The sequence below is a fragment of the Tauraco erythrolophus genome, chromosome 11, assembly GCF_009769465.1.
Source record: "Tauraco erythrolophus isolate bTauEry1 chromosome 11, bTauEry1.pri, whole genome shotgun sequence".
Taxonomy (NCBI): domain Eukaryota; kingdom Metazoa; phylum Chordata; class Aves; order Musophagiformes; family Musophagidae; genus Tauraco; species Tauraco erythrolophus.
Window position 1 is genome coordinate 404146 of NC_141475.1, and position 70539 is coordinate 474684.

Below are 70539 nucleotides of genomic sequence, written 5' to 3' on the forward strand. Positions count from 1 at the left end.
CGGCAGCCGCAAGCGGGTCAGAACCACCCGAGGCTGTCTCTGCAGCACCTCCTGCACCGCTTGGGCCATGCAGGGCGGCTGATGCTGGGGGGCAGATGAGGGACTCAGCAGAGGACTCTCCAGAGCAGCCTTCAGGGGAGTCTCTGGAGAACCCTCTGGGTGACCCTCCAAGGGGCTCTCCACCAAAGTCTCCATGGAACTCACCATCAGCTGGGTAGGGAGGACCGCTGCCCCCTCTGCCACGTACTCTGCGAGGTCAGGGAGCCTGTTGAAGAGGGCAGTCAGGCGGGGGCTGTCAGGGATGCTGTCCTTGCTGTCCATGGTGTCGCTGATGTCCACCATGAACGGCTCCTCATCCTCGAACTGCAAGTGGTCCCCTGCCAGCTCTGGAAAGGCCTCGGCAAAGGCGTCTGGCCCCAGCTCAGGCAGGTCCAGAGGCTTCTCCAGGGCTGCCGGGCTGGTCCTCCCTGCTGAGAAAGCAGTCAAAAGCAGCCCAATCTCAGGGTGGTGCAAGCTTTCCTGGGCATGGGACGCCCACCCGCAGGCTCTGCTACCCTCCAAAACTCACTGTTGGGCACCCTGCAGGCGATCTGCACCACCTGTCCTGAGGCCCCCAGAGATGGGGCGAGGGTGTGCTTAGTGTAGTACACAATGGGGGCCCTACTGTAGCCTACAGGCAGATGGAAACACACGTGAACCACCTTGTTCACGCTTACTGGCAGCAGATCTCCTGGCACAAAGAACAACCGTTTGCCTACAGCAGGTGAACTGAGTGGCCACCAGTAAGGACAGGTAACCTCCTCCCTCAGAGCAGTGCTGATTCTCCCATACCATCCAGTGCTTCTCAAGCCCACCCTGGCCCCACGTGGACTGCCCTGCCTCACCAGGCCCACCAGCCTTGCCGAGCATCAAAGGTGGCAGCAACGGATCCTGATGCAGCGGTGTGCCCAGCAGCTGCTGGAAGCGGTCGGGTGGGTGACTGTTCACCTCCGAGCTGCCACCAGCTTCGCCGTGGTGGTGCTTGTCAGGTGCTTCAGGTGCTTGAGGAGGTCGGGGCGGGTCGATGCGGAAGTGTGGGCTGTGGAAGTGGTGCAGGAGCCCAGCGGAGCTGCCGCCATCGACACCCATCAAGCCTGGCTCGGCCCCCTCCACACTGCCCTCCAGCCCCATCACCGACTGGCGGAAGCCGTAGAGGTTGAGCTGTTGGATGAAGCTGCTGAAGCTCTTGGTCTCGAGGAGGCAGTCAGCTTCTGCAGCCGCGTCTGGCCCCATGGTGCGGCATTGTTCTGCCACCAGCAGCTCACGCTCAAAGAGCAGCTGGTTGATGAGCAGCCCCTCGCCGCGGGCATCCCAGCGGATGGAGCTGACGTATGGGCTGTTCACCAGCAGCCACAGCTTCGTTGGGAAGTTGTTCAGCTCGATGAGGGAGGGCAGTCGTATCCTCATGGTAGTGGAGGGGAAAGGACGCGGCAGTGAAGGAGAAAGGATGCGGAAACGACCACTCGAGGACGCAGCGGCGCAAGGACGCGGCTGCGACCAGTCGAGGACGTGGCTACGACTAGTCCAAGACGTGGTTGCCCATGGGCACTGGACACGCTGGCCGCTCGTGCAACAATGGTCGCTGGGCGACAGTCGCTCCGCCCCCCAGCGCTGGGATTGACCTTTGCGCCCCCCGCCCTGCTTGCCCCGCCCTGCTTGGCCCCGCCCTGCTTGGCCCCGCCCCCCATCCATCACCCCATTACCCCCTCTGCACTGGTGCCCTAGTGTCCTCCCTAGAGGGCTGAGCGTGGAAGGGGTTTCCATGTAAAGCGAGAGAAAATGCACCGACTGTTTCAGAGAATGACAATGACTACGGACACACGTGATGGACACGCGTGGTCGCGGTGTACGATGAAGGTTCTGTCCAGGGGCTGAGGGTGCAGCCAGGAGGAGACATCCTGCACCCAGCGCCGCAATAAAGAACGGCGCTTTCTAAAACTCCAAAATGTGTCTTGGAAAGTTCAATTTCAATTGCACCGACTTTTCGGGAATCAGTTTTGGCGACCCAGATGAGACCCTCTCTGCTCGGCTGCAGGACCCATTGAGAAAAAACACTTCCTTGGTGCCCCCAGGAAATTTCTCCAGAGGGACTCGTCGCCTCAGTCGGATCACTGTGGGAACAGACAAGGACCATCTTAGAAAAGGAATTGTTTCATTCCTGGGTTGGGGACCGGTTCACTGGGGAGCTCTCCATAAGCCTGCGAGGTGAAACTTGTGCAGGACAGCATGTACCAGGCAGCTGTCGCCCTAATGGTGTGCCCTTAATCAATGGGGATTGTGGGTTCAAGTCCCACCGGAGTCGGTAAAAAACCAGTTTCAATTGTGGGTTCGAGTCCCACTGCAATCAGTAACGGCGATTTCGATTGTGGGTTCGAGTCCCACCGGAGTCGGTAACCATCTGGAAGCTGAAATGTTAATGACTGAAGCCCGTGTGACTGTTGTGTGATTCCAGGAGATGTATTAATTGTTTGTACGGTTGGGCATTGTTGTGGTTGTAAAACTCGTTTTCGTCCTGTTTGCGTGTGAGTGACTGAGACGTGCTTGTAGCACGAAGCGAGTGCGGAGCCGTGATCCGCGGTGCTGTTCTCCCGCCAGGGAAACAGCCGGAGATGGACGAAGCCATTGAAAAATGAGAGTGAACGAGTTATTTTAATAATAATTAGTTATACCTAGGAAGTGTGATTTTAATTTTAGTCATTTGTTTGGTAACAACAGGATTGAGATGATAATAATAATCCAGTAAATAATGGGTAACCAACCGAGCGGGGGAATTTGAAGAAGAGTCCTGGCACATTGGAAAAATACTGGGGGTCCCCCGGGAGGAAACGTAAATAAGAAAACTTTGGTCAAAGACTGTAATCGGTGGCAGCTGTTCTATGGATTGGAAGATGAGGAAAAGATGGTCGAATAATAATGCTTATAATAGAATAATAGTTATAATGCTTATGATACTTATAATGGAATTGTAACACTTTATTGCAATTGATGCTGTTTCCCAGAAGAAACTCTAAATGGAACGAGATGGTTATGCTGATACGTTTTTCACTTTAAGAAATCATCCCGAGGGGCAAAAGGAATGCGGTATAAATTTGCCCCGCCTTGTTTTGGCATTAGAAAAGAATAAAAAGAAGGATCCATTAGGAATAGCCAAAAGGTTGGAATTAATAATTGAAAATCAAGACCCAGACTGGAAAGATACAGGCATGGTGTCAGATGCAGTGACTGAAACTGAGAAACTCATTAACTCTCAAACCCGCCGGAACTGATGTGCAGGCTGGAATGGCAGCCGGAACGCTGGCGGGGGAGTCGATCCGTGTGTGCCCCTGGCTGCCCCGCACTGGGATCCCCATGATAATACAGACTGTCACATATTAAAGCGATATCAAAACGGATAAAGTTTGGATTAGAGAATGCGACCCCGAAGGCTGTAAATTGGTCAGCACTCCATGCTGTGAAGCAAGGGCAAACCAAAACCCCACGGAATTCTTAGACAGATTATGATTGGCGATGCGTAAATACACCACCTTAGACCCCTCATGTGATGCAGGGCAGCAACAATTGGTATCGTTGGGTTTGGGCCAGTCATCAGAAGATATCAGAAGAAAACTCCAAAAACTAAAAGAGCCTGAAGTAAAGTAGAATTCCAAGTAAAAGATGCCAAATGGAAACACAAACTGAGGGTGCCTCAAAGATTGAAGAAATCCTACATCAAGTGCATCCAGGGGTATGGGCTTCTGGGATTCCAGGGAAAGCAAAGAACGCCTGTACCGATAAAGGTGGCAGTAAAACCTGGTTCTGGTGCGGTTAGAATAAACAATATCCTTTAAGGTTGGAAGAACGAAGGGGCATAAAGGAAACGACTGAAAAATTCCAAGAGTTTGGGTTACTGATTGAATGTGAGTCAGAATACAATACCCCAATTTTACCAGTAAAGATGTAGAACGGCACAAGATTTAAGGGCAGTAACCCGAACTGTGGAGGATCTGTATCCGGTAGTAGCAAACCCGCACACCTCATTCACCAGCCCGAAGGAAACGTGGGCACGGTTCCCAGTTTGGGATTTCAAGGATGCGTTCCTGTGCCTCGCCTCGGCCCCTGAAAGCCGCGATCGATTTGCCTTTTGTCACCGACAGCCGGGACAGCAACTCCCGCCGCGGCTGGCGCTGTGGCACCGCGGCATTCCTTATCCCGGCGGTGCCCGGGGGGGTCTCCTGCCGGCGGCACCCCCGGCCCCGGGCGGACCCTCCGTCCTGCCCCGCAGCCACGCGCGTTCGTGACGTGCTCGCAGCGTCACCGTGACTCTCCGAAACAGCCCGTTCCTTTTCTCTCGCTTTACGCGGAAATCGCTCCGCGCCCCGCCGGGCCGGGCCGGGCCGGGGCAGCCCCGGGAGGGGCCGCGGGGCGGGGGGGCCGGTGCGCCGGAGGGGAGACAGCGGCGGGGGCCCCGCGGCGCCGGGAGCTGCAGCCCGGGCGGGCGCTGCCGCTGCGGTAACCGGTGCCGTGCCGGTGCCGCTGCCGTTGCCGGTGCCGGTGCCGGGCGGGGGGGCGGCCGATCCCGAGCGCTCCTGCGCGGTGGTGCCGCCCCGAGCAGCGCCGCGACCGGAGCCGCGACTGCGGGGGGGGGCGGGGCGCGGGGGGGGGCTCCTGCCCGCTCGGGGTGGCGGAGGGGGCGCGGACGACAGACCGCCCCCGGCACCGGCACTGGGCATCCCAGCGCGGAGCCCCCCGAGGCGCCCTCCAGGCCCGGCCCGGCCCCTGAGCCGGTCCCGCCGCCACCGCTCTGCCCCCGCTGCGTGTGGCTGAGGCTGCGGCGGGAGCGGTGGGAAGGGGCAGCGGCTGCAGAAGGGCACGGAGGGATCCGCTGGCAGCTGCCCCCGCTGCGGCAGAGGCAGACGGCCCTGCGGTGAGGAAGGCTCCCGGTGAGGACCCTCCGCAGCCCGTTTTCCTCCGCCGTTCTGCCCGCCCCGTTGGTTTTTCCTCGCTCCCCCCCGGCTCGGTCCCTGCCCCTCGGTTGCTCTCGGTCTCTCTCTGCCCTTTGTCTCGTCCCCGCCTGGTCTGTCCTGCAGCCCAGCGCTGGCTCTTCCTTCTGCTGCTCGCCGTCCTGCTGCCCAGCCCAGGCTTCCCCCCATCTCCATCCTGCTCCCCGTCTCTTATTTTGGCCGCTCTGTCCCTTGTCCCGCCTGCCCGTGTTACCAGCCGGGAGGAAAATTCACCCACACAAGGCGGATAAACTGGCACCGCTTTATTCCAGCGCTGGGGACACAGGGATGGCTCCGTCCAAGCGCGTCCTCCTTAGCATCCAATCGTAGGGTTTTTATACACTTTTTTGTTGAATCATGGTTACAGAAGCTTCTTTACATAAAATTACACGTTATTCTCGCTCTTAAATTGACCTTTAAAATGATTGGTTTTGCTAGTTACATCACCTTATCAATATTCCTACCCTATAACAATCAGTGGTTAATTCTACTTATTTTACTGGTTATAATCCTCAATATTCAAATCAAGATGGGAAGGGATAACGAAGGGGGGTTCCAAGCAGCAGAACTGGTGTCCGTGACCACTTCATTTGTTTCTTAATACAATAAAAGAACTCCAGTGGTTACTGGTGAGAACTCCATGGTTCTCTAGCTTAAACAATTCACATAGAAACCCAGCAGCGGGCTGGTGATGTCTTTATGTTCCTTGGTTTAAAACATCCAGTAATTTTCTAGTGAGGCCTTTATAGTTACTTGTTAAACTTTAACAATCTGACTTATACATTTTGCTTCTCAGTTTTTCCGTCTGACTTTTCCACTTGATTATTTTGTCAAGGTTTTGCAACATTTCCCCCGTTTGAAAGTTTTGAAATCATTTCAACACTTTCATCTTAATGCTCAAAGTTGAACAATCCTTTATAGCACAGTACCTGCACTTCATCACCGTGTGCTGCTGGGAGCCTTGGGATTGATTCTATTTTCAGCCTGCTGTCTGGCCACTGCCGGATAATCATCCATTAAATGCAGTCTTGTTATTTATTTGTTTGTTTTCAAACAATAGTAAATCAAAATAATTGCCAAAAAGATATTAACAAGACAATTGCCAGTACTAACTAATGATTTTATCCAAGAACTCAAATTCCATCCTAATCCATTACAAATTTTATCTATCCAGCTTTCTTGCATGTTTTGCTGAAGTTCTTGAGGGTTCTCCTCCACTTTCTCTAGTAAGTTCCAAGTCATGTTCTACACCTTGAGTCCCATCTGGGATGTGTACACAGCAATGCGTCAGTTCTGTCTTTCAGGTACCCACAGGACCCCGTGCTCTTGGAGCAAGAGCAGATCTAAAGCCCTTCTCTTTCGTAAAGTCATTTTTGAGGTGGTTTGTGATTGTATATTCAATCCTTAAATCCCTTTGGGTTATTTGCCAATTTGCCTACCTGACCTGTTAGTTGACATGTCCATTCCCTGTTTCTATAGATTGCCAAAGGAGTCAATAAAGATTCCAGTGCCCAACTAATTTTACCCTGATGAAGGTTCATTCCATTCTCATTTAGTTCTGATCGTTTTGTTTGTTCCAATTTCAAATTTTCTACAGTTCCTCTGAAGGAGCCTTTTTCCAAATCGGACATAATGTTGGCACGCCTACAGTTATTTGCTTTACTTTGCCATCCAGAGGTAATGTGTTGTCCAGGTTCCATCCACTCCCTTGTACAACCAAGTGTCCTGGACTTTGGATTGAAGATTTTTACAACTCAATATTGTTCCTCTTTTAGGAGTACAGGTTGTGTTCAATACGAGGCTGTTTTAAGGCCTCGACAAAGACATCCATATTTTAAGCGGCTGCTAGAGGGGGAATATCCTGGATTATTCTGCCACCAGTACTGCAATTATCTATCTTTTCAATTTCCCCCTGACACTGGATTCTCTTTTTCTCGTGTGAGCTTTCCTTTATCCTGCACCGACGGCCAAGTTGCAAAAATCGATCTGTCCCAAGTAAAACACCAAGTAGCCTTTGCCGTGTGCTGGAATTGTGATAAAATGGTTGTTGACCAGACAGAGCCCCAACTTGTCACCTTATTTGTTGTTCGATTAGTTTTATCACAATTCCATTCCATGATCATCTGGCTTAAATATTTCTTTATTGGCTGATCATAAGAACACCATCCGACATTCCAAACCCCTTTTATCTTAGTAAAAGAAACATGATTTAATAGTTCCTCACATCAGCTCCATTTCCTGAAGTGTTCACTGTTTTCTAACAATTCCACTTTTCTTTCCATTTCGTAACGGTTTTTCTGTTCACATTGTGTAGTTTCATTTTAATGTTCCATTTAGTCAAATTCATGGTTGAATTCCCCATGGATTGTTCACCTGCTGCTCTTGGTGTGTGGTTAAACAAGCAGTAATTTGTGACACGTTTTGTAATTTGGCAAATTCTTTGATCAATCTTGAGTTTTTCTTGGGAGGTTTTTTTTTTTTAATTTTTCTTTCCTTTTGGGCCTGTGTAGGGACTTGAACGTTTACTCTAAAGATTTTATCGTCTAATTTTCCATATCTTAACCAACAACGATATTGACTTTCATTTTACAAGGTAATATTAATTGCCTTTAATGAGTTCTTTTGATTTTGTTTGTGTACTTTATTTTTTATAGGCAGGGTGCACTATTACTTTATTTATTTCTGCATCTAACTTTAAATAATTCTTTTCTTTTTTAAATATAATTTTTCTTTATTTTTTTTTTCTCCCCCAATTCACCTGGTATTTGTCAAGATTAAAGTCTGGAATTTGAGTAAAATTATATTTCAGTTTTAATTAATTTTCGTATTTCACTGATATTTCTTGTTGCTCAATTTTTATCTCGAACCAGGCTCCCACTAACACTAATCTTCACCCACAGTATCCGTTTTCTAAAAATCTCAGCGGTTCCCAGCCGCGCCGGGCGAGCTCTGCGCGGTGAGAGGTTTTGTTTCCGGGAGCTCCGCTGGCTCCGAACAAGCTCCCGGTGTCTCCCGTGTGGTGAGCGCGGCGTTGGTCCTGGCCGGCAGCGCGGAGCTCCTGCGCAGGGCCCGAGGTGCTGGGCGCCCGGCTGTGCCCCAAGGCGGGCGTTGTGCCCTCACACCGGCCGGCTCTGGGTGGAAAGAGCCGGCACCGTGCGCGGGCAGCCCAGAGAGCCGGCACCAGCGTGGGCAGCAGGGCGAGGGGGGGGATCCGCCCCTCTGCTCTGCTCTCCCTGAGACCCCCTGCAGTGCTGCCTTCAGCTCTGGGGTCCCAGCACAATAAGGACATGGAGCTGCTGGAGCGGGTCCAGAGTAGGCCCACAGAGATATGCGAGGGCTGGGCACCTCTGCTATGGAGACAGGCTGGGAGAGTTGGGCCTGTTCAGCCTGGAGAAGAGAAGGCTCTGGGGAGACCTTCCAGCACCTTCCAGTGCCTAAAGGGGCTACAGGAAAGCTGGAGAGGGGCTTTGGACAGGGGCATGGAGTGACAGGACACGGGCAAAGGCTTTAAACTGAAAGAGGGGAGATTTCGACGGGATATAAGGAAGAAATTCTTCATTGTGAGTGTGGTGAGGCACTGGCACAGGTTGCCCAGAGAAGCTGTGGCTGCCCCATCCCTGGCAGTGTTCAAGGCCAGGTTGGATGGGGCTTTGGGCAACCTGGTGTAGTGGAGGGTGTCCCTGCCCATGGCAGGGGGGCTGGAACTGGATGATCTTTGAGGTCCCTTCCAACCCCAATTATTCCATGATTCTATGATTCTATGAATATTCCTCCTGGGAAGGCAGCTGCCATGCCTGAGTGGGAACATGGTGTATAAAGTCAAACCCAGCAACGGTTTCCTGTGCGTGTTTTACCTCCAAGAGGCAGGTCGTGGTGGGTCAAAGCCACGCTCGGTGTTAAGGAATCCCGTGAGGTGTCGGCAAAGGTCCGGGCAGAAGGAGCAACAAACCCCAGACATTTTTATCCTGTGGTGTCACTCACCAGCCTGGGGCCTGGGGCACAAGGACGCTGTTGCATCCTCCGCAGCCAGGAGGAAATGGCCTGCCCCTTGTAGGCAGGATCGTACCTTTGAGTTATTAATTAGTCACTCAGTCCAGCTGGCTAATATGATCTGATGCCAACTGTAGTTTCCTTATCCTCTGATTTCATCCACGTTGAAGCAGCGGCGGGCGTCCGAGAGCTGTTCTTTTAGGAAAGTGGCCCGAGCCTGGAGTCAGATTGGGCAAAAACCATCCTCCGACGCGTTTCCACGTCTCTCTCTCGACGCTCTCCGCTCCCCCGGCCGGCTGGACGCGGGCGAAGCCGCGCAGGCGGAATATTCGCATCCGTGCGCTGCTCTTAGCGGAGCTCTGCGGAGGCGGCTCTGCGGGCGGCGTTTCCATCCCGGCGCACGCGGGGAAGCGTTCCCTGCGGCGGGTTGTGACCCAGCACGTTCCAGCGCGGCAGCTGCCGGCGGAGATAGGGGAACCCGTTCCGCTCCCGCCCAAGCTGGGATGTGTTTTGCCAGGAGATTGAGGTCGCTCCCGCTCCGTAACGAACGTTTGCTGCGTGATCCTCTTCCTCTTCGCCTTCATCCATGGAGTGTTTCGTGGGACTTGCTGACGGAGTAAGCGCTGCTCCTCCTGAAGGAATTTGGGGAAAAGATGGCTTATTGCTAAATTTAGCTTTTTTAAAGGAAAGCCCTTAGGCTTAGTGCTTTATAGGGAGCCTGGAAAGAAAGAAAATACCGTGTGTGACAGAGAAAAGCTTTGCTCCAGCCTTGAGGTCGGCCCCGTCCAAGCGGGAGCTGCTGGAGGAGAAGTCTCGGGCAGAGGCCCCGTGGCTGCAGAAGCCGGAGAGGTGCCGTGGTCGGAGCGGTGCCGTGGCCGGAGCGGTGCCTGCTTGGGGTGGCAGAAGGTATTTACTTACCGTTTTTCCCCACAGCGCAGAGCAATTTGGTGGCAATTCTAACCTGGAAGGGCTGGGGCTGTCTGGGACCCTGATGTGTTCCAGACTGTGGTGTCACAGCTCTCCACGATGGCATCTGGCATCGCGCTTCCTTCCGGGGCAGCCCCCCAGCCCCACCAGCCCTCCGGCAAACACCCCGCAGACCAGAGCTGCTTTTCACCGCCCCGCTGAGGCTGGAAGAGCCGGTGGCTTTAGTGCCGGGTTTCTGCTGCGCCGGGTTCCCAGCAGAGCTGGCAAAAAGTGGGACGGGGAACCTTAACGGTTGGGTGAACCCTCATCGCTCCGCACCGCCGCAGATCCATTCTCCTGCGTCCTCGTCCGGAGCAAACGCTCGAGGTTATTGTTAAAGTGGTGGAAGAAGCAAACCCTGTCCCTGAGCACTTGCGCCGTGGAGGGTTTGTTGGGCACAAGTGGTGAGTCAAGAGCTCCTGGAGAGTGTTTTATTCGTCCTGTTGCCCTAAAATCAACCCTTTGGAATCCTGAGTGTATTTGGCTGGATGGGTAACGATTGTAGTCCTGTCTACAAGGAATGGTGTTGCTCCAGCCCTGCATGGAGTAACCCTCTCTGGATTATTTTAACGTGCCTGGCTTGGTTACAGACCACCTTCAGAGCTGGTTATGGAACCAGAGAATTAGTCTTTGAAAATCTAAAATTGTTTCAAATCACTTCAAATGAATTCCTGGGGAATGTTTTCCTTTTATGGCTTCACTGAACCGATGTCACCTTGTTCCAAGGAAATCTCCCGTTAATGTGTAAGGGGCTTTGAGGGAGATTAAGGGCTTTACCTACCACACGTAGATCCTGTTGGTACGTTGGATCGTCCTTGAGGGTTTGGGGATTGACCTTTTGGAGCCCGGAGGACGTCAGCTTCATCCGAAGTCCCGTACCGGATCCCGGTTCCTTTCTGCGGCGATTGGATTTAAAAATACGCCGTAGTGAGAGTTACATCGTGCCCTTAAAAGCGACTTCAGGTGCCCCGTAAAGGGAGCGGGAGCCGTAACAATCCTGCCTGGAAGGGGAGGGATGGCGTGTAAGTGCTAGACGTAAAGGAAATTCCACTCTTGTTTCCTTAGCTGGAGTTTCACAACAGGCTCCGGCGAAGCCCGGCTGTGTGCAAACAATCCGTCACGTTGGTCCGTCCGGTCGGTCCGCTCACCCTGCTTTGTGTTGCAGCAACAGGATTTTCCAAGCAGGTCCCGGATAAAACTCCCCTCCCGGCCTGAAAGGTTCTTCAAGGCTGGAAAAGGGCTTCGGAAGTAAAACCTGTCCCTGCCAGGAGCTGTTGGTTCCATCGACTCTCTCGTAGGTTTTTATTCTCCTCCTTGACAGTTTTTTTTTTTTCCCCTCTCTTTTGCAGACAACGTGGCCAATCTGAACCAGTTTCCAGCCCGCTGGAAGGGTTCCACCATGGGGAACTCCAACACGGACCGGAAAGCATCCTACGGTAAGGCTCACCCTGCAGATTTCCCCTGAGGAATCCACCTTTCATTTCATCAATTCCTTCCCCCTGCACAAACCACCCCGAGGATCCCGCGTCCCCGTTTACCGCCCCGATTAGTGGCAGACGCAAACCCTCGTGCTTTCGAGATGATCCCGGCGGGAGATTTACAGTTCCCGGGGCTCGCCCGGCCTCACTCAACTCAACGAACGAGCTTGTCCTGTGCAGACCCATCTGTGCCCTCTGACCTCCTTGTGTAAATGTGCCTGCTGGTGGGGCAGGCAGCCCCGCGATGTGCTGGGAGGCAGGGAAAAAGGAGGAGCGATCGGCTGGGGTTTGCCTCTGATGGTGCAGTAGGACACTCGTAAAAAGAGCTGCCTCGTCGCAGCCCTCCGACGGGGGCCGGGTGCTCGGGCACGCGCTGCTGCTCCGCTCCTGGGGGCAAAATGTCACGCGGAGAGAGCAAAAGTGAGTATCGGCTCGTTTGGGGAGAAGGGGCGTTTTGCTGGAGGAGGACAGGGAAGAAACGGGCGGTTTGTGACGAGTCTGAACCCCATCGTCGGTGGGAATGTGGTTTTCCTCGCTGGAGTAACCATGCGCACCTTCCTCGCAGTTACACAGAGCAGCTGTCCTGAAAATCCATCGGGGCTGGCTCTGCCGCCGCCTCTCGTGCGCTGGAGAGGCGGAAATGCTCAGGCAGTCTCCTGACTCGCACTTGCTCCCGAACGAGCGCTGCGTTGTGTGTTCCCTGGAGAGGGACGGGGTTCCGCAGCAGAGCAGGGTCCTTCCGGACTACACGTCTCGCAGACGTTCCGTTCAGCCGGGAGAGTCTGGGGTAATGCTCTCCATAACGGTGCAAAAAACAGCTATGGATTTCTCCTGGATCTGGCTTGTTGGGTCCCCGTTAATCATTACGGTGATGCCATGGGGCTGCCGCAGTGCCCCGTCGTGGCTTTTCTTAAATTCATCTGAATAAATACCCTGCCGGTCGCCAGCCCGCTCCCGGCGCGCGGGAGAGGGAGAGTTCGGGCACGGCGGGATGTCTCCTGGGGTGGGTTTGCAGCAGTATCTGTTGTTTTAATTCAATTCTCTCTCCATGGCCTGATCAGCCTTCGCTGGGAGGGCAGAACACGCTCCTTCTGCTCTGCCTGGGGGTCTTGCCGAGCCCCTGCCGAGTTTCCCTGTGTTTCCAGGGACCCTCACTCACTCCTCCTTCCTTTTCTGCCTCTCTTTTGCCCCGGCAGAAGATGCCTCTGGGGAGCACGGGGAGTTCGTCAGCACCATCTCCAGCAGCAGGAACCCGCTGCAGCCACCGGACGACTCCTCGGAGGAGCCTTTTACCACCTACTTCGACAGCAAGGTCCCGATTCCCGAAGATGAAACGGTGAGTGTGGCTGAGCCCCTCTCCACTCGCTCCGATGGGAAAACGCGATCGGAAAAATCTGCGAGCGCTTGGTACCCGCTTGAGTCATTCCCTTGGGTGCAGGTTCCCCTTCGTGCCAAGGCTGGGAAGACTGAGCTGAGCTGCTGGGGTGAGATCTGGGGGAGAAGAGGGTGGGGGGTCTCCTGTGCCTTAATGCCATGGAGTTAATGATTCATCACTCAGGATTTGTCTCCTGCAACTCTCTGAGCAGCAAGATGTGCTAAGAGCAGAGAAATGTCTTGTTTGCAGCCCCAGGGGAGAGACCTTGGCTCTGTGTTCCCTTATCAAGGAAGGGGAGCAAGAGCTGCCCTTTGGAACAGCCTCGGCCCCTTCCTCGGCCCCTTCCGCCCCTTCGCAGGGGGTGTAGGTGCCCCCTGTGCTTTTGGATAACCAACAAGGCAGCGGTTTCGGCCGCAGGTGCAAGAGGATTCATCTTCCACCCAGGAGCGTGTCCTTGGCTGTCCCAGCATCTCGTCGTAAACTCTTTCGATTCGGAGCAGGGATGGCCGGAGAGTTTCGGATGGGGTGAAGGAGCAGGCGGATCTCACCAGCGCCGCTGCCTGTCGTGGCAGCGAGGAAATGCAAGTCAAACCCCGGCTGTCTGCTGCCACTTCTGGTGCCAGATAGCCGGGGCGGTTCGTGGGGATGACGCGGCCCCTGCATTGCGAGAGGGCTCTGGACTTCTGACATTTCCATCCTCTCTCTCCCTCACCAGCACTCGTGCTTTGGTTTCCGCAAGCTCTGGGCTTTCACGGGGCCGGGCTTTCTGATGAGCATCGCCTGTCTGGATCCGGGCAACATCGAGTCGGATTTACAGTCCGGGGCTGTCGCAGGATTTAAGGTGAGTGCAGAAACCTATAGATTAAGCGCTGGAAGTTGTGCAGCCCGTGTACCCACCTGGTTTTAGGGCAGGAGTACTGAAGGCGCTGTTGCCGCTGAACTGAAAACACCCCGGAGAAGGAGAAGGGCAGAGTGGGGCACCCTCCCACCCCCTCTCCAGCAGTGACTCCTGGCTTTGTGTGCGTTTAGATCCTTCCCATGCCAGCTCCAGGCACATAAACCAGCCTCTGGATGTCAATAACATGTATTTTAAAAGGGCTGTGATTCCCAAAGGTGCTCATGGGGCGCAGGTGTCCTGGAGGACCCGTCGTTTCCCACTGCCCCGGCGCACCCACTCCTGCCCTCGTGTCTCCCTCAGCTGCTCTGGGTGCTGATGCTGGCGACGATCATCCAGCTGCTCCTGCAGCGGCTGGTGGTGCGGCTGGGCGTGGTGACGGGGCTGCACCTCGCCGAAATCTGCAACCGGCAGTACCGGGAGGTGGGTGACCTCCTGCTCCGCAGCAGTTCGGAGCGGCTCTTCGGATCGGCCCGTGGGCCCTGGGCAGCACAGTCCTCTCAGCTGGGGCTGGCAGGGCTCACGGGACTCGGGAAGTGTCGCTGCTGCCCATTAAGCACCAAATCCTCCTTGGCAGAAAGGGTTCCGGCCGCCGAAATGTATTTTCATCGTCACATCTTGCTTTGGTGTCTGAGAAACTGGGGGTTGAGGTGGTTTCTTCTGGTCTGACTCCCGGGTGGAAGCAAGGCAGATGTAGAGGAAGATTTTGATCGTAGCCCTAAGGTAGCACCGGCGAAGGCCTTGTGAAGGACCGGGGCTGTTAGGAGAGCAGTGGGGGACAGTTCAAGTCCCGTCGGTGTCTTCCCCATCCTGGAAAAAGGAAAGCACCAGGCAGGAGGTGGGGGGAACGTGCTGGCATTCGCCGGTGAATTGCAGACAGAGTCAGGGATAAACCCAGGATTTCAGCTTTCCTGTTCAGAGCGCTGCTGCCCCAAGTTGAAATCCTTATCCCTTAAATCAGCCCAAGGAATCAGGAGAGGAACGGCCCTTTCGAACGCTGTCGGATTTCCCCGCTTAGGAAATCGTCAGGGCACGTGTAAGGGGCGCTGCGTCCAGCTGAAGATGAGTCCTTGGGAAAGGGCTGCGGGAAGTCGCTGACGTCCCCCCCTCCGTGCGGTTTGATATTTCTCATCCGACACCCGAGGCTTTGTCATTGCTCCGACCGTGGGAAATATCTCCTGCTGCTCATTTCCAGCGCAAACCTCTGGTTTGTGGAGGTGCTTGTGATGTCATAAGTGGCTGAGTAGATGATAGGGCAGGCGCAAGATCTGGATTATACAGCTACGTCTGATGTCAGTGGTGTCTATGTAGCTGTTGGGTATGAATGAGCACCTGGCTTGTGCAGGTGCTTGTGATGTCACAGATGGCTGAGTAGGTGATAGGGAAGATGCAGGACCCTGCAATGCCAAAACCTCTTCTGGAGCTACCCCCCTGTCGCCCCTACAGCCCAGCAGAGCCCTCAACCCTTGATGTCACAGAGCTTTGTCAAGAGCTGCCTTCTCAGCAGCCAGACCACCAAAGAGTAGGAATGGTGGAATGTCCAGCTGTGTCTCCCTGTCCTGCCTTCCTTGGCAGCAGTACTTTGCATGCTCCCTCTTGTCCCTGCTGGCCATTGCACTTACTGGTGTAAGGGGTGTGTTGCTCACCAGCCTGGGCTGCAGCTCCAATGATGTCATTGCATCTTCCACAGCCAGGAGGAAATGGCCCACCTTTTGTAGGCAGGGTCTCAACCTTAGTTAATTAGTTTAATTACATTCAATTCAATTCAAGCCAGCTGGGTAATAATAATTGGATGCCGCAGGGGTGAGGATTCAACTGAAGCCCACACACAGACATTGAGGGTCCCATCATGCAGGTGTGTCCATGGAGGAAAAGCACCCAAGTCCTCTGCTCTCTTTGGATCTGGGCACTGCATGGTGTGGGACTGGCAATGACCTTATCCTCCTAACAGGACATGTCATCTTTCTGCTATTTGACTCTTTCCCCAGGGACTCCTGCTGGGCTTCAGGCTGCCTTCCAGAAGGGCACAGATCTCCCATGGCATCTCTGTGTTTTCCAAGACTCCAGGGGAGAAGACGTCTCCATGCGAAGGCCATGGAGATGCTGCTGGAGGGTTGTATGTGGGCAGCAGCAATGAGCCCCTCTGGGTCCTTGGCTGGGAGGGCAGAGCTGAGATTCTGCTCAGGTGCAATGAGATGGGCTGAGGGGTTGGAGACCTGCACTTGGGAGCTGAAGTCCTCTGCTCTCAGCAGTGTCCAGGGTTTTTTGGGGGCAACATCTGGGTGTGATTGTCCTCCAGCTGAAAGAGGTGCCAGCACAGGGCAGATGAGACCAGGGCTGACTGGCTGTCCTCACTCTGCACTGAAGGACAGGCCCTTTACCTCTCATGACCAACAAGGTTTCACTTGCAGTGCAGCAGCAAAGCCTGTTGTTCTGCCTGAAAAACACTCCTCAGGTGTGGTGGGGCAACTAGAGCAGAAGAAGAAAACCAAAATGCCTTCAGCTTAGCTCTGCAATGGCCACCTGTGTGTGGCAATTGTATCAACCCCTGATTGAAGATGTTAGGCCGAAGTTGAATCATTTGTAGGAAATATCTCAGTGTCACAAGCGTGCAAGAAGTCTTTGCTTTCAGAACTTTGATGCTGGTCTGTGAATTGTCATGATTTTTTCACGGATCATGGACATGGTTCAGCAAGCCAATGACATCATCTCTCCCACTGTGTAAACAGAAATTTGTACATCTGGTCCCTTCTGACTGATAATGTTTGAGTTGGTTCAAGTAGCCCCTCATTGGATTCCCACCCACTGTTACCTTTTTTCCTTCAGAGTCATGTCTTGAGGAGCAAACGCCTGGGAGACCTTTCTGGTGATAACTGAGTCAAAGACCACAGAAAATATCTCAACTCTATCTCCACTTGCAATTACTAAATTCAACCGTGACCACACATTATCTTTATTTCTTCTTTAACTCTTCCTAAAGTAGTAAAATCTTATTATGATGCTCTTGAATTCCCTTTCAAGTTTCAACTGAGTTTTGATAGAGATGATTGCTGTGCTTGGAGAATGCTGTCCTTGAACACCAGATATATTTGGCTTTGTTGCCTACCAATGCTGCTGACCATGGGATCCCCACTAAAATTCCCCGGAATAATCTAAAGTCTGCTGCACTGATGTCCAGCTTCTGCAGTGTCTATTCTCCTTCCTTACTCTCTTCTGGAGGTGGGACCCCACTATTCCAGGGTCAAAACAGCCAGTATTCACACCCCTGACCAGCTCTTCTTTGCTTGCACATATCAGATCCAAATTTGCATGGCACTTGTTGCCCACCTGGCGGCTTTGCTAAGTTCTCCCATGACACTCAAGAAACTGCCTGGACTGTTTGCATGCTCTCTTTCTCTTCCAGAAAATGCCATGGTTGTTAAAGTCCTCAGTGAGACCCAGTCTTCTCTATCCAGAGACTTCCTTGGGGTGTTTAGAAGTTCTCTGCCTACTTCCTCACCCTGAAGAAGATGATGAGAGGGCTGGAGCACCTCTCCTATGAAGACAGACTGAGAGAGTTGAGGTTGTTCAGGCTGGAGAAGAGAAGGCTCCAGGGAGACATTCTAGTAGCCTTCTGGTACTTGAAGGAGACTTTAAACAGAACTGGAGAGAAACTTTTGACAGAGCATGTAGTGATAGTTCAAGGCATAATGGATTTAAACTGAAAGAGGGTAGATTTACATTAGATCTAAGGAAGAAATTCTTCACTCTGAGGGTGGTGAGGCGCTGGATCAGGTTTCCCAAAGAAGTTGTGGATGCTGCATCCCTGGAAGTGTGCAAGGCCAGGTTGGATGAGGCTTTGAGCAACCTGAACTAGGGGAAAGTGTCCCTGCCTGTGGCACGGCAGGTGGGACTAGAGGATCTTGAACGTCCCTTCTAAACCAAACCATTCTGTGATTCTATGACCATCTAGTGTCTCTGCTGAGTTCCTGAAAGCTTATAAGTGTCTGTCTTGTACAGGGGTGGTAGGGTGCCAGATGTAGTATTCTGGATATGATGTCATGAGTGCTGATGTACTGAGTCTGTCTATTGCCTACTCTCCTGTTGATACAACCTGAAGTGCTGTTACCCTTCCATGCTGTCAGCACTCACTGCTGAATGGAGTCTGACCTACTGTTCACCAACGTCTGCAGATCCTTTTCAGCAGTTGCTACCCAGCCAGTCAGGCTCCTCAATCATCATTATAAAGGGTTAATCTGTCCCATGTTTCCTTCTGTCAGGATGGATCAGGACATTTCTTTTTGGTCTATTCCTCCAACACCAAATAGCTCCCATTACAGGGAGGAGGCCCTAGTCCTCAGGCCATGCTGCTCAGGGTGCATAACTACTGTGTCTCCTGGTTCTTATCTGACTCATAAGGATTCCCTGCAGCCCAGAGACACAGCACTAGATTTCTGTGGTTCTTCCACCCAGAGAACATGAAATCGAGTAAAGGCTGTTAGGTGTGCTTTGCTTTGTTTGTAGGATGACAGTAAGGAGGTTCCGCATGCGTGTGTGGCATGAAACACAGTTTGGTGTCTGCATAGAGTGGAGGAAGCAGCACCTGGCACAGTCTGGTTCATATGTCTTGTAAGGAGCAGCTCTTGGAGTGACCTGTGCCTAAACTCTAAGGAGCACTTTCCTGAAGGAACTATGCCCACGGTTGCACCCGGACATTTCCCTGGTGTGAATGAGGTGAATAAGGTGAACAGCCAGGAGAACACGGCACTAGAGCACCACAAGGGCCGCTGACATTTGCTGCGTAGAGGCACCAGTGGAGATTCAGTCAAACCCAAGCTATCTCCCCAAAAATACCAGAGCCATTGGTGCACAGTGGCCTTGGGGAGGATTTATCACAATAACATGCCTAAGAGAGCCATGCTAAGTCACCACCTGTGATTCAAAAATCTCTTTGGAGAAGAAGCACTGGTGGCATTGGTGGCACTCTTTGCCAGCTTGGATGGGACAGGATTCACCCCACTAACTGAGGCATTTAAGACCACACTCATTCATCTCAGTTTTCTGTATTAGTAACGTGTGTGTCAGTTTGATGTAATGATCTCTATTTTCAGTGTTTCCATGGCTTGGGAGGGAAGATATTTAAAAAATGCAAGAAAACACTCTCAGATCAAAGGCAAAAAAAGGTCTTATATCAAGTGACAATTTCATATTTTCAATTAAATGAGTGAGCAAATCCTGTTTTGATTCCCTTTCCTGAAAGAGCATATTTTTCTTGCAAACCATGAGTGAAAAGTAATCCAGGAACATTACAAAATGGCAACACACACTGAGACAGGGATTAGAGAAGAGAAGATGTTTCTGTTTAATTTTGGAGAGACTTTAAGGTACAGTTGTATTCCTCATGTCTTCAAAGGATGGCCCCACTGAGCAAGAGTCCCTCACCTGTGCAAATTACCACCCATTGCCCAGCATGTGGTTCAGTGCACCTGGCATTACAGAGTGCAAAACTGAGCTGTGTCCTGGTTTGAGCTGGGACAGAGTCAGCTCTTCTTTTCAGCAGCCAGAAGAGCTCCGTGGTTTGGTTTCAGTCTGAGACTGGCTCTGAGAAGAACGCTGGCAGCGCACTGGTGTTTGTAGTTGGCACTGAGGTCTCAAGGACTTTCCAGCTGCCGTGTTCTTGCCCGTGTGCAGGAGCACAACAGGATGTGGGGGAGCATGGCCGGGACAGAGGGTCCACGACTCCCCTTACGATTTGTACTTGGACTTAGGATTGAGGCCAAACTGGCCAATCAGTATTCCACATCATGCAGCGTCATGCCCAGTATAAAAGTGCAGGACAGTGGAAAGAAGGGCTTTTTGCGCTTCCGAGACTCTCACTTTGGGGCTCTCAGAGCACTCTCTCTGTCTCTATTCTCAGGCCTCTCACTCATCCGGGATTGCGGTGCAGGGACTTATCTGTTTTGGGATCATTAATTCAGGATGAGACAGGCCTTGGTCAAGGGGTGGTGAGCAATCACACCGTACATCACTCATTCGTATATATTTATCATTGTACATATATATATATTCATATATTGGTAGCGATGGTAGTAAATTGTTCTTATCTCAACCCACGGGTCTCTTTTCCTTTTTCTCCTTTAATTCCCTTCCTCATGGCCGGGGGGTGGGGGAGGGTGAGCGAGCAGCTGTGTGGAGTTCAGTTGCCGGAGTTGCCTAAACCACGACAAGCTGCCAAGTCTGTGCTGAGTACAATTCTCCTGAAGACCACTATGGGAGGAGGAGATATCACCCTCTGGAGTGCTGGTTGCTCCCCACTACCAAAGGAGGCCAGGCAATGAACTCATCTTTTTAGACAGCAACATGATAAAACTCTGTTTGAACAAGCTAATTCCACTGAATTTGTCACAGTAGCTGAAGCATTGGGTCTGAGGGCACTTTGAAGGACTGGACATTTGTTCCACCAAACGTGATCAGAAGACAGGTGCATTGGTACTCAAATTTCTGATCAATATTGTAGATTTGTACCAAATTAGAAGAATGCTAATTTTAGACAGTTAAACCAGACTTAATTTCAGGCATGTTTTTTTTCTAACCATGAGGTTAATGTGGAGCGGTAAGTGCTGCTTGGTAGAGAAATAAAGCCATTATTGTTCTCTTTATCATGTTCTACCTATTTTCTGACATTTTCTGAAGACTAAGAGGTTCAACAAAGATCTGCCACCCAAATAATCAGGAAACCAGATTTAGGAGCAAGGAGAGATTTCATCAGAACTGGAGGAGGGTGAAGTTTGTTGAGAATTGGATGTGTCATGGATGGATGAAGTCCTCTGCTTTTCGCTTTCTGTCTCTGTTTCCACACTTAGAAAATGCCATTGTGGTATTCACCAGGGTTTGTAAAGTGTTTTTAGACCGTTGGAAGGGCATTCCTTGGTAAGGTCTTCATATGGTGGTCTGTTGCAGGAAAGAACCCGATGCGATATTCATTTCAGGAAACTTTACATTGTTAAGAAAGAAAGGCCTCATTTCCAGAAATGCATCAGAATGATGTGTTTGCCCTCCCCAGCCCTCTCCTCTTTCAAAATTCACTTTCAAAATCTCTTCTTAGGTGGAAAAATGTTTCCTGAAGACTATCACACTCCTCTTCAAACGTGCCTTGAGAGCATCTTTCATCAGCTGGTTCCTCAGGCTGAAAATAAAGGGATTCATCAAAGGAGTGACCACTGTGTTTAGAAGGGCCACAGCCTTGTAATAGGAAATGTGGTGACTTGAAGGCTGGACATAGATGAAAATGCAGCTACCGTAGCCCAAGATGACAATGGTGAAGTGAGAGGAGCAGGTAGAGAATGTCTTGTGTTGTGAGGAAGCTGAGGGCAACCTCAATATGGTGTTAATGATGTAAAGGTAGGACACTGCTGTCATGCTTAGTGAACCCAGGAGGATGATGGACGAGACCACAAAGCTGATCAGCTCAACAGTCTGTGTTTCTGCACAGGACAACTTGGTCAAAAGCACGCTGTCACAGAAGAAGTGGTCAATGCGATTGGCGCTACAGAAGGGCATCCTGACAACCAGGACAGTGGGGACAACAGTGGCCAGGAAGCCTGCAGCCCACGAGCCCAACAGTAGCTGAAGGCAAAGTCGACTGCTCATGAGCATGGGGTACTGAAGAGGGTGGCATATGGCCTGTTCTGGGTTGGGCCGGGAAAGGGTTAATTTTTTTTTTTTTTTTTTTTTTTTTTTTCCTTCCTTTTTTTTTTTCTTTTTCGCGGGAGGCTGAAAGGGACACGGTTCAGGCAGCTGACCCAGCCTGGCCAATGGCTATTCTATACCATGTGGCTCATGCTCAGGGTATATATTGGGGGAGCAGCCGGGGGAGAGGTTCGCTTCGGTGATCGGGAGCGGGCGGTGCGTCGCGTTTCGCGTGCGGTCGGTTCGTATTGTTTTCGCGTTTATACGTTCAGAGTTGTTTACCCTGTTTTTCTTTTCCCTTTTCCTGATACTGTTCTATTAAATCATCCTTATCCCAACCTACTGGTCTCGCCCCTCTCGTTCTGATTTTTTTTTTCTCCTCCCATCCTGCCGGAGGGAGGAGTTGAGCGAGCGGCAGCGTGGTAGCTCAGCTGCCGGCTGAGCTAAACCACGACAGTCCTTTTTGGCGCCCAACGTGGGGCACAAAGGGTTGGGATAACGACAGAGCCAAATTTGTTATACCTGTTTATTGTGTTAATAGTGATTGATCATAATGTTGTTCTGGTTGCTTTCGTGGTGGTTTTCCGCAATTCCCTACATGCCCTATGTACTGTTTGTGATGATGTTTATGACGGTTGGGAGATGGCTCAGGACCCTCCTGGCGCTGTACGGGATAACGAGGGCTTATGGTCCGGTCATGGCGCTGGCCACGCGGCTGGGCTGCTCCGTGTACGCGGCATTGGCATCGTGCCCGTATCTCGGGCGCCACTTCCCGGAATTTTTTGGTAATCGCGCCCAACCGGCGGGGGAGGCGGGGGAGTCGGGGGACGATCCCGTCCACCGGCCCTTCAGCCCGCCCTTCTCGTTCGGGCCGGGTACAACAGCCTTTGAGGATTTTGAATGTCCCGGGGGTGTGCTGGCCATCATGGTCCTACTGCTGCTTGTCTGGAACGGTTTTCAGGTCCTGTCTGGGGTTAAAGAATTACTCAAGAGATGTGCCCCAAGGCAGGACAGTTACAAGTGACACGGTGTGTGGGAAGACATGGGGAAATTCCTAGAACAGTGGGCACCTCAAGTGTTTTGGGAATTCACCCCCGAACAAGTACAGAGCCCTGACAAACTGATAGAGCAATTGGGAAAAGTGTGCTGTCGCCCTGGCAATTCCAGGGACACACAGCTCGCTGCAGTGTGCTGGGGCCTGGCCCATGCCTACCGAGTGGCCGTGTCTAATACTGTTCAGCACCCTCAAAGTAGGGAGGAGGTCCCTGAATCTGGTAAGAGCATGACAGATGCTGCAGCTGAGCTGGAGAACCCACCTGTTCCCCTGTCAGTGGCCCCTGTACAGAAAAGAAAGTGCCTAAAGAAAACAGCTCGCTTAGTAAGGGATGAAAATGAACCAGGACCATCACAAAAACAGGAGGAAGAGGTAGAACCCACATATGAGACGGTGATCATCCGATCACTGTCGCAAGGCGAGCTGCGAGATATGCGAAAGGATTTTAGCCGCCTTCCAAACGAGAACATTGTTACCTGGCTGCTCCGGTGCTGGGATAACGGGGCCAATGGCCTGGAACTAGATAGTAGGGAAGCTAGGCAGCTGGGATCCCTGTCTAGGGAAGGGGGCATTGACAAAGCAATTGGAAGGAAAACACAAACCCTCAGCCTCTGGAGGCGGCTTTTGTCAAGTGTGAAAGAAAGGTACCCCTTCAAAGACGATATTACATGTCGCCCAGGCAAGTGGATTGCCATGGAAAGTGGCATCCAGTACCTGAGGGAGTTAGCTGTGGTGGAGGTAATTTATGGTGACCTGAATAATGAGCAGTCACCCCTAGATCCAGATGAAATCCCATGCAGTCAGTTCATGTGGCGAAAATTCTTACGAAGTGCACCACCATCATATGCCAACTCGTTGGCAATATTAGCTTGGAAAGAAGGTGAAGAACAAACGGTGCAGGATGTGGCTGCTCTACTCCGGCAATACGAAGGAAGTGTTTCTTCCTCCGTACAGGCCTGCGTTGCGGGTTTGGAGAAACTGTCACAGGAGTTCCACCAATTCAAAGATGGTATGTCTGACTGTCCACCTGCACGGACCTGTGTCTCAGCTATTAGAAGCAAGCGTTCCCCTAATCAAGAGAGAGAATACAGAGTGTACACACCTCGAGGCAGCCTCTGGTTTTTCTTGCGTGACCATGGAGAGGACATGAGGAAGTGGGATGGAAAGCCTACCTCGACCCTAAGGGCACGGGTACAGGAACTGAAAGGGAAAACAGTCATAAAAGGGGATTCTTCCAGGAAAAGTGTTGCTTCGGTCTCCAGTGGGCAGCGCCCCAGACAGTATAGAAGGGCTGACTCCATCTCTGATCCTCTTGAAGGCACCTCTAATTTGTTCGTACAGAAGGACCGTGATGAATATAGTGACCAGGACTAGAGGGGCCCTGCCTCCAGCCAGGGGGAGGAGAGGGATAACAGGATTTATTGGACAGTATGGATTCGATGGCCTGGCACATCAGACCCACAGCAGTATAAGGCTTTAGTGGACACCGGTGCACAATGCACCCTAATGCCTTCACACCATAAAGGGGCAGAACCCATTTGTATTTCGGGAGTTACAGGGGGATCCCAACAGCTGACTGTGGTGGAAGCTGAAATGAGCCTAACTGGGAATGACTGGCAAACACACCGTGTTGTTACTGGTCCAGAGGCCCCGTGCATCCTGGGCATAGACTACCTCAGGAGGGGGTACTTCAGGGACCCAAAAGGGTATCGGTGGGCTTTTGGTGTAGCTGCTGTGGAGACGGAGGAAATTGAACAGTTGTCTGCCTTGCCCGGTCTCTCGGAGGACCCTTCTGTTGTGGGATTGCTGAGAGTTAAAGAACAACAGGTTCCAATTGCTACCACGACAGTGCACCGGCGGCAATACCGCACCAACCGAGACTCTCTGGTTCCCATCCATCAGTTGATCCACCAACTGGAGAGTCAAGGGGTGATCAGTAAAACTCATTGCCCCTTCAACAGTCCCATATGGCCAGTGCGGAAGCCCAACGGGGAGTGGAGATTAACAATAGACTATCGTGGCCTGAATGAAGTTACACCACCGCTGAGTGCCGCTGTGCCAGATATGCTAGAACTCCAATACGAACTGGAGTCAAAGGCAGCCAAGTGGTACGCCACAGTTGACATCGCTAATGCATTTTTCTCAATCCCTTTGGCACCAGAGTGCAGGCCACAGTTCGCTTTTACCTGGAGGGGTGTTCAGTACACCTGGAATCGACTGCCCCAGGGGTGGAAACACAGCCCCACCATTTGCCATGGGCTGATTCAAAATGCACTGGAACAGGGTGAGGCTCCGGAACACCTGCAGTACATCGATGACATTATCATATGGGGTAACACAGCCGAAGAAGTTTTGGAGAAAGGGAAGAAAATAGTTCGGATCCTTCTGAAGGCTGGTTTTGCCATAAAACGAAGTAAAGTCAAGGGACCTGCACAGGAGATCCAGTTCTTAGGAATAAAATGGCAGGATGGGCGTCGCCACATTCCGGTGGAAGTGATCAACAAAATAGCAGCTATGTCTCCACCAACTACTAAGAAAGAAACGCAAGCCTTCCTAGGTGTTGTGGGGTTTTGGAGAATGCACATTCCAAGTTACAGCCTAATTGTGAGCCCTCTTTACCAGGTGACTCGGAAGAAGAACGATTTTAAATGGGGACCTGAGCAACAACAAGCCTTTGAACAAATTAAACAGGAGATTGTCCATGCGGTAGCCCTTGGGCCAGTCCGGGAAGGACAAGATGTAAAAAACGTTCTCTACACTGCAGCCGGGGAGAATGGCCCTGCTTGGAGCCTTTGGCAGAAAGCACCAGGGGAGACTCGAGGTCGACCACTTGGGTTTTGGAGTCGAGGATACAGAGGATCTGAAGCCCGCTACACTCCAACTGAAAAAGAGATACTGGCAGCATATGAAGGAGTCCGAGCTGCTTCAGAAGTGGTTGGTACTGAAACGCAGCTCCTCCTGGCACCCCGACTGCCAGTGCTGGGTTGGATGTTCAAAGGAAGGATCCCCTCCACGCATCATGCAACTGATGCTACGTGGAGTAAGTGGGTTGCACTCATCACACAAAGGGCCCGAATAGGAAACCCCAGTCGCCCAGGAATCTTGGAAGTCATCACAAACTGGCCAGAAGGTAAAGATTTTGAAATGTTACCAGGGGAGAAAGTATCACGTGCTGAGGAGGCCCCACCATATAATAAACTCTCAGAGAGTGAAAAACGGTGTGCTCTGTTCACGGATGGGTCCTGCCGCATTGTAGGGAAACATCGGAAGTGGAAAGCAGCTGTGTGGAGCCCTATGCGACGAGTTGCAGAAGCTGCTGAAGGAGAAGGTGAATCGAGTCAGTTTGCAGAGGTAAAAGCCATCCAGCTGGCCTTAGATATTGCTGAGCGAGAAAAGTGGCCAATACTGTACCTCTATACTGACTCGTGGATGGTGGCAAATGCTTTGTGGGGGTGGATTCAGCAGTGGAAGCAGAACAACTGGCAACGCAGAGGCAAACCCATCTGGGCTGCCCCATTGTGGCAAGACATTGCTGCACGAATTGAAAAGCTAGTTGTGAAGGTACGGCATGTGGATGCTCACGTATCCAAGAGTCGAGCAACTGAAGAACACCAAAACAACCAACAAGTGGATCAGGCTGCTAGGATTAAAATTGCTCAGGTGGATCTGGACTGGCAGCATAAAGGCGAAAAATTTTTAGCTCGGTGGGCCCATGATACGTCAGGCCATCAAGGAAGGGATGCCACATACAAATGGGCTCGCGACCGAGGGGTGGATTTAACCATGGACACTATTGCGCAGTTTATCCACGAGTGTGAGACATGTGTTGCGATCAAGCAGGCCAAGCGGTTAAAGCCTTTTTGGTACGGAGGCCGATGGTCAAAGTATAAGTATGGGGAGGCCTGGCAGATTGATTACATCACACTCCCACAAACTCGCCAAGGTAAGCGCCATGTACTCACAATGGTGGAAGCAACAACTGGATGGCTGGAGACCTACGCTGTGCCCCATGCCACTGCCCGAAGCACTATTCTGGGCCTCGAGAAACAAGTCCTGTGGCGACATGGCACCCCAGAAAGAATCGAGTCGGACAATGGGACTCACTTCCGTAATAATCTCATAGACACTTGGGCCAAGGAACATGGCATCGAGTGGGTATACCACATCCCTTATCACGCGCCAGCCTCGGGGAAAATTGAGCGATACAATGGGCTGCTAAAAACAACACTAAAAGCAATGGGTGGTGGAACTTTCAAACACTGGGATACCCATTTAGCAAAGGCCACTTGGCTGGTTAACACTAGAGGTTCTGCCAGTCGACCCGGTCCTGCCCAATCAAAACTCCCATGTGTTGTAGATGGGGACAAGGTCCCTGTAGTGCATGTAAAGAATATGTTGGGGAAGGCAGTCTGGGTTAGTCCCACCTCGGGCAAAGGCAAATCCATTCGTGGGATTGCTTTTGCCCAAGGACCTGGGTGCACTTGGTGGGTGATGCAAAAGGATGGGGAAGTCCGATGTGTACCCCAGGGGGATTTGATTCTGGGAGAAAATAGCCCATGAATTAAATTGTATTACGTTAAGGCCACACACTGGTCACAGACCAGAGCGTGGTTTTCTTTTTTTTTTTGTTCATGTTCCCAGGAACAGAATTAAGACTCGGAGTCAAGCGCCAAAACAACTTTATTGAAAAGAAAGAAAAGAAAGATGCAGGGAAGGGAAGAGTTAGAGGAGAGCTGCCACCATGGAATTGCAGTGTCCCAACAGTCCGACTCCTCGAGCAGGTGGATGCGAAGTCCCCAGTCCCGCTTGGCTCCACCCACTACCTGGCGGTGGTGCGCATGCCCGGTGCTGTCACTCGAGACGCCACCAGGGGTCTTCGATGGTCTCCAGTCCCCTCTGCTTTTGGACCCCAGGGTCTGGGTGCACGCTGGTTTTCCTGGATTCCACTCTGAGGTCCGTGGGAGGGCAGGAGATCTCGGACACAGCCAGTGGTCTTCCTTCCCGACAATCTTCGGACGGACATCCGCGACTGGTGTTTCTTCAAGAAAAATGGTTCTCCATGGTGGCACAAGTGATAGAGATAGAGAAAGAAAGAAGAAAAGAGATGGCGCGCAACAACAATTTTCAATATGGAAATAGAGACTTAACAATTTTAAACCTGATTAACATTGATGAACAACGATAGCTAACAACAGTTTTCAACGTTAGAACAGAGACTTAACATTTTTATTTTTTTTTTTTCTTTAACATCTAATTAACATTGACTAGTTACAACATTTGGTGGCTCTGACGCCTCGGGAGCAGGCTGCGGGGATGGCCTACATGGACAGCGACAACAACAAAAACGTTCCCGGGGAAACACCCACATAATCACAAACACAACAATTAGAAGTAAAGTCAGGCAATAAATTGGAAAGAATATTGGCATAAATTTCATCATTTTTCTCACGTTTTTTTTGAAGATATAAAGCGACACAACTCTGCCCTCGCGATCCACGCAGCCTGCTGCCCTGGACTGTTGGATTCTGGGATAGTGTGCGCAGCAGAAAATTCTTTTCCACGCCCCCTGTCCAGAGCGCATGAGTGGTTCGGAATTAGAACGAGTTTTCGGCAATCCACGTCCAGCAACTTTTCCTGAGACTGACATCTCCGACCCACAGTCAAGGATCGTGCCGGACACACCAGCCACGAGCTCCAGATGCAGCGTACAACAGCCTGACACTGCACACCACCTCGCCTGACCTGAGGGACTGTTTGGATAACGGGGCCCCGAAATCGCGGACTAAATGAACTCAACGGACATGTTAGAGGGATGGTCCATAAATTAAGGGAATTAATTGGAAGATGTATGTTCTGAGCATGATGCAGATGGTATAGAATAAGGGGTGGATAATGTTCTGGGTTGGGCCGGGAAAGGGTTAATTTTTTTTTTTTTTTTTTTTTTTTTTTTTTCCTTCCTTTTTTTTTTTCTTTTTCGCGGGAGGCTGAAAGGGACACGGTTCAGGCAGCTGACCCAGCCTGGCCAATGGCTATTCTATACCATGTGGCTCATGCTCAGGGTATATATTGGGGGAGCAGCCGGGGGAGGGGTTCGCTTCGGTGATCGGGAGCGGGCGGTGCGTCGCGTTTCGCGTGCGGTCGGTTCGTATTGTTTTCGCGTTTATACGTTCAGAGTTGTTTACCCTGTTTTTCTTTTCCCTTTTCCTGATACTGTTCTATTAAATCATCCTTATCCCAACCTACTGGTCTCGCCCCTCTCGTTCTGATTTTTTTTTTCTCCTCCCATCCTGCCGGAGGGAGGAGTTGAGCGAGCGGCAGCGTGGTAGCTCAGCTGCCGGCTGAGCTAAACCACGACTGGCCACATAACGGTCATAGGACATGACAGCAAAAAGGACAAACTCAATGTAGCCCAGAAGGGAGTAGAAGTAGCACTGAGTTAAGCAGCCTGGGTAGGAAATGGCTTTGCTGCCCATCAGCAAGTTTCCTATAGCTTTGGGTATGATGGATGTCGTGACGAAGATCTCCAAACAGGAGAGGTTACAGAGGAAAAAGTACATGGGCCTGTAGAGGTCTCTTTCAGCAAGAATGAGGGAAATGACCAGCAGGTTTCCCCCTAAGATCACCAGGTACAAAATGAGGAGAGCGATTGCCATGAGGTGCTTCTGATGGCGGAGGGAGGAGAAGCCCAAGAGAAGGAACTCTGTGACCGTCGTGTGGTTCAACATTTCTGCATCTGAGCTGCAGTGAGTAAGGGCAGAGGGTCAGTGGAGGAAACAACGCTTCACGAGGTTAAAAGATGATGAGACAGAGCAAAAGAATACAGAAGGAGAAGACACACAAAGTCTGGAAGGAAAACCAAACAGAGGAGAGGAGAATCAACCTAGAGCAAGAAGACACCATTTTATGCACAAGGAGCAAACTTAGTGTGGGGGTTAGAGTAGGAATCCGCTATAAACAACACGTAAGTTATTGTATTTGAGCTCTTTACCCCAGAGTCCCTTCATGGTCAACAGAGAAAAAATGGTCATTTCTCAGAATGTCTTACTCTAGTCCATTGAAACATTTCTTTTAGGATGAACTACAATGTGTTCTACTGAAAGATAAAACACCTCAGCAAAACGGCTTTAATCTTTTGGTTAGGAGAGAAACAGAGAGAAGGCGGCATGAAGATGGTGACAAACGAGGAGACGTGTGGGAAGTAAACGGAAGCAGGACAGTTAGAGCAGAGGGACCTTTTATTCTCTGAAATAGTTTCGTTTTCAAGGAAAACCAGAGCCAAACAGGGAAAAGACAAACCTGCTGTGCTGAAAACTCTTCTGTTTTCAGGAGTGTCTTTCCATCCACACGTGAACAGAATTTGAGCAGGTAGAACAGAAAGCTTTATGAGCAGATTCCTCCTCAGTCACTGACAACTTTCTTGTTGTACTTTGTACAAGTACTTTGGGGGAGAAGGGAAATTCATTCAGTTGGGGGAAAAAAATTACCTTTTAAAGCAAATAAATAAAGAAACTATAATGAATAGAGAGTTAAGCCTTTGCTCTCATTTGATGTTTGTGTTTGGGGTTTTTTCTTTCCTTTCCTGTGAACGCTGTACAAATGAAGCTTAGTTTGGTAAGGAGTTGGTCCTGAATTTATTACCTGAGGTTTTGAAAAGTTTGAATTCTTGGAGCAGTGCTTCTTTCCAGACAGCCTTCCCCTATGCAGCCACCTCCTTTCTGCCCGGCTCGTTTTGCTCACAAAACTTGCACAAACCTAAAACCCTCGGAACCATCCCGCTCTGTGCAGCTGAGCTGAGAGAAGCCAACAAGACAAAATCAAAGGAAGGGGTAGAGACCCTGGCACAAGTCTCGTGTCCTGGGAATATCACAGGATAAGGAGGAATATCAAAGACAGGATAGCAAGTAAGAAGGCAGGCAGACAGCAAGGAAAACAGAGGTGAAACGTGACAAAGCACTTACATTAATCTACGATGTGCTGGGAGCGTTATGGGAGGGAAATGGAAGCCCAGTAGACTTTGTGTGAAGCATCATCTCCTTCCCTCTCCTCCCACTACCCCTAAACCAGTCTCTCATGTCTCCTTTCACGGCTGTTGTAAAGCCTTTTGGAGTCAGCTGGTAATGCCCTTTGTTCTGGGGAACTCTCTCCAGGCTGAAGTCACCTCTGATTTTCCTTCCCCTTTCATGTAAAAGCATTCTAAGCCCTTTGGTACGTTCCCTGAGGAATCATGGCCCTGTGGGCGAAGAGGTTCCTCAGCAGAGCAGGTCTGAGAGGGTGATGAGAGATTAATTAAAATGATAGCTGGTAGCTAGGAGGTCTAATCCCTATGGATGTCTCGATACATTCTGTGAAGCTTTCTGTGAGGGAGAAGCACAGAATCTTAAAAGATGGCGTCAAGAGATGTCAACTGTGAAAGCAGCTTCTGTGAAGTTACTTCCACGCTCTCTGCCTTGTCTTTGTAATGCTGGACACCTAAAGGAGAGGTGTTTACAATGTCAGAGTAATCTCCTGGTTTTCCTTGGGGTTGTCAATGGAGCTTAGGACACAACTCATTGCAGAAATGAATTTCTAAAGGTAGATGAGAGGAGTTGATTCCTCCTCTTCTGCACTTGCAAAGGGAGACCTGAGTGACAAAGTGATGTGTAGCCTCTTCATTGCAGCCCTCTGGGATATCTGCAGAGGTTAGGCATTGGTGTCTAAGGGCCACCTTACTGACTCTTTCAACTCCACAAGGAAGCAGATGTCCTGAGGGTTCAGTGTTAAAACTGTTGACATTGTGAAGGCCACTCTGACCATCTTAGTGTGTCTACAATAGGACAAGGTACCTCTGTGTTGATAATGGAATTGTTCCTCTAAAGCTAAGAGAGAGGAACCTCATCCTTCAAGGCATTGGGAATCTCCTCCTTGATGACATGGAAGAGGACTGCACTTCCAGCCAATGTATCACTTTGTGGTGAGCTGGCATGCAGAGACAGTTAGCCAGTCTCCTCACATCCCGAGAGCCTCTTTGACCACAGCACTTTGCTGGCCAAGGTTTCACATTAGGGGGAAGTGAAGAATGCAGAGAGTGTGATGTGAGTAATTTCCCATATGACGTACATCCACCTGCATCAAAGAGTGAAACCATATATGTCACTGAGGGTGATGGTTCATTCACAAGCACAGTCCTTCTAGAACTGTGAGGTTGCAGCTGTTCCTGGTGGGGGTCTCTGTGAGTCATCTCTGATCACACCTGGAGCCCTGCTCCAGATGTGGGTGGCTCCCCTTCTGCGTACAGTCAGACTGGAGGGATGAGGGGCCCATGAGCAGCCATCATTCAGCAGATCCCAACACCTTCAGGCGCATCAGCTGGAGTTGTGTTTAGCAGCTGGGTGGGATGAGAAACAATCTCCAGAGACCTCTCACAAACCCTCCTGGTGTGATTCTGTGAGTGATCTGGTTGGAGCCAGTGCACCTAAAGGAATGTTCTAACCTGGTTGATATTCACACTCACTCTTGGCTGTGGTTAAGATCTGACCCGCACTTTGACTGCAGATGAACTTTTCTGCCTGTCAAAAACAAGAGCATTTTTGCTTTCACACTGGGGTTCTGATAGTGACTCCCAGACACCTTGAACACGGTTCTCCTCAAAACATGGCTTGCTTCCAGAGACTGTTCCCCTATCTGAAAGGACCTAAGAGTCCTCACTGATTCTCATCCAATGTCAGTGGCAGCTGAGGAAATGTAACCTGATCAACCTCTACAGGTGCTGTCTGGAGAGCCAGGTCCAGCAAGGACTTAGAGCCCACTTTGCCAAGTTGCACCATGTGACTCCAGGAGTTCCTCAGCTCTTGCAGCACTGAGGCTTATGGTCAGCAGGACCCTGTGAGTCTTGTGCTGCCATTGGGAAGGAGGAAACCAGTCAAGCTTGTCCAGTCCCTCAGGAGAAGACCCAGGTCTGCCTTAGGCACTCATTCTGTCCAGCACATCGGCCCACATCCTCATGGCCTCCCCATTGCATGCAGTCAAGCATTGGTGTCCAGGATGTTTGCAGTCCTGCTCCAGTTGCTGGAACACACACCTGGTAACCTCCTCACCAGAGATACCAGCTTGAAGTTCACAGCCATTCACACAAGCCCACTAAGAATAGAGAGTGCACCTATGACAGATGTACTTGACCCCTTAATGAAACTGGTAATAATTTGGTGGATGGCTCCAAAGGAGATAAAGGCCTGACCTGTAGCCAGGACAAAAACTCTTCTAGTTTCATTCTATTCTCTGAAAACCCACGAAGGAGCCGAATGACACAGTAAGCATCAATGCATGTAGGCTTGGAACACCAATCATGCAATTAACGCATGAATAGTGAGTGGCTTTTCACGACTCATTTATCAAGGAACAAAGGAAGTTGCGGGTACAAGAAGTTTCATCCACACCTTTCCATCACGTGTGACATGACTGTGAGCCAACTACTTTATCCCATGCATAAGACAGCTCAAGTGATCTTTCTTTGAGCTCTCCCTGCTGGACAGCGTGGCTGCATGGTGGTCATCTCCCCTTGAGCTGGGAAATCTCTCAAGGTTGCTCCTTGAGGCAGAGAGACCTTCTACCAATGACAGATCACAGAATAATAGAATGGCTAGGGTTGGAAGGGACCTCAAAGATCATCTAGTTCCAACCCCCCTGCCATGGGCAGGGACACCCTCCACTACACCAGGTTGCCCAAAGCCTCATCCAACCTGGCCTTCAACACTTCCAGGGATGGGGCAGCCACAGCTTCTCTGGGCAACCTGTGCCAGTGCCTCAGCACCCTCAGAGGGAAGAATTTCTTCCTTAGATCTAATCAAAATCTGCCCTCTTTCAGTTTAAATCCATTGCCCCTTGTCCTATCACTACACACCCTTGTAAAAAGCCTCTCTCCAGCTTTCCTGTAGGCCCCCTTTAGGTACTGGAAGGCTGCAATAAGATCACCCTGGAGCCTTCTCTTCTCCAGGCTGAACAGCCCCAACTCTCTCAGCCTGTCTCCATAGCAGAGGTGCTCCAGCCCTTGGATCATCTTCATGGCCTCCTCTGGACCCGCTCCAGCAGCTCCATGTCCTTCTTGTGTTGGGGACTCCAGAGCTGAACGCAGTATTCCAGGTGGGGTCTCACGAGAGCAGAGCAGAGGGGCAGAATCACTTCCCTCGACCTGCTGCCCACGCTGCTTTGGATGCAGCCCAGGACACGGTTGGCTCTCTGGGCTGCCAGCGCACATTGCTGGCTCATGGTGAGCTTCTCATCCACCAGCACTCCCAAGTCCTTTTCCTCCATGCTGCTCTCAATCCATTCTCCACCCAGCCTGTACTTGTGCTTGGGATTGCCACGACCCACGTGCAGGACCTTGCACTTGGCCTTGTTGAACTTCATGAGGTTCTCACAGGCCCATCTCTCCAGCCTGTCCAGGTCCCTCTGGATGGCATCCCTTCCCTCCAGCGTGCCCAACACACCACAGAACTTGGTGTCATCTGCAAACTTGCTGAGGGTGCACTCAATCCCACTGTCCATGTCACCAACAAGGATGTTAAATAGCACTGGCCCCAGTACTGACCCCTGAGGAACACCACTCGTCACTGGCCTCCACGTGGACATTGAACCGTTGACCACAACTGTTTGAGTACAAACATCCAGCCAATTCCTTATCCACCAAGTGGTCCATTCATCAAATTCATATCTCTCCAGTTTAGAGACAAGGATGTCAGGTGGGACAGTATCAAATGCTTTGGATAAGTCCAGGTAGACAATGTCAGTTGCTCTTCCCTTATCCATCAACGATGTAACCTCATCGTAGAAGATCATCAAGTTAGTCAGGCAGGATTTGCCCCTAGTGAAGCCATGTTGGCTGTCACCAATCACCTCCTTATTTTCCTTGTGCCATAGCATAGTTGCTAGGAGAATCTGCTCCATGATCTTGCCCAGCACAGAGGTGAGACTGACTGGCCTGTAGTTCCCTGGGTCTTCTTCTTTCCCCTTTTTAAAGATGGGGGCTGTGTTTCCCCTTTTTCAGGCAGTGGGAACTTCTCCAGACTGCTGCGACTTCTGAAATATGATGGATGGTGGCTTAGCAACTTCATCTGCCAGTTCTCTCAGGACCCACGGATGTATCTCATCAGGTCCCATGGACTTGTCCACCTTCAGGTTCTTTAGATGGTCTCGAACCTGATCTTCTCCTACAGTGGGCGGTTCTTCATTCTCCCAGTCCCTGCCTTTGCCTTCTGTGACTTGGGCTGTGCCGCTGGAGCTCTTGCCAGTGAAGACTGAGGCAAAGAAGTCATTGAGAACCTCAGCCTTCTTCATATCCCGGGTAGCCAGGTTTCCCATTTCCTTCTGGAGAGTGCCTACCTTTTCCCTAGAACTCTTTTTATCACTGCCATATCTATAGAAGCTTTTCTTGTTGCCGTTGATGTCCCTGGCCAGATTTAACTCTATCAGGGCTTTAGCTTTCCTAACCTGATCTCTGGTTGCTCGAACAATTTCTCTGTTTTCCTCCCAAGCTACCTGTCCTTGCTTCCACCCTCTGTAGGCCTTCTTTTTGTGCCTGAGTTGGTCCAGGAGCTCCTTGGTCCGTGCAGGCCTCCTGGTGGTCCTGCCTGACTTTCTCTTTGTTGGGATGCACCGCTCCTGAGCTTGCAGGAGGTGATCCTTAAATATTAACCAGCTTTCTTGGGCCCCTCTTTCCTTCAGGGCTTCAACCCTCTACCGAGGAGATCCCTGAAGAGGCCAAAGTCTGCTCTCCTGAAATCCAAGGTAGTGAGTTTGCTGTGCACCCTCCTTGCTTCCCTAAGAATCTTGAACTCCACCATTTCATGATCACTGCAGCCACTTTAGCGTCACGTTGCCCAACAGCCCTTCTTTGTTGGTGAGAACAAGGTCCAGCAAAGCACCTCTCCTCATTGGTTCCTCTACCACTTGGAGAAGGAAGTTATCATCCATGCATTCCAGGAACCTCCTGGATTGCCTATGCCCTGCTGTATTGTCCCCAACAGATATTGGAGTGGTTGAAGTCCCCCTTGAGGACCAGGGCTCGTGAACATGAGGCTGCTCCTATCTGTCTGTAGAGGGCCTCATCCACCCAGTCCTCCTGGTCAGGTGATCTGTAGCAGACCCCTACTAATATGTCCCTTGTCCCTGCTCTCCCTTTAATCCTGACCCATAAGCTCTCAGTTGTCTCCTCATCTGTCCCCAGGTGCAGCTCCATGCGCTCCAGCTGGTCTTTGACACAGAGGGCAACCCCTCCTCCTCTTCTCCCCTGCCTGTCCTTCCTAAAGAGCCTGTATCCTTCCATTCTGACACTCCAGTCATAGGATTCATCCCACCACGTCTCCATGATGCCAATAAGATCATACTCCAACAGGACGCACACACTTCTAACTCCTCCAACTCCAGGTGCTTCCAGCAAGATCTCAACATAAGCGATTGATATCTCACCTAACCTTGTAGTATGGTAACTTTAATTTTGCCTTGGTAGATTTGATTACATGCTGAATTTTAATGAAAGCATTAGAAACCTTGCATTATAATCCTTTAGACATAAATCGTTGAGTAAGTCTGGGACTAAGTCTTGATCCAGCTGCATCGAAACTCCTCTCAGAGAAAGAGTTTAGAAAGCAAGGGAATCCACTCTGAACCTTGTGACTCCACCAGAGGTTGTCCCTCTTTCCTCGTCTCTGGTTAGACGTAAACGCTTGACCAAGTCTGAGACTAAGTTTGGAGTATTTGTGGTGAGTCTGCCTAAGTGATGGCAACTGAATAATGCCGAGGGGAGATGATGCAAGTGGTTTTTGGGGTCCGGGAGTTTTCTTAAACTTCAGACCTGGCCCGGCAAATGCAGCTGACTATCACCAGTAGGGTAGCTTACTGAGCTGGGCGAACGCATTCAGTGGAGTGAGGTGAACTCTCCATAATCTCCATAAGATCTCTTCACAAGCCCTCTACAGCCATCACAGAAGCTGCCTGCATACAAGCCATGCATAAATGGGAACCATGCGATGTCCCAATATCTGCCACAATTGACTATGCAATGCTAAAACCACCAGTCACAGGAGCTCTGGCAGTTCTTAAACCCCACTTAATTGCAAAATGGGATGAAATTGAAAGAGTCAAAGAATACAATGAGGGACTACGTAATAATCATTCCCTCAACCATCTCCCTACCTGGTCAGAATTAATGCATGACATCATAAACCATGCCCATGAAATGTGGAGGGACAATCCATTAGGCAAAAAATCAGACCCAAGACTCTGAGCAGGACATCATTGTATGTGACCAGTAAAACAAATGTCCCTACAGGAACAATGGGAGATCACCAGGAAAATACACCTAAAGACCCACGAGGAGAGGCCCAGGAGTGGAAAAATGAACAGTGGAGAAAAGCATGGGCACTAGGCCTTCCCAGAGCTGCGATTCAGAATATCCTGAGTCTAACTCAAGCATTCTAGAAACACAGTGACAGTGAAAGGAGAGGGAATACTCCAAATACTTGGGCACCATTGCCAGCTCTAAGGATGAGCAATAACCTTCTCCTCCCCCATCAGGGATGGACTGCAAAACATGATGCCAAAAAGAGAGTAATGCCTGGATGGTGAGTCTGGCTGTCTGGCGAGAAGTCTACCAATGGCTAAATGAAAGAGGCCCCTATATTTTAATTCCAGTTGGGCCTCGACAACAACTGATAAAATTTCTAACAGATACAGGAGCACAAATTTCAGTATAAACACAACAGGATGCCGAGAAGCTGGGAGTATGACCTGGATGGCAAAGAGTTAAAATTAGTAGAATAAATGGAGCAAGTGCTATATGCCATCTGCAAAACTTCATTTATGGCTCCTGAGCAAGAAGTGCATGTCATCTACTCGCTTTGAAGTTAAAGATCACAATGAAAATATTTTGGGTTTTGATATTTTGGATAGCCAACCAACGGAATAGCTGAGGTAATAGCAGACTTGGAAAAAAGGTGTATTATTTCCAGAATGACTCCTCATACAATTCACTGGTCTGAACAGTCTGAAAGGCAGACGGGAAATGGCATTTGACAATTGATTATTGGTGTCTAAATGCCAACACAGCTCTGAGAGCGGCTGCAGTACCCAATATGGCAACTTTAACAGTCACACTACAAGCAGCCGCAAATCCATCAATGACAGTGCTGGATGCCAGAGATACCTTCTTTATGGTTCCCTTACAGAAAAAGGATAAAGATAAATTTACTTTTACTTGGGAAGGTATCCAATGCACCTTTAACAGATTCCCACAGGGATTCACCCACCATTGCTCATGCTGCACTTGCTGAACTTTTACAGACCATCTCACTCCCTCAAGATGTGAAACTCTACCAAGGTAGAGATGATATTCTAATTGGAGGGACCTCCCATGAAAAGATGGAGGAAGTAGCAATAGCAGTGTGGCAAGCACTGCATAAGGCAAAAGTTGAGATTCCACCTGGAAAATGTCAGGGACCAAGAAGAGAAGTAAGATTTTTAGGTACTTGGTGGAATGCAGGTAGTGCAGTGATTCTGCTGTACATCCTGAGTAAAATAGATCAATTGCAGATGCCCCAATCTAAGAAAGAATTACAACAATTTATGAGTACTTCAGGATTCTACAGGACACATGTACCTGGATGTTCTATCATTGCTCACCCTATCCAGCACATGTAGGGCAGTCCAGGAACACAAGGTACATCACACATGGGGTCTCCACTCGTGTGCCTAGGAAGAGCTGGTCAAGGAGGTGAAGACTGCCTGTTGTGACCCTGAAACAGTGGAGTCCCATCTCTGGAGGGAAGTGAGGAAGAAGAAAAGAAGACTGCAGATGCTGGACATCAGTGGAGCAGATTTTATTGTCTTCTGGTGGAGTTTTATTGAAGATCTCATGGTCAGCAGCACTGAAGGGCAACAGAGCTCAGTACAGCTGGTGTTCAAGGAGAACATCCACCAAGAACAGCAATCATCTCTATCAAACGTCAGTTGAAACTTGAAAGGAAATTCAAGGGAATTGTAACAAGCTGTTACGACTTGAGGAACAGTTAAAGGAGAAATAAAGATGATGTGTGGTCACAGCTGAATTTAGTAATCCCAGGTGGAGATAGAGCTGAGATATGTTGTCTGCTCTTTGACTCAGTAATCTCCAGCAAGGTCTCCAGGCCTTTGTGCCTCAAGGCAGGACTCTGAAGGAAAAACAGCCAACAGTGGGTAGGAATCAAATCATGGGCTACATGAGCGAACTCAGATGTTACCAGTTAGATGGGACTGGATGTACAAATTTCTATTTATGCAGAGGAAGAGATGATGTCATCAGCTTGCTAGTCCTTGTCCATGACCTATGAAAAAAGTCATGAGTGTAATAAGTAATATATTAGAATTTGCCAATCAAATAGAAAGCACCATCTCTCAGGAACTAGCTAAGATATATATTAGTTATTGTTTAAATAGTAAATACTAACCAATTATCGTTTAAATACTAACTGTTACACTAACTGTTGTATGGATTATTGCTGTAAAATGTTAGAAGTTGCAAAGTGCTGGTCCCTGCTGTAAGATACGAGCTGCCCAGGAGGAGGCTGGTGAGAAAAGCACAGACAGATCAGACGGACTCCGGCAAGGCTGGGACTCACGTCTCACACGTCTGCAGGGAGGAAGGGATGCACAGAAACTGGCCCGTGTAGGAAAGATAAGGGCTAATAAAAAACAACATTTTTCTTCAGATAGGGACAGGCAAGGCAACCAGATGTCCACTCAAGGACAGACCAGGCTGGAACCAGTTTGGCTCTGCAAGCTCAGCCAAATCAGGGATTTTAGGGAAGAGGTGAAAAGTACACAGTGAGGAAGACCTCCGGCCTTCATCCTGAAGACCCCTGCCCACGACCACCAGGAGGCGTGTCGAGGAGGAGCCTGAGGCGGATCCTGAGGCGGGGACTATGGAAATGATTTCCTGGGAGAGACTGACCTTTTGGGGGGGGCCTATGAGTGTGTTTGTATAAATACAAGAAAACTGCCACGGCGGGGGGGCGTCTTGGTGGAGCAGAGACTCCCGGCGCACCCAGCGCTGTTTTGCTTGCTTGCCCTAAATAAATTTTAACTATTCATTTTACAGTTATTGGCTGTTGAGAATCATTTTCTCGCCAAACTGTTGAAATCAACCTATAACAGGGTGTGTCTCTTGCGTTTATGTGCAAGTACAAATCTTCCCTAATAACTGTTCCTGCTCTATTTACCTTCTCTCTCCCAAGAGCTACTCAAGCTTTACTCGCCCCACTGACCGCAGCTGGGATGGATGGATCCCTCCGTACGCTCGGAGACAGCGCCGCGCTCCCGGCGGTGCCCCCCGGCCCCCGCTGCCGCCCAGGGCAGCCCCTGGCCCGGGGGCCGCTCTCCGGCTGCCGCTGGGCGGCCACTCGCGCCCCGTACGGACGGAGCCCCCGGGCAGCAGCACGGCGGGGCGGGCACCTGCGGGACCGCGCACGGCGGGGCGGCGGCGGCAGCACCCGGACCCCCCATCCCCCGGGCGGCGCTGACCGCTGCCCCCACCCGGAGCCCGGAGCCCGGCTCCCTCCTCCCCCCGAACGGCCATCCCGCCCCCCCGCCCCCGCCGCAGTCCCGCGGGCCCCCTCGGCTCCGCACCCGGCGGCAGCGCGCCCGCCGCCCCGGCGGAACCAGCCCGCCTCGGCCCCTGCTCTGCCTGCGCCCGCCGGCACGGCGGCCCCGGGAGCGGAGCGACGCCACCAACGGGCGCCCGCGCTCCGCCCCCGGCGGCTGGCGGCGGGGGCAGCCGTGCCCGCGGGAACGCCGCCCCCGGCAGAGCGCGTCTGGCTGCGGGCGGCCGCGGCTCAGCCCGCGCGGCGAGCGGCAACCGGAGCGCGGCGAGCGGCAACCGGAGAGCGGCGAGCGGCTACCGGAGAGCGGCGAGCGGAGCGCGGGGCCCGGCGGGGGCGGCCCGGGGCCGGTGCCGCTCCGCCCCCTCCCGCCCCGCTCTCCCCGGCGCGGCGCGGCGCTCGTGCCCCCGGTGCGCGCCCCCCCCCCCCCCCCGCGGGTCCCGCTTTCTGCCCGGCGCCCGGCGGGCCGCGGGCCGCTGCGCCCCGCTCCGGGGCTGGGAGCGCCGGGGCGTGCGGCGACTCATTTCCGCGGGACTGGGATGCCCTGGGAGCGCGCCGGCACCCCGGGTGACTTCCGAACGGATGGATTTATGGCGAGCCGCGCGGGACGGCCCGGCTCGGTACAAAGGCAGCGTGTGCCCCGGGGGTGCAGGAATGGCACCCGGCTGCTTTTGCTCCAGTCGTACCAGCACAGAGTGGCTTAGGCTGGAACCCGTGCCCGGAGGGTGCCCAGCCCAACACGCCGTCTGTAGGCCAGCACGGGCGCTCAGCGCTCACAGGCAGGGGGTGAAGGAACAGGACAGGTCCAGCAGAACTTGGAAACTGGTCGTTTAGTTCAAGTGCAGTCACTTGTTTTGACTTTTTTACTTAAAGGACAGAACTAACTGTTCCCATATTTTTCATGTGTCAACACTGGTCTCTTTCCGAAGTGCGTTTCGGAGGATCCATGTTCACCATAAACCTACTGACCCCGTCAGAGCAGTTATTTGTGAGCGGGGAAGAAGACAGTGTCCTGTCTGTTACCATCATGTGTTCCTGCATGATTCAAGCTCTGTTTAAAACTTGGAATGCTGAAGAGCCAGATCTCACTGTGATGAAGCAGTCAGGTCGTGCTGCCTCTTTGGCAGTGCCAATGCTGGGGTTGTAACCTCAGTGCCAGTGCTGGGTGTGTAACCGCAGTGCCAGTGCTGGGTGTGTAACCTCTGTGCCAGTGCTGGGTGTGTAACCTCAGTGCCAATGGTGGGTGTGTAACCTCTGTGCCAGTGCTGGGTGTGTAACCTCAGTGCCAATGCTGGGGGTGTAACCGCAGTGCCAATGCTGGGGGTGTAACCTCTGTGCCAATGCTGGGTGTGTAACCTCTGTGCCAATGCTGGGGTTGTAACCGCAGTGCCAGTGCTGGGTGTGTAACCTCTGTGCCAATGCTGGGTGTGTAACCTCAGTGCCAATGCTGGGTGTGTAACCTTAAAGGTGACTGTTACAGCTTTCTGTGTCTAAACTTTAACATTTTTGTCTCTCTGAGATAGCAATGATCTTGTGTCTTTTTCTTTTGTAGAAGATGACTTCAACAGATAAGCACTTTTCAGAAGACAGCAGCTTTTCGCCAAAAGCCAGCACCAGCGAGCTGCCAACAGAAGTGTCTCCTGACTCTAAATGCCCCATCTGCTTGGACAGATTTGACAATGTTGCGTATCTGGATCGCTGCTTCCATAGGTTCTGTTTCTGCTGTGTCCAGAAGTGGTCAAAAACCAAAGCAGAATGCCCCCTCTGCAAGCAACCCTTTTCTTCCATTTTCCATACAATTCGTGCTGACGATGACTTCAAGGAGTACACACTCAGCCCTTCAGAAAACAGGTCTTTTGCCAGCCCCGACAGCCAGAGATTTCGTTACCGTACCACCTTAACAGGGACACGGCGTGCTGGCAATTCCCCTTCCCCAAGGACGCTGTCCCCTCTGGATAACGGGATATTGTTTGAAGGGTTGTCGAGCGAACCGGTGCGGCAGAGAGATGGAGAGATTCAGCAGATGATGAGGAGGCTGGCCTCAAGGAGGCAGGCTAGTGCCGAGGGCAGATCTCTGCGGCAGGTTCAGGAGGAGGACATGATCCACTTCCGCAGAGCTCTGTACCGTACCGGGGTGCGTACCCGGAGCATTCAGGATGGCGGCCGCTATCGAGACGTTTCAGCAGAGTTTTTCCGCCGCAACCCGGCTTGCCTCCACAGGCTGGCTCCTTGGTTGAAGCGAGAACTCACAGTCTTGTTTGGTGCCCGTGAGTCTTTGGTTCATGTCGTACAGCACGTTATCATGAGTAAAGTGACGAGGTGTGATCTGGAAAGCGAAGCCTTTGCGGAAGATCTAAAGCCGTTTTTGCTGAATTGGACTGAACACTTCGTACATGAATTCATCCGTTTTGCCCGTTGTCCTTTTAACTTAGAAGCGTACGATCAACATGCCAATTATGACTGTCCTGCACCATCACATGATGAAGGGAGCCGCTCAGACTTGTCAATTATTACAATATCTCCAGATACGGCACATTCTCAGGGGCCAGATAACAGTTTGTGTGTGACTGGTCTTGGTCAGGCCCCATGGGATGATGAAACTCTGGGGCCTTCCTTTTCCATTTCAGAAGACATTCGTGCGACCATAGCTTCTCCTCTAGAGACGTCAGGAAGTTCTGAGGAGGGCTTTGCTACAAAGAGTCGAAGAACCAAACTGCAAACTCAGTTACAGGCTAATGCTGACTCAAACAACAGTGACTCTTCCTCGGACTACTGTGTTATTGTTGGGTACGTTAAGCCGTTAGCTGAGAGGACACCAGAAGTGGTTGAGCTGTCCTCGGACTCTGAGGAGTCCATCAGGGAAGAAAAAAGGGAAGACGTGAAGAAAGAGCAGCCAATCCAGTGTTGCAGCTGGAGTGATAGTGAACCAAGCAGGAGTTTCTCACCACGTTCCCTCACGTATGAGGAGGATGTAGGTAGTTCTAGAAGTTGCTTATCTCCTGCAGTTGAGAAGACAGAGTCAAAAGATGATGAGAAGGACAAATATAAAGTAGAAGATCTGTCTCTACAGGACTTGAGCTGGAGCCCCTCTCTGGAGAGTGACACAGTAAGCTCCCCTCGGAATCACAGATTGTCTAGAAAGGGAAAGTCCAGAAGCCCACAATCGTGTTCACGGAAAAGTCGAGGTAGTCATAACCATCAGTCTAGGAGGGAGCATCGTAGAAAAAGCCAACTTAAAAGGAGACGATCGAGAAGCAGAGAGAGCAGCAAACATAGGAGCAAAAGAAACAGCAGGAGGTGGAGGACTTATGACACCAGAGTCTCTCTAAAAAGCCAGAGAGGCTCTCTGAGTCGTGACAGCGCTCCATCCAGAGGAGTAAGCAGATCACGATCACGTAGCAAAGGCCACAGCAAAAGGAGATGGAGAAGCAGAGACAGTGATCATTACTGTGTAAGAGACAATTACCAAAGTAGGTACCACTGGGGTTACGCTTTCTGTAGTCGAAACGCGCTCGGAGATGGCTGTGAACCCTCCAGCAGGAGGACTCAGTGTAATGCTCACTATTCCAGGCAATCTGCTAGTCCAGAATACAGGATACGATCAGTTATTGAAAGGACAGATCTGCATAGCCAGAGAGGACTCCATGAGAGGCACTATTACTGTTATGAAAGGTGCAGGTCGAGGAGTCAGTCAAGCAACAGGCCGAGGAGCCCTTCTGCAGGGACTGACAGAATGAAAAGTGAAAAGCCTGGTGGAAAAAGGAAGTACAAAACTCACCACTTGGAGAATGCATTCATGGAGAGCACAAGTCCAGAAAGAGAAAATCACCCCAAGAAAACTTTCTCAAAACTCAGTGACTGCTACAGAAATGAAGACAGCCTTTCAGACAATCGAGCAAGCAGCGAGACAAAGCGTAAGAAGAAGAAAAAAGAGATGAGGAGCCCAAGCGTGGAGATAGTCTGTGAAGGAAAAGCAACAGACACAACAAGGCATCTGAAAAAGAAAAAGCATAAGAAGAAACACCGGAAACATGAGAGTAACTCGGCACGTTCTTCTCCAGTGGTGATTGATTACAATTGATAGTGATAGTAGCAAGGAGCCAGAAGGTACTGAAGGTGACAGCAGTATGACTTGGACAGGCACAACTCAGATAAACGAGAGGGAAAACGAACCTCCATCTTCTTTTCTGGAAAGGGCAGGATGTGGAGATGTTTACAGAGCTGGTGAGAAAACTGGAGGAGCAGCCAAAAAGTACAGTATTCCTACCAGAAGGGGAGACTTAGATGGTGGCATTAGAAATGTTGATGTTGAACTTTAAGAAACAGCAGCTGGTCAGAGTCTTACCACAGGCGATACCAGCAGTAACGCCCCTCCCACAGAAACCGTCACCAGCGACGTCCCAGAAACACCAGCACTGCCTGCAGCCCACTGCCTTCCCCCAGGATTTCCTTCCTGGAGAGTCCAGAGACACAACCATTGGTGCTAAGACTGCCAAAGGGACTTGTCAACAGATCCTCTTGGTTCGATTTCCCTGAAAAAAAAATGTAGCACACCTTCCACAGAACACTTCTTAAAATTGTGAATTTAACTACCTTTTTCCCCTTGATAACAAAAACCCCGTATGGGATTTGTGTACGTTAAAAGATGCCTGGGAAATGGATAAAACCTTTGAATGTGTGTGCACTTTCAGTCAAAGCAGATACAATATTGCTAGTGTGAAACTCTCAAAGTTTCTCAGAAGACTGTTTGGAAGTTGTGATTTCACAAAGCCATCCTGCATTCTTGTCATATGTAAAATACATCCACAGAATACTTCCAAATTTTGTTTAAAACAAACAACAAAAAAGGAGCCCAAACCAAAAGCCAAAAAATGCATTTTAAGGGGATTGCTCTTCTTAGACAAAGGAAAAATGGCTTACTTCACAAGAAACTACTCAGGGTGAATTCCACCATCTTTTTAATCTGTTTGATTGAAGCTCATCTGGGCTGAAAAGCAGTCAGCGATTTCTACGTAGATCTCCAACGGGACTTCCAGTAGCGGAAAAGTGAGCTGTGTCCGAATCTGAATAAAGCAATAGCACTTTTTTTTTTTTTAATTAATTTAAATGTGTGGACTGTGTATTTGGCAAGCACAACGTTTATCTTTTGGTTTTGAGTGTCTTACCAGCACAGACCATCGATGTTTGTGCTGTCAGGAGTACTCCAGGTTGGAATGGACCTCTGGAGACCATCAGGTCCCAGCCTTCACTGAAAGTAGGAACAACTTTTGTCAGATTGCTCAGAATTTGTTCAGTTTTGCCTATTCCCAGAGCTGGATGGCCTCTCTGTTCTACCTCTTCTAATGTTTGAGTATTCCCATGGGAAACTTTTTTTTTTCAAATTTCTTCTTTGCATTTCCCTGTTGCAGCCCGTGTCTTCTGCGACATGTCCTTGCTGTGCAGCTCTTGAAGAGCCTGTTTACCTCTTCTGTGTGTCCTGTTGCTACATACTTGAAGACATCTGGCTTGTCTGGAGCCTTGGCCGTAGAGCAGCTCCTCCTGACCTTGCTTCGGGCACCATTCCCCCAGCTCAGCTCACCCTAGATGTCCTGCTGCACGCGCGTGCAAGGCACAGGGTTCAGGCAGGGTCTTGTTCTTCAGGTTTGGGTCTTCTCCGCGTGCTCAGCAGTAGTTCTCAGGGCTGAACTGGGAAGTTGTCTTCTGTCTATCCTGTATTCCTGTCTCCATGAGTGGTGAGTTTGACCTTGGCTGGTTGCCTGCCAGATACCCTCCAGCCTTCTCTGTCCCTTCCCCTTCTTCACAGGATGGGGGAGAAAATACGATGGGAAAGCTCATGGGCCGAGGCAAAGACAGGGAGATCACTTAACGATCACTGTCACAGGCCACTCATTTCATGTTTTGCCGATTAAAAATGGAGTGGGATGATGAGAAACAAAGACAAAACTAACCCACCTTCTCTCTTCTCAGGCTCAGCTTCACTCCTCTATTCCTGACTTTTCTACCTCCTCCTCCCCAGCAGTGCCAATGGGGGATGGGGAATGGGGGTTGTGGTCAGTCCATAACACACTCTTCTGCTGCTCCGTCCTCCTGAAACTGTTCCTCTGCTCTACCATGAGTCCTTTCTCCAGGGTGCAATCATTCAGGAACACGCTCCTTCAGTGTGGGTCCCCCCTAGGGTCGCAGGTCCTGCCAGAAAACGTGTTCCTGTGTGGGCTCTTAAGTTTTTCTCACTCCTCGCACAGCTGCCCTGCAGCACTTTTTGCCCTTTCTCAAATCTGTTTTCACAGAGGCCCCACCAGCACGTCTGATGGGCTCAGCTGTGGACTGCAGTGGGTGTGTTTTGAAGCCAGCTGGAACGCTCTGTGTCCGGCATGGGGCAGCCCCTGGGCTTGTCTCGCAGAGGCCACCCTGCAGCATCCCCTGCTGCCAAACCCTTGCCATGTAAACCCAGTACATCCTGGCTTGACAGATTGGATCCCACGTGTCAGCTGTTGGTTGCTTGAGTATGCAAAGATAGCGATGAGCCCATCTGGCAGCACTGAAGACTCAGTGTCTAAATCCCAAAATGAGTCATTTCAACAAGCTGGACACAAAAAGGCCTACAGAGGGTGGAAGCAAGGACAGGTAGCTTGGGAGGAAAACAGAGAAATTCTCTGAGCAACTAGGGATCAGGTTAGCAAAGCTAAAGCCCTGATAGAGTTAAATCTGGCCAGGGACATCAAGGGCAACAAGAAAAACTCGATAGATATGTCAGTGATAAAAAGAGATCTAGGGAAAATGTAGGCCCTCTCCGGAAGGAAACAGGGGACCTGGCTACCCAGGATATGGAGAAGGCTCAATGACTTAATGACTTCTTTGCCTCAGTCTTCACTGGGAAGAGCTCCAGCTGCTCTGCCCAAGTCACAGAATGCAAAGGCAGGGACTGGGAGAATGAAGAACTGCCCACTGTAGAAGATCAGGTCTGAGACCATCTAAGTAAGGAACCTGAAGGTGCACAAGTCCATTGGACCTGATGAGGTGCATCCGCAGGTCCTGAGGGAACTGGCAGATGAAGTTGCTAAGACACTATCCATCATATTTCAGAAGTCGTGGCAGTCTGGTGAAGTTCCCACTGCCTGGGAAAGGGGAAACACAGCCCCCATCTCTAAAAAGGAAAAAAAAAGAAGACCCAGGGAACTACAGGCCAGCCAGTCTCACCTCTGTGCCCGGCAAGCTCATGGAGCAGATCCTCCTGGCGACTATGCTAAGGCACATGGAAAATAAGGGGGTGATTGGTGGCAGCCAACATGGCTTCACCAAGGGCAAATCCTGCCTGACTAATTTGGTGCCTTCTATGATGAGGCTACAGCATTGGTGGATCGGGGAAGATCAACTGACACCATCTACCTGGACTTGTGCAAAGCATTTGATACTGTCCCACATCACATAGAATCATAGAATCAGGGAATGGTTTAGGTTGGAAGGGACCTTAAAGATCATCCAGTTCCAGTCCCCCTGCCATGGGCAGGGACACCCTCCACTACACCAGGTTGCCCAAAGCCCCATCCAACCTGACCTGGAACACTTCCAGGGATGGGGCAGCCACAGCTTCGCTGGGCAACTTGTTCCAGTGCCTCACCACTCTCAGAGGGAAGAATTTCTTCCTTAGATCCCATCAAAATCTCCCCTCTTTCAGTTTAAAGCCATTGCTCCATGTCCTGTCACCACACCCCTTTCTCAAAAGCCCCTCTCTGGCTTTCTTGTAGCCCCTTTGGGTACTGGAAGACTGCTAGATCATCACCCTGGCGCCTTCTTTTCTCCAGGCTAGGAACAGATATTTACGGCAGCATGCAGAGTGGCAACACCAACCCCCTAAAGATCAGTAATAAAGAAATCAAAGAGGACATGGTCTTCAGGATCTCTCCCTGGGGAAGTCAGGAAGCTCGTGGATCTACGGGAGGGAGAACTACCGGAGGTGGGCAGCTCCCTGGGCAATGCTGAGTTGATGCACGATTGTGGCCAGATGTGGGCAGGGAGGTCTCAAGTGGTGGCAGGGCACCGGGACAAGTGGCACAGGGGGACAGTGGCACATGCCAAACGGGGCAGCAGCCGTTCTCACCATGGTGCCTAAGTTGTCCATGGGTGGCTACAGGGCTGGAGGCTCCCCCAGAACAACTGCTTTGTCTCTCTGCTTGTCTTTTTCCATCTTTTCTTTTGCCTTTTTTGAGGATCTTCTTGTACTTTTCTTTTCCTGAAGGAAGAAAACATCCACAAATTGAAGCGCCAACCCCACTTCAGCTGGGAAGTCCCACTCCCCTGACGTTGACCTCTCCCAGAAACCAACTCCTTGAGCAATCTATGGAAAGTGGATGCTGCTGCTTCCTCTCTGAATCCTGATGTTCATTCCCACCCACTTTCCTCCCCACATAGGAGCATCTCATCCCCTGCAACGTGATGCAGATCCAACCCTGCCAAAATCCCTGCCAGCCTGCATTACAGCTTTTCCAAGCTTTTCTGTCCAGCCATCATCTTTCCCGGGCTCCAACAGTTACTCTGGCAAGCTCTGCAGGATGGCTCCTGGGTCAAAGCCCACATGGGATCATCTGCTGGAGACTCAGGAAGCAGCCAGGTTGAGCGTCGGTCTGATAGCCCTGAAACCTCCAGGCTTGGTGGAGGTGGCTGTGAGTTGCCCTGTGGGCATATGACACGGTGAGCAAAAACCAGGGGACCTTCCTGGGGAGCAGAGGGGCAGTGCTCACTGCTCACCTGCGATGTTCTTGGGCAGGTCCAAGCGAATCCTGGGGAAAGATCCCCTCTCCTTTCAGAGAGATTTCTTCTGGTTCTAGGTGAGACACTTGCATTTGGAAAGTCTTGCAGAAGACTCCAGGCACCCCTGGCAGGTAATAGACCTTCAGAACTTGCTCCTTGCCAGGTGCAATGTAACCCTGCAGAGCGCGAGAGAAGAGAGATGATTCATGAGCCCAACCAAACATCTCCTGCCTGGGTGGTTATACCGAGTGGGTGGCTCCCCTGAGCCCTTACTCCAACTGAAAACACAGCTGCAGCGACAGCGAGCCCTGCCAAGCGTCACCGGCGCTGGCAGCCCTCGTCGGTGCCGTTACGGCAACAGCGGCGCGGGCCCAGGCAGAGCCGTGCCTGCGGAAGCTCGCGGGAAGAGGGCACCGGCGTGTCAGCCCTGGCAGGAGCCACGCGTGAAGAAAGGGGAAAGCCACTTGGCTGCCTCTTCCCATGGCAAAGAGGGACACAGGCAGGAACGCTGCTCCGGCTTGACGACATCCACGCAGGACTGAGAAGCCGGGACGGTGGGATGCTGCCGTCTCCTCTCCTCGCTGTCGCAGCCCCGCTCCCCCCCGGCCCCCCTCGCTGCCCCACAAAGCTGCTGCAGAGCAGCGAGGCCGGAGGAGCGAGGGAGCGGCACGGGGGCTCTTACAATTTCTGGCAAAGGGGCTTCATGCCCGAGGCAGAGCGCATTTCAGCCTCACCTGGTTAGCAGTGGCAGGGGATGGGCAGGGTTTGTTACGGACAGGGACAAGGAGTAAATCCCGTCGGATCACACAGCCTGGGTAAGGTGACCCTCAGGAGAGCCCTGCGCCGTCGGGCTCTGGTGCCGGCACAACCAGCACGCCCGGCAGCTGGGGACCAGAGAGCTGCTGCAGCCCTCGTGCCACCCGCGGCCCCTGGCTGAACACCAGCAGAGCCAGCGCCGGCACAGACCACGAGAGAGTCTGGTAGGACCACGTTTGCTTGACCATCTCTGCCCCCAGCAGCAATTCCTCACAGCCCCGTCTCTCCTGGCTACTTTTGGGGTGTTTGGTTTTTTGTTCCACCCCCTCCCCTCTCTTCCTCTCTTTAAGCCTCTCCTGGGCATCCTGACCAAGTGCCAGGGTTAAGGAGGTGCCACCTCTGTACTCACCATGCTGGCCACAACCAGGGGCACGCCAGGCAGAGGGCTGCCTGCAGCGGCTGCACTGGAGCTCAGCACCACGTAGGTGAATCCCAGCTTCCCACTGTTCCCAGGGTGACCTCTGCTTCGGTGACTTTGTTAAAGAGCTGAAGAGAGGACAGAGGAGGGGGGAGGTGAAGACACAGGCTTGATGCCGGGAATCTCCTGCTTTCGTTGGGATGAGAGTGAACAAACGCACTGGAGGAGAGGAGCAGGGACTGCAGAGGAGCTGTGGGTACTTGGCTCTCTCGGGGAACCCACAGCCACAGGGTACCTCTTAGCCCTCCATAGAATCAGGGAATGGTTTGGGTTGGAAGGGGGGACCTTCAAGACCACCGAGTTCCAGCCCCCCTGCCATGGGCAGGGACACCCTCCACTACACCAGGTTGCCCAAAGCCCCATCCAACCTGGCCTTGAACACTTCCAGGGATGGGGCAGCCACAGCTTCGCTGGGCAACCTGTGCCAGGTGCCTCACCACCCTCAGAGGGAAGAATTTCTTCCTTAGATCTCATAGAAATCTCCCCTCTTTCAGTTTAAAGCCATTGCCCCATGTCCTGTCACTACATGCCCTTGTCAAAAGCCCCACTCTGGCTTTCTTGTAGCCCCTTCGGGTACTGGAAGACTGCTAGAAGATCAGCCCGGAGCCTTCTCTTCTCCAGGCTAGGAACAGGTATTTAAGGCAGCATGCAGAGTGGCAACACCAACCCCCTAAAGATCAGTAACAAAGAAATCAAAGAGGACATACAAGCCCCCTGGGCTTTAAGGGGTCATCTCACAGCCAGCTGATACAAGCGAGGAGGCATCAAGACACTGCAGAAGAAAAGGCACCTGCGTACAAGTGCTTGCAGTGACAGCAAAAGGGGAGACAGACAGCCCAACAGCTGGAAACATCTGTGGGGGTTTTAACTGCAAAGTAGTAAAGCAGGGATTATTCTGGGACATTCTTTCCAGCTACAGTGGCTGGAAGCCCAAGGTAACTCCGTTCCTGCTTTAACTCCGTTCCTGCTTTATTTTGTTACGATCATTAAAAGAGAGTGTCTCCTTGGACCTCAGGCTTTAGGAGCAGATCAGTGGATGGATGTCTTGGGGCATGTCTCTCTAGAGATCACCACTGGGACCATTCCTTGAAGAGGAGGAATTCCCGACATTGGGGAGGATGGAGATGATCATTGAAGACCATCTTGGACGTAGGACATATCACTCAAAGGTCGTGCTTCCAAGCCATACAGCTGACAAAACGGCTGGGAAGGGGAGATAGCTCCAAACCCAGGTGGGCAGCAACCCACCGGTGATGGTTTCAAGGACCTCTGCCAAGAGAAGCACACGGTACCTGCAGCCTGCAGTTGATCTCTGTGGTGTCGAGGAGGCAGTTGATGAGCGAAGCCTCCCCGCTCAGCAGGACCTCGTAGGTTGGGCCTCCCTCCACCCCGCACAGCGCAACGCCGCGGGCGACGACGTTTGTGTGGCCGAAGAAGGTGAAAACAACCCGCTGGCTCTCGCCCGGCTGCAGCACACCGTAGAGCGACAGGATGTCGAAAACCTGGAGGTAGAGGTGGAGGGACTGAGATGTTGAGTGTCAAAGTTGATGCAGAAGAAGAGTCATGGCTTGGAGCCAAGGACAGAAACAGCCCGAGAGGCCTCTTCCTCAAACACAGGCAAAATCATCCTAATCTCCTCCTGCATCCAGTACACTTTCCAGTAGAGGAACCATGGAAAAAGTCTTCTCCCATACTCACTAATTAATGCGTTAATTAATGCACTACACTAAAGTATTTTGGGAGGTCTCCTGGCACCAAGAAATTCTCCCCGCTGCAGAACTTGCCTAAACCCACCTTTCACAGCCTTTAGAAAAACCCAACACTCGGAGGGGAGAGCCCTCGGAGCCGGGGGAAGGGCTCCAGCCCAGCTCATCCGATTCCCGACGCTTTTCGCCCTCTCCCTGGTTGGCACGCTGCTCTCTCTCCAGATGCTGCAGCAAAACCCCCTCCCAGAAATTTCCATTTGATTAATAACGAGATGAAGAACGGTCTCCAAGTGCTGCACAGGTAACATCCTTGGTCAGCCCTACGAGGTCCTGCGTGGCCTCAACAACGACCAGCTGGTTCAGCAGTGCTGTGCGACGTGCTCGGAGGGGTGTGAGGCCACTGCGAGCAGCACCGAGGGCCACCAGTGGGAGTGGGGGCTATGTAACTGCTTGCCACACTGGAAAGGCAGAAGCAAGACCGATTCCCACTTACCTGCTCCACTCCCAAGGTGAGGAGTGATGTCTCCAAGACCTGAGTCCACTCCTTGATCGCCTCTGGGCTATGAGTCTTTGCAGGACTGTCCAACCCCATAGTACCGTCCAACCCCATAGTACCGTCCAACCCCATAGTACCGACCAACTCCGCAGCACTGGATGGCAGCAGCTGGAAAACAAGCACCATGGGCTGCAGCGAGCAGCTGGCTGGTCTGGGTGAGACCACTTTGCTGCAGGCTCCACCATCTCATCAAGCCAGGAGCAGCTGAGATGGGGCCTGAGTGCAAATCAAGTAGGGGTACAGAATCATGGAATGGTTTGGGTTGGAAGAGACCTCAAAAACCATCTAGTTCCATCCCTCCTGCCATGGGCAGGGACACCTTTCACTACATCAGGCATGTCCATGCCATCAGCTGAGTGTGGATCCAGATGAGACGTGGGCTCCATCTGCACCCCCTACGCGCAAGCTTGCACGAAGAAGCTGGGTGTGCCCAGCACTCAGTCCTGGCAGAGACCTCGAGGGCATTTTGCACCCTCGTGCCAGCCCGGCTTTGCTCACTCCTGCCCAAGGAACACGCTGAGAACCCCATGCCTGGCTGTGTTACGTTTTCTGTGACAAACACAGGAACGCAGCTGCAAGCGAGACGTACCAAAACCAGGAAAATAAGGACTCAGAAAGCCGTCGGCACGACTATCCTGTTTCAGATGGTGCTTGGGCTTCATCTCATCAGTGCTGGAGACCTGAGCATCAACACCAGGGTGTTCTTCTCCAACAGCACCTCCTGAAGAAGGTAGCCGAGACGTCTTTCTGTCTTGCAGCAGCTGAGAGCTGGTGTTTAACCTCAGAGGTGCCATCTTTCAAAAGGAACCTCATTTCTGGGCTGCTGACCCCTATTTATACACGAGGGCTTTGTCGTTGCTCGTGGTTCAAGAACACCTGCTTCTTCACTAACGTGAGGAAGAGCTTTGTGCTGTAGCCTTGACTTCAGCAGAATCTGGAGGAATATCTACAGGACATACTTAGACCTAATCAGGGACTACATCTCCCCAGTGGATAAAGCACTGGCGAGGGAAGAGTTTTCTCACACTGCAATGCTCTTTTGTCGTCTCCACGTTTCCAAACCTAGCAAAGCTTTGCCAAGCGTGTATTCCCAAAGATGCCAACCTACATCTTTCCCAGGCCTATGGTCTCCCACCTCCCCAGGGAGGATATCACCTTGATACAGTGACATAAGCAGAAGATGAAACCAGAAGTACCCTTTGAAGCAATTTTGGATCCTACTTAGCCAGGTCCATGTGGTATTTCACTGATTGCTTTGTGCATATGTGGCAACAAAATAGCAAATAAAGGTGATTTCATGCTCCTATCCGAAAATACTCAGCCACGAGGGAGGCAACGCGGCCAGCAGGCGTACAAGAAAATCTACCTTTGCCTCCAGGGAGTCCTCTGCATCCCTTGGCTCTTGGGCAGGACCCTCCGCTGCTCCCAGAGCTTGGGCTGGCTCCTCGGCGCTCCCGTCCCTGGAGCTGCTGTCTGTAGATGCCGAGAGCTCTGGCTGGGCTTCCTCCTCCTTCGGTGGTTGAGATGTGATGAACAATTTAGGCGCTGGAGGACTGAACCTGGAAAATAACATAACTTTGTCAAGGACCTGCAGTGGGAAGGAGGGAAGCCTGCAGGACGTGGCGTCTGGGCAGGATGCGGCCCCTGGGCGGGCACTGGTGATGTGAGCTCTGTGGTGGGTCTGATCCAGCAGCTCTGACACCAGGATGGAGGAGGTCAATGCTCAAGGCTGCCCAGAGAGGAGGTCAATGCTCAAGGCTGCCCAGGGATGACCTTCCTCGCTGCTGGTATGGCAGCAGTGCCAGCAGCTGGCAACTGGTTACAAGAAGAAATGGCAGAGGACAGAGGTGAAGGCCTTGGGGGGAGGTAAAAAGCACAGCAGGAAAGGGAAAAAGAGATAAAAACTGTGCAAAAAGGTCAGACTGAGATGCAAAGGGGCTGATCCAAAGAGCAACAAGCTGGTACAGACTCACCAGCACCCCCCTGAAAGCACCCACTGTCGCAGACTGTGCCTTCCCCACCCCGAGGGCCAAAGTGAGAAATTTTGCAGCTCTGCTCGATATTTATCCTGAACATTTCCCCGACCATCACCTGCAGCCGTAGGTCAGTACCAGCAAGTGGCAATGCTGATGGCATCCAGCAGGAAAGGGAAAAAGAGATAAAAACTGTGCAGATGTAGTCCCTGATTAGGTCTAAGGATGTCCTGTAGATATTCTTCCAGATTCTGCTGAAGTCAAGGCTACAGCACAAAGCTCTTCCTCACGTTAGTGAAGAAGCAGGTGTTCTTGAACCAAGAGCAACGACAAAGCTCTCGTGTATAAATAGGGGTCAGCAGCCCAGAAATGAGGTTCCTTTTGAAAGATGGCACCTCTGAGGTTAAACACCAGCTCTCAGCTGCTGCAAGACAGAAAGACATCTCGGCTACCTTCTTCAGGAGGTGCTGTTGGAGAAGAACACCCTGGTGTTGATGCTCAGGTCTCCAGCACTGATGAGATGAAGCCCAAGCACCATCTGAAACAGGATAGTCGTGCCGATGGCTTTCTGAGACCTTATTTTCCTGGTTTTGGTACGTCGCACTTGCAGCTGCGTTCCTGTGTTTGTCACAGAACACGTAACACAGCCAGGCATGGGGTTCTCAGCATGTTCCTTGGGCAGGAGTGAGCAAAGCTGGGCTGGCACGAGGGTGCAAAATGCCCTCGAGGTCTCTGCCAGGACTGAGTGCTGGGCACACCCAGCTTCTTCGTGCAAGCTTGCGCGTAGGGGGTGCAGATGGAGCCCACGTCTCATCTGGATCCACACTCAGCTGATGGCATGGACATGCCTGATGTAGTGAAAGGTGTCCCTGCCCATGGCAGGAGGGATGGAACTAGATGGTTTTTGAGGTCTCTTCCAACCCAAACCATTCCATGATTCTGTACCCCTACTTGATTTGCACTCAGGCCCCATCTCAGCTGCTCCTGGCTTGATGAGATGGTGGAGCCTGCAGCAAAGTGGTCTCACCCAGACCAGCCAGCTGCTCGCTGCAGCCCATGGTGCTTGTTTTCCAGCTGCTGCCATCCAGTGCTGCGGGGTTGGACGGTACTATGGGGTTGGATGGTACTATGGGGTTGGACGGTACTATGGGGTTGGACAGTCCTGCGAAGACTCATAGCCCAGAGGGGATCAAGGAGTGGACTCAGGTCTTGGAGACATCGCTCCTCACCTTGGGAGTGGAGCAGGTAAGTGGGAATCGGTCTTGCTTCTGCCTTTCCAGTGTGGCAAGCAGTTACGTAGCCCCCACTCCCACTGGTGGCCCTCGGTGCTGCTGGCAGTGGCCTCACACCCCTCCGAGCACGTCGCACAGCACTGCTGAACCAGCTGGTCGTTGTTGAGGCCACGCAGGACCTCGTAGGGCTGACCAAGGACGTTACCTGTGCAGCACTTAGGAGACCGTTCTTCATCTCGTTGTTAATCCAATGGAAGTTTCTGGGAGGGGGTTTTGCTGCAGCATCTGGAGAGAGAGCAGCGTGCCAACCAGGGAGAGGGCGAAAAGCGTCGGGAATCGGATGAGCTGGGCTGGAGCCCTTCCCCCGGCTCCGAGGGCTCTCTCCTCCGAGTCTTGGGTTTTTCTAAAGGCTGTGACAGGTGGGTTTAGGCAAGTTCTGCAGCGGGGAGAATTTCTTGGTGCCAGGAGACCTCCCAAAATACTTTAGTGTAGTGTATTAATTAACGCATTAATTAGTGAGTATGGGAGAAGACTTTTTCCATGGTTCCTCTACTGGAAAGTGTACTGGATGCAGGAGGAGATTAGGATGATTTTGCCTGTGTTTGAGGAAGAGGCCTCTCGGGCTGTTTCTGTCCTTGGCTCCAAGCCATGACTCTTCTTCTGCATCGACTTTGACACTCGACATCTCAGTCCCTCCACCTCTACCTCCAGGTTTTCGACATCCTGCCGCTCTACGGTGTGCTGCAGCCGGGCGAGAGCCAGCGGGTTGTTTTCACCTTCTTTGGCCACACAAACATCGTCGCCCGCGGCGTTGCGCTGTGCGGGGTGGAGGGAGGCCCGACCTACGAGGTCCTGCTGAGCAGGGAGGCTTCGCTCATCAACTGCCTCCTCGACACCACAGAGATCAACTGCAGGCTGCAGGTACCGTGCGCTTCTCTTGGCAGAGGTCCTTGAAACCATCACCGGTGGGTTGCTGCCCACCTGGGTTTGGAGCTATCTCCCCTTCCCAGCCGTTTTGTCAGCTGTATGGCTTGGAAGCACGACCTTTGAGTGATATGTCCTACGTCCAAGATGGTCTTCGATGATCATCTCCGTCCTCCCCAGTGTCGGGAATTCCTCCTCTTCAAGGAATGGTCCCAGTGGTGATCTCTAGAGGGACATGCCCCAAGACATCCATCCACTGATCTGCTCCTAAAGCCTGAGGTCCAAGGAGACGCTCTCTTTTAATGATCTTAACGAAATAAAGCAGGAACGGAGTTAAAGCAGGAACGGAGTTACCTTGGGCTTCCAGCCACTGTAGCTGGAAAGAATGTCCCAGAATAATCCCTGCTTTACTACTTTGCAGTTAAAACCCCCACAGATGTTTCCAGCTGTTGGGCTGTCTGTCTGCCCTTTTGCTGTCACTGCAAGCACTTGTACGCAGGTGCCTTTTCTTCTGCAGTGTCTTGATGCCTCCTCGCTTGTATCAGCTGGCTGTGAGATGACCCCTTAAAGCCCAGGGGGCTTGTATGTCCTCTTTGATTTCTTTGTTACTGATCTTTAGGGGGTTGCTGTTGCCACTCTGCATGCTGCCATAAACACCTGTTCCTAGCCTGGAGAAGAGAAGGCTCCGGGCTGATCTTCTAGCAGTCTTCCAGTACCCGAAGGGGCTACAGGAAAGCTGGAGCGGGGCTTTTGACAAGGGCATGTAGTGACAGGACACGGGGCAATGGCTTTAAACTGAAAGAGGGGAGATTTCGATGAGATCTAAGGAAGAAATTCTTCCCTCTGAGGGTGGTGAGGCACCTGGCACAGGTTGCCCAGCGAAGCTGTGGCTGCCCCATCCCTGGAAGTGTTCAAGGCCAGGTTGGATGAGGTTTTGGGCAACCTGGTGTAGTGGAGGGTGTCCCTGCCCATGGCAGGGGGGCTGGAACTCGGTGGTCTTGAAGGTCCCCCCTTCCAACCCAAACCATTCCCTGATTCTATGGAGGGCTAAGAGGTACCCTGTGGCTGTGGGTTCCCCGGGAGAGCCAGGTACCCACAGCTCCTCTGCAGTCCCTGCTCCTCTCCTCCAGTGCGTTTGTTCACTCTCATCCCAACGAAAGCAGGAGATTCCCGGCATCAAGCCTGTGTCTTCACCTCCCCCCTCCTCTGTCCTCTCTTCAGCTCTTTAACAAAGTCACCGAAGCAGAGGTCACCCTGGGAACAGTGGGAAGCTGGGATTCACCTACGCGGTGCTGAGCTCCAGCGCAGCCGCTGCAGGCAGCCCTCTGCCCGGCGTGCCCATGGTTGTGCCCAGCATGGTGAGTACAGAGGTGGCACCTCCTTAACCCTGGCACTTGGTCAGGATGCCCAGGAGAGGCTTAAAGAGAGGAAGAGAGGGGAGGGGGTGGAACAAAAAACCAAACACCCCAAAAGCAGCCAGGAGAGACAGGGCTGTGAGGAATTGCTGCTGGGGGCAGAGTTGGTCAAGCAAACGTGGTCCTACCAGACTCTCTCGTGGTCTGTGCCGGCAGTGGCTCTGCTGGTGTTCAGCCAGGGGCGGCGGGCGGCACAAGGGCTGCAGCAGCTCTCTGCTCCCCAGCTGCCGGGCGTGCTGGTTGTGCCGGCACCAGAGCCCGACGGCGCAGGGCTCTCCTGAGGGTCACCTTACCCAGGCTGTGTGATCCGACGGGATTTACTCCTTGTCCCTGTCCGTAACAAACCCTGCCTGTCCCCTGCCACCGCTAACCAGGTGAGGCTGAAATGCGCTCTGCCTCGGGCATGAAGCCCCTTTGCCAGAGATTGTAAGAGCCCCCGTGCCGCTCCCTCGCTCCTCCGGCCTCGCTGATCTGCAGCAGCTTCGTGGGGCAGCGAGGGGGGCCGGGGGGGAGCGGGGCTGCGACAGCGAGGAGAGGAGACGGCAGCATCCCACCGTCCCGGCTTCTCAGTCCTGCGTGGATGTCGTCAAGCCGGAGCAGCGTTCCTGCCTTTGTCCCTCTTTGCCATGGGAAGAGGCAGCCAAGTGGCTTTCCCCTTTCTTCACGCGTGGCTCCTGCCAGGGCTGACACGCCGGTGCCCTCTTCCCGCGAGCTTCCGCAGGCACGGCTCTGCCTGGGCCCGCGCCGCTGTTGCCGTAACGGCACCGACGGGGGCTGCCAGCGCCAGGGACACTTGGCAGGGCTCGCTTTCGCTGCAGCTGTGTTTTCAGTTGGAGTAAGGGTCAGGGGAGCCGGGGGCAGGATCTGTCCCGCTCAGCAGCTTCTCCCTGCAGCGGGGAGGGGAGCGGGGAGCCGGGGGGCCAGCCCAGCGTGCGGAGGGCGAGCTGAGAAGAGCTGCAGCTCCGTCCTGGCACCCAGCGCCCTGTTGCTGCCTGCTTGTATTTGCTCTTGGCCTGGCTGGCGTGAGCCCAGCCCAGGGCTTGGGCAGCCTCACGGGGCACCTCCTCTCCGGGCTTCCTTCCCAGCAACACCTTCTGCCCTGGGTCTTGTCCTCGTCTGTGCTCCAGCACTTCCAAACACGTATTTTTGCAGGTTAACATGAGTCTGTTCGCACACCCTCGGTATAACCACCCAGGCAGGAGATGTTTGGTTGGGCTCATGAATCATCTCTCTTCTCTCGCACTCTGCAGGGTTACATTGCACCTGGCAAGGAGCAAGTTCTGAAGGTCTATTACCTGCCAGGGGTGCCTGGAGTCTTCTGCAAGACTTTCCAAATGCAAGTGTCTCACCTAGAACCAGAAGAAATCTCTCTGAAAGGAGAGGGGATCTTTCCCCAGGATTCGCTTGGACCTGCCCAAGAACATCGCAGGTGAGCAGTGAGCACTGCCCCTCTGCTCCCCAGGAAGGTCCCCTGGTTTTTGCTCACCGTGTCATATGCCCACAGGGCAACTCACAGCCACCTCCACCAAGCCTGGAGGTTTCAGGGCTATCAGACCAACGCTCAACCTGGCTGCTTCCTGAGTCTCCAGCAGATAATCCCATGTGGGCTTCGCCCCAGGACCCATCCTGCAGAGCTTGCCAGAGTAACTGTCGGAGCCCGGGAAAGATGATGGCTGGACAGAAAAGCTTGGAAAAGCTGTAATGCAGGCTGGCAGGGATTTTGGCAGGGTTGGATCTGCATCATGTTGCAGGGGATGAGATGCTCCTATGTGGGGAGGAAGGTGAGCGGGAGTGAACATCAGGATTCAGAGAGGAAGCAGCAGCATCCACTTTCCATAGATTGCTCAAGGAGTTGGTTTCTGGGAGAGGTCAACGTCAGGGGAGTGGGACTTCCCAGCTGAAGTGGGGTTGGCGCTTCAATTTGTGGGTGTTTTCTTCCTTCAGGAAATGAAAAGTACAAGAAGATCCTCAAAAAAGGCAAAAGAAAAGATGGAAAAAGACAAGCAGAGAGACAAAGCAGTTGTTCTGGGGGAGCCTCCAGCCCTGGAGCCACCCGTGGATGACTTAGGCACCATGGTGAGAACGGCTGCTGCCCCGTTTGGCATGTGCCACTGTCCCCCTATGCCACCTGTCCCGGTGCCCTGCCGCCACTTGAGACCTCCCTGCCCACATCTGGCCACAATCGTGCATCAACTCAGCATTGCCCAGGGAGCTGCCCACCTCCGGTAGTTCTACCTCCCGTAGATCCACGAGCTTCCTGACTTCCCCCGGGAGAGATCCTGAAGACCATGTCCTCTTTGATTTCTTTATTACTGATCTTTAGGGGGTTGGTGTTGTCACTCTGCATGCTGCTGTAAATATCTGTTCCTAGCCTGGAGAAGAGAAGGCTCCATGGTGATGATCTAGCAGTCTTCCAGTACCCAAAGGGGCTACAAGAAAGCCAGAGAGGGACTTTGACAAGGGATTGTGGTGACAGGACACGGGGCAATGGCTTTAAACTGAAAGAGGGGAGATTTCTATGGGATCTAAGGAAGAAATTCTTCCCTCTGAGAGTGGTGAGGCACTGGAACAAGTTGCCCAGCGAAGCTGTGGCTGCCCCATCCCTGGAAGTGTTCCAGGTCAGGTTGGATGAAGCTTTGGGCAACCTGGTGTAGTGGAGGGTGTCCCTGCCCATGGCAGGGGGACTGGAACTGGATGATCTTTAGGGTCCCTTCCAACCTAAACCATTCCCTGATTCTATGATTCTATGTGATGTGGGACAGTATCAAAGAACTGAGTAGCACATCACACGGTAGCTGTTTTCTGTCCCCATGACTTAAAGCTCAAATAACTTAGAGATTGACAAGAATGGCTGAGCTTTAGCAAAATACTGTGTTTGAACAGTGGCAATGTAAGGCAATAATGAATATAAAGGATTTTATGTTTTTTAAGCTTACCACAAAACCCCAAAAGAAAAAACAGAGAGAGATTACCAAGATACTGAGTGTTCCTTCCTGTTCCAGCTAACTTTTCCTTATGGTGGCTATTTTTCACATTTCTCAAAAAGATGGGGCTCTTGAAATCTCCTTTAAAAAGAGAGATTAGCAATTAAGTATACTGAGCTTTCGTAATGCCACTTAAGACGGCAAAAGAGCAATTTATAAGTGCAAATAACTTTCAAACCCAGTATTGCCACATTAATGAGGAGCAAGTCTTTGTTGCAGGTTATTGGAGCCTGAGTGCCAGAAACCCGTACACAATGCTATTGACTTTCCTGCTTAGAGGAGTGCTGAAATCAAATCTGACTTTGGATATCCGTAATTGGCAGGGAAGGAGGGACAAAAACATGGCAGGCTGTGGAAAGAACTAGCAGGGACTGTGAGGATGAACCACCGCCCACTGTACTTGAAGAGCAGGTTCGGGAACATCTGAGGAGCTTGAAGGTGCACAAGTCCATGGGACCTGATGAGATCCATCCGCGGGTCCTGAAGGAACTGGCGGATGAAGTTGCCAAGCCACTGGCCATTGTATTTGAGAAGTCGTGGCGGTCTGGCGAGGTCCCCGATGACTGGAAGAGAGGGAACATAACCCCCATTTTTAATAAGGGGAACAAGGAGGACCCGGGCAACTACAGGCCGGTCAGCCTCACCTCTGTGCCTGGCAAGGTCATGGAGCAGATTCTCCTGGGAACCATGCTAAGGCACATGGAGAACAAGGAGGTGGTGGGTGACAGCCAACATGGCTTCACCAAAGGCAGATCGTGCCTGACCAACTTGGTGGCCTTTTATGATGGGGTGACAGCATTGGTGGACAAGGGTCGACCGACGGATGTCATCTACCTGGACTTGTGCAAAGCTTTTGACACTGTCCCGCACGACATTCTTCTCACTAAATTAGAGAGGCATGGGTTTGATGGATGGACCACTCGGTGGATAAGGAATTGGCTCAATGGCCGCACTCAGAGAGTAGTGGTCAACGGCTCGATGTCCAAGTGGAGACCGGTCACGAGTGGTGTCCCTCAGGGGTCGTGTTGGGCCCGGCCCTCTTCAACATCTTTGTCGGTGACATGGACAGTGGCATGGAGTGCACCCTCAGCAAGTTTGCCGATGACACCAAGCTGTGTGGTGCCGTCGACACGCTGGAAGGGAGGGATGCCATCCAGAGGGACCTTGACAGGCTGGAGAGGTGGGCCCGTGCCAACCTCATGAAGTTTAACCAGGCCAAATGCAAGGTCCTACATCTGGGTCGTGGCAATCCCAGGCACAAATACAGACTGGGCGGAGAATGGATCGAGAGCAGCCCTGAGGAGAAGGACTTGGGAGTGCTGGTGGATGAGAAGCTCAACATGAGCTGGCAATGTGCTCTTGCGGCCCAGAAGGCCAACCGCGTCCTGGGCTGCATCAAGAGGAGCGTGGCCAGCAGGTCGAGGGAGGTGATTCTCCCCCTCTACTCTGCCCTCGTGAGACCTCACTTGGAGTATTGCGTCCAGTTCTGGAGTCCCCAACATAAGAAGGACATGGACCAGTTGGAGTGGGTCCAGAGGAGGGCCACGAAGATGATAAGAGGGCTGGAGCACATTTCCTATGAGGACAGGCTGAAAGAGTTGGGGCTGTTCAGCCTGGAGAAGAGGAGGCTCCGGGGTGACTTTATAGCGGTCTTCCAGTACCTCAAGGGGGCCTACAAGAAAGATGGGGAGAGGCTGTTCAGGAGGGCCTGTTGTGATAGGACAAGGGGTAATGGTTTTAAATTAGAGGGAGGTAGATCAGATTGGATATTAGGAAAAAATTTTTTACCATGAGAGTGGTAGAACACTGGAACAGGTTGCTCAGAGAGGTGGTGGATGCTCCATCCCTGGAGACGTTCAAGGCCAGGTTGGATGAGGCCCTGAGCAACCTGATCTAGTTGGAGATATCCCTGTTCCTTGCAGGGGGGTTGGACTAGATGACCTTTGAAGGTCCCTTCCAGCCCTAACAATTCTATGATTCTATGATTCTATGAAATCAGCTTTCTATGCTATTTCTTGCTGGAACCTGGCTGTTTATATATGTGTGTGTGTATATATGTATATGTATCTCAAGCTGTTGTCTTTTGTGCAGCCACATCTGTTGCTACATAACTTGAACTGCTGTACAGATGCCACATCATGTCATCAAATAAGAAAATCTGACCTTGGGTTAATACTGTGGCAGCACAGAACCTGTAGAATAAGGTAGCCATGCCCTCTTTCTGAACCCCAGTACTGCCCACTGTGGAGAAGGTTGTGTAAGCTCTATTACTGACTTAGAGTAAGTTCTGTAAGTAATTTACTAAAACTCTGAAGATTTTTTTCAAGCCCATCGGATTGGTGTTGTCTATACTTAAAAATCTGTTTATTGCAAATGTCAAAATTCTGCTTTTCTGTAGGAGCTAAAGAAACTTGCACTGCCTCCACAAATCCTCCTCCATCAGCAAGTGAACAACCAGACTACTTCATGTGAGTAAAGTAATGATTAAGAGTCTCTTGCCACTCATTGAAGCAGTTGGCAAATCATCTATAAAAGCTCTCGTTTGGCTGCAAAACTGAAAATTGACCAAAATGTAATTTTAGAATTACAAGTTCCTTTAATGGGCCCAGCTGCCTTATTTGAGTACCTGCAAGTTTAAACTCTGAGTTGTCCCTTAATTCTTGCCGGGGAAAAGAAGTGTTAAAAAGATTTTTTATTATACTTTAATAGAAGACTTTAAACATTTAATTTCATTCTTCTTCAAGAACACAATAAAAAAGGAATATGAATGTGAATGGTTTTTCTTTTAGAGGTGAGGCAATAGAGGAGGAAAGTTGAATGCTAAAATACTGAATATGTAAACTCAAACATCTTTCCCGTTTTTTCACTGTTTAGTGATTCTAATCTGGGAAGGTCAGGAGGGAAGAGAGCAGATCTTTGTCCAGCGTTACAAAGCCCAAGGATGAACTAACAGGAGTTAACGGTCAAAGTTATTTCTAAACCTTTGATGTAAAATGGCCACTGACTAACTTGAAGCTACAGCAAAATATCCAATTTCACCATAGAATTGCAGACCAAGGAGCTAGAGAAAAAACCTCCATTCAAATTTTAACTTTTAGCTGCTTAATTTTGACTACAAAGCAAGATAAAAATGCATTAAACTTGCATGTGAAAAGTTACGTATCTGCAATGAGTGGCATATTGCAGTCTGCAAAATTACAGAAGGACCTCTCAGTAAGTTTGGTTTTAGTTCCTTAACAAGTTGTCACCCATCAGATTAACATGCCCAAAAGCTAAAGTTTACCTGATATATAAAAAAGTTTTTCTTCCATGACCGTTACTAAAGAACTTGCTCTAAATTGGAATAGCTCTAGTAACAGATTCATTTGGTTGCCCAAATACTTTTAGTATTAAAACTTTTCTACCAGGACGTTTTTTCTTTACTGTTATAAAACAGACAAACAGCTGCTGCAAACGCCCACCGTCTGGGCTTTTTCCTCGCTATTTTATTGACGGCCTTTTTTAAAAATGTGAAAGTCGAAGGAGGCTGCAGTGGAATAACTTGGTCAGTGCACCCTGAATTTCTAATAAAAGGCATTTTCTGGGGGGTGGGTGGGCACAGGCACAGCAGGGAGCAGTCTAAAGCTCCTTCGCCAGCTGGAAGGGTGAGTTTGAGAAGGTTTCGATGACCCTTCAGTGCTCAGCTGAAACGATCACCACGATGGGTAAAGCCAGGGCGAGCCCGATGCTTCCCGGCAGCGCAACTGCGCGGCGCCAGCCGCAGCAGCGGCACCGAGCCCCCTGGTTCTGTCTGCAGGGCAGGAGGGGAGGGAGCAGCGTGTGCGTCTGTTGGAACGCTGCCCATGGCCAGGGTCGCCAGCCCCTGCCGAGCAGTAACGTCAGCCAGGGAGGGCAGGCATCCCCGTAGCACCTGCACTTCGCCGCGTCGCCCGCCTGCCTTAAAGCAGGTGGCACGGTCGGTGGCACCCTGCGCCGTGGTTAATGCAGCAAGTGATGCCCCATGGAGAGAGACTGAAGGTCAGCCTGGCCCTGCAGGGAGGCAGTTTAGTGCTTCACGTGCGAGGCTGAGAACTCAAACCTACGTTGAATTCCCAACCTCTGCCGTGTTAAACCGACAGACGCAGCTCTTCGCTGCCGGCTTCCCGGTCAGCTGAGGGCAGAGATACTGAGGAGTGGGATATATGGTTATCTGATGTAATCAATCTGATATCACAGTTGGATGCCAGTAGCCTTTGCTAAAAGTTTAAAAAGCAAAACAAAACAAGAAAAGCCTTCATGCAAAATTTCGTGAAGTTGGTTTAGTTCTGATTGGGAGTAAAAACTCTAAGGAAGAATTCTCTGTGAAAGGAGCAACCTCAGGAATAGGTTCTCTCAGATAATCTACTGGCCATGGTGTCCTGGAAAAAAATTAGGTGGTGCTGTTTCAGACATCTTTCTGATTATTACAGAAAGACTGAAACCTGAGAGCATTTGCAATCTGATGCAGTTTGAAGGACTTTGGTAGTTTATTCCAGCTTCTCTTCCTGTTTTCAATTCATAGAATCTACATAATTCATTAGTATAATCACAGCTTTAGCATAAAGGTACTTTCCATCTTAACATAAAGATTATGAGAGTAAAGGAACTCAAGCTTTGTAAGCAAAGTTTCAGCAAAAGCTGGAAAAACAGAACAGTCACTTTTCTCCCCACTTCTACTCTCATTTCTTCCCTCTCCAGGCACTCCCACTGTGAGTGCTTCGCTGGGCTCTTGTCCTGTGCTACGGCTCTTGCTGTGGGGTGCAACTGCGTGTGGGCCAGTGCTCCACACCATTGCTTCACTGGTACCTCCCAAAGTGCTGAAGGGCATCTTTAGTTTTCTTTCAAAAACTGGGGCTCTAGTTGCGTGTGTCTGGCCTGGGGTACGTCATGGACAAAAGTTGTTGTCTGTGTTGGTACAGACTTCCAACTTGTTCATTTTTTGCTGCTTGTTAAAATGAATCTAAGGGTGATTTGAAAGACTGGTCCCAATGTGGAGGTACCTGTGTCACCCACAGAGAACCAGGTCTTCAGGCTAGTAGGACCAGAAGTATTGGTGTGACAGTGGTGGGAAATGGTATCTATGACTCGCATTGCCACTTCATCTTGGATTTAATGAGCTTGTTAAATCCGCGCACGTTTGTTGGAGGGAGAGGGGAATGAGGGAAGTTTCGATCTCATCAATGGGATTGATGAGCATTGATGGGCTTTACTGTCCTTAGGAGGTGATGTGATGGGCTTTTTGTAGTTTCAGACTTCTCTGCAATTTGTTTTTGTTGCCATATTCCAACTGCCTCAGTTGAATGGACAGCAATGGAACTGGTGTTTGCTAAAATACTCAAATTTTATCACTAATTAGGCTTTGCTGCTCTATAGGCACAAGTGTAGCCAAAAAACTAAACTGCATCCAACTCCGTAAATGTAGTGCCTTCCAAAAATGTAATGAAAATTAGTTTTCAAAATTAAATGTTAATATATTTATAGATATTTATAGTCCATTCATAGAAAGAGATTACAATCTAGTAGTTTGTTCATGTGTTTATTGGTCCTTCTCTATTTGAATGATTGCTAATGTTTTCTAAGTATGCTACAATATTTTTTTTTGGTGCTGCTTCTGAATAAAAGCTCTAAAAAGGAAGGTATTAGCAAATAACTGTCACAAAAATGAGGTTGATTTCTGTAATTACCTAAACACATTCTTTGGAGCAGGTCTGCTTACATGTAGAAGCAGTATCAGTCACAGGGTTAGGTGACTTTGAGCTTGGGTGTCTACGCTTGACATTCACTCTGAAACATCCCTGGTGTAAAATGGCACGTGTGCTTATTTTTCCATTAGAAAATACGTAACTATCGTGTCGTATGAACAACGCCAGAGTTACAAGGATGACTTCAATGCTGAGTATGATGAATACAGGACCTTGCATGCCCAAATGGAAAGTTTCACCAGGACATTCATGATGCTTGAGGAACAACGGAAGCTTCTTTCTCCAGGGTCCGAAGAATATCGGGTAAAGAAGGAAAAACTGTGAAGATCGTGCTTTTTCTCCCTCTTAACCCTTCCAAAAGTCCACATTTTCAGCACAGGCAGACTCTTCAGTGTATTTATCTAGTAAATTAGTGGTTTTAAAAGACTCGCCAGGTTCAATGTCTAAGACTACACAACCAGTCGCAGAGCTGGAGGCACCAGACTGGCGCAGGCTTTGCTGACCACCTCAGCACCCTGGCGAGGTGCGGGGGTGCTGTGGCACAGGCAGGGGAGAAGATCGGAAGCACATGGAAGCCAGCAGCCATTATTCCAAGGCTTTCCTGACCCTCTTGTTTCCCGTGATTTTATACACTTAACGAAACCTGCAGCCACGACGTGTTCATCTTCCATGTGGCTGGTCCCAGCTAAGATTGTGGCAGAGAAGGGTGTCAGAAACCTGATGTTCTGGTGTTCCAGCCTGGACTCCTCTGACTTGGACGTAGAAATTCCACATGCTCAGTACCATAATTCTTTACTTCTGGGTGCATGCTGAGGATTTTTGGTTGCTTTTATTTAGTTTTTGGCTGGATAGCAAATGTGTTTGTGAGCAGGAGGAGTGTTTTATAATCCCTCGTACTGCTCAGTCAGACGGAGGGCAACCTTGCAGAATTTGCAGACATGCTCAGACCCTGCATGGGCTAGCTCTGATTTTTGTAGCTGGACAAAGCCCTGCAGAAAGTTGTTGAGTCCTCGAACTCTACCTGTTTGATGTGTCTGTGAACACACAGCAGCGTGAGCAACTTCTCAAAGGGAATCTTCGCACTCATACTCCTCTTGTTGCCTATTTACGGATCCAGTTGCAGATCTGGGGTGATCTGGGGAGTTGGTTTATTTTTGCAACACAAGAGAGTGATAGCTCATGGATAAGAAAATATCTTGAGTGAAACTGAGTGTATTTTTAGTATTTTACATAAATTTGCGTTTTCTGGTGGTAGCGAAATGTTCTTCATATTGTCATCTTTTTTTTTCTCTCAAGGCCTTTCATAAGGAAGTCTTGGAAGAGTATGGGAAGATGAAACAGGTATATGTAACACCAGATTGGTGGGAGATAGTAATCACTGAGATTGGCTCAAGGCTATTTTTAAGCAAAGCACATGAAATACTGAACTCTGTAGAAATGTTTTCATGCCCTAATTTTCTTTTTACCGTATCTTTACAGTCCAGCTCCAACTACAGTGAACTGAAGCACAGATGCAAGTGCCTCTACAACAAGCTGTCTCATAGTAAGAGACTAATAGAGGAATTTGACCAGCGGCAAGCAGAGCTGAGGCACTGGTCTTCTGCTTCGGCCAAGATGTGACTGAACCGAAGCTTATTTGTTTAAAACTGTAGATTAGTTTTAAGATTTTAAAAATTAGTATAGAAGTTCTACATTATGGAAGTTTCAGTATTAGCACACTTAAGTTAACTGGTTTTCGTTGTTGTCGATGTTGCTTATATGCATTTTTTAAGCTGCTCTTTATGGTCCTTTTTTTTCTTCAAGACTTTATAGAATCATAGAATCATAGAATGGTTAGGGCTGGAAGGGACCTTCAAAGGTCATCTAGTCCAACCCCCCTGCAAGGAACAGGGATATCTCCAACTAGATCAGGTTGCTCAGGGCCTCGTCCAACCTGGCCTTGAACGTCTCCAGGGATGGAGCATCCACCACCTCTCTGGGCAACCTGTTCCCAGTGTTCTACCACTCTCATGGTAAAAAATTTTTTCCTAATATCCAACCTGAACCTACCTCCCTCTATTTTAAAACCGTTACCCCTTGTCCTATCACAACTGGCCCTCCTGAACAGCCTCTCCCCATCTTTCTTGTAGGCCCCCTTGAGGTACTGGAAGACCGCTATAAGGTCACCCCGGAGCCTCCTCTTCTCCAGGCTGAACAGCCCCAACTCTTTCAGCCTGTCCTCATAGGAAAGGTGCTCCAGCCCTCTTATCATCTTCGTGGCCCTCCTCTGGACCCTCTCCAACTCGTCCATGTCCTTCTTATGTTGGGGACTCCAGAACTGGACGCAGTACTCCAAGTGAGGTCTCACGAGGGCAGAGTAGAGGGGGAGAATCACCTCCTTCGACCTGCTGGCCACGCTCCTCTTGATGCAGCCCAGGACGCGGTTGGCCTTCTGGGCTGCAAGACCACATTGCCGGCTCATATTGAGCTTCTCGTCCACCAGTACTCCCAAGTCCTTCTCCTCAGGGCTGCTCTCGATCCATTCTCCGCCCAGTCTGTATTTGTGCCTGGGATTGCCACGACCCAGATGTAGGACCTTGCATTTGGCCTGGTTAAACTTCATGAGGTTGGTACGGGCCCACCTCTCCAGCCTGTGAAGGTCCCTCTGGATGGCATCCCTCCCTTCCAGCGTGTCGATGGCACCACACAGCTTGGTGTCATCGGCGAACTTGCTGAGGGTGCACTCCATGCCACTGTCCACGTCACCGACAAAGATGTTGAAGAGGGCCGGGCCCAACACGGACCCCTGAGGGACGCCACTCGTGACCGGTCTCCACTTGGACATCGAGCCGTTGACCACTACTCTCTGAGTGCGGCCATTGAGCCAATTCCTTGTCCACCGAGTGGTCCATCCATCAAACCCATGCCTCTCTAGTTTAGAGAGAAGAATGTCGTGCGGGACAGTGTCAAAAGCTTTGCACAAGTCCAGGTAGATGACATCCGTTGGTCGACCCTTGTCCACCGATGTTGTCACCCCATCGTAAAAGGCCACCAAGTTGGTCAGGCACGATCTGCCTTTGGTGAAGCCACGTTGGCTGTCACCAACCACCTCCTTGCTCTCCATGTGCCTTAGCATGGTTCCCAGGAGAATCTGCTCCATGACCTTGCCAGGCACAGAGGTGAGGCTGACCGGCCTGTAGTTGCCCGGTCCTCCTTGTTCTCCTTTTTAAAATGGGGGTTATGTTCCCTCTCTTCCAGTCATCGGGGACCTCGCCAGACCGCCACGACTTCTCAAATACAATGGCCAGTGGCTTGGCAACTTCATCCGCCAGTTCCTTCAGGACCCGCGGATGGATCTCATCAGGTCCCATGGACTTGTGCACCTTCAAGTTCCTCAGATGTTCCCGAACCTGCTCTTCAAGTACAGTGGGCGGTGGTTCATCCTCACAGTCCCTGCTAGTTCTTTCCACAGCTTGGGTGGTAAGACAAGAGGCTTTACCAGTGAAGACTGAGGCAAAAAATTCATTGAGTACCTCAGCCTTCTCTATGTCCCGGGTAACCAGAGCACCAAATGTGCTTATGTTTGTGTTTGTTCATTAAAAGATTTTTGTCAGTAGATACTGGGGTTCCAGCACCTTTACTATGAAGTTAAGCACATTTTAAGAAAATATTGTAGCAAACTGAAATGCTTTAGGGTAATGTAAGACTGTTTTCTGACCTTTCTTTTTAATGCAAACTCTTTGCCTTAAATGGTAGAAGGTTGAGGAATTTGCACAAAAGTTTTTAAAAAGCACATTGTTTTGGAGGGTTAAAGAGGCGTCTATACGTGCTGTTTACAGCCTGTTGTGTTACACCAGAAACTCACCCCTGCTGCTTAAACCCCTCATTGCAGTGATTGCCTTGAGGTGTTTGCTTGTGTATGTTTAGTGTGGTTAAATTATTATCTGCACGGCTTCCCACTTTGCCGCGGCAGCTGGGAAAGCACTGGGTGGCCTACCGGTGTCTGGATGTGTGTGTGTAC

The 70539-nt window shown here is 51.1% G+C and overlaps 3 protein-coding genes across 3 annotated transcripts; 2 read left to right on the plus strand and 1 right to left on the minus strand.

Moving 5' to 3' along the window:
* Window positions 1-20802: 20802 nt before the first annotated feature.
* LOC147528036 (olfactory receptor 6E1-like) lies at window positions 20803-29169 on the minus strand. The gene is made up of 2 exons (XM_086618588.1): window positions 28804-29169; window positions 20803-21384 (listed from the first exon to the last, which is right to left on the minus strand). The coding sequence occupies exons 1-2, from the start codon at window positions 29167-29169 to the stop codon at window positions 20803-20805; spliced, it is 948 nt and encodes a 315-aa protein (XP_086474714.1).
* LOC147528037 (uncharacterized) lies at window positions 22088-27629 on the plus strand. Its single transcript, XM_086618214.1, is given in 5 exon segments — window positions 22088-23667; window positions 23708-23910; window positions 24090-24857; window positions 26169-26387; window positions 27490-27629. Coding segments are annotated over 5 exon segments (2910 nt in total).
* Window positions 29170-41602: 12433 nt separating the features above from the next.
* LOC147528038 (E3 ubiquitin-protein ligase Topors-like) lies at window positions 41603-44644 on the plus strand. The gene is given in 3 exon segments (XM_086618347.1): window positions 41603-44113; window positions 44115-44466; window positions 44469-44644. Coding segments are annotated over 3 exon segments (2991 nt in total). The 3' UTR covers window positions 44597-44644.
* The last annotated feature ends 25895 nt before the right edge of the window (window positions 44645-70539 follow it).

Coding starts and splice junctions, on each gene's coding strand:
- LOC147528036 (XM_086618588.1), bottom strand. CDS start 29,169: ATGTTGAACCACACGACGGTCACAGAGTTCCTTCTCTTGGGCTTCTCC. Junction 21,385..28,803: donor TGTCCTATGACCGTTATGTG/GCCAGTCGTGGT, acceptor AACCCAGAACAG/GCCATATGCCACCCTCTTCA.